This window comes from Eretmochelys imbricata, chromosome 11 (genome assembly GCF_965152235.1).
Source record: "Eretmochelys imbricata isolate rEreImb1 chromosome 11, rEreImb1.hap1, whole genome shotgun sequence".
In the NCBI taxonomy this organism is placed as follows: domain Eukaryota; kingdom Metazoa; phylum Chordata; order Testudines; family Cheloniidae; genus Eretmochelys; species Eretmochelys imbricata.
In genome coordinates this window covers 2,757,359-2,811,061 of record NC_135582.1, presented here as the reverse complement: position 1 = coordinate 2,811,061, position 53,703 = coordinate 2,757,359, and the positions used below count along the sequence as shown (strand labels likewise).

The 53,703-nt window shown below is 61.2% G+C and overlaps 1 protein-coding gene across 1 annotated transcript; it reads right to left on the bottom strand.

Annotated features, from left to right (window-relative positions):
- Window positions 1-22,644: 22,644 nt before the first annotated feature.
- Window positions 22,645-51,919, bottom strand: CTDSP1 (CTD small phosphatase 1). Its single transcript, XM_077829938.1, has 7 exons — window positions 51,710-51,919; window positions 34,944-35,092; window positions 32,259-32,360; window positions 31,113-31,169; window positions 30,215-30,307; window positions 28,738-28,923; window positions 22,645-27,480 (listed from the first exon to the last, which is right to left on the bottom strand). The coding sequence occupies exons 1-7, from the start codon at window positions 51,774-51,776 to the stop codon at window positions 27,352-27,354; spliced, it is 783 nt and encodes a 260-aa protein (XP_077686064.1). The 5' UTR covers window positions 51,777-51,919; the 3' UTR covers window positions 22,645-27,351.
- Window positions 51,920-53,703: the final 1,784 nt, after the last annotated feature.

Below are 53,703 nucleotides of genomic sequence, written 5' to 3'. Positions count from 1 at the left end.
GGTAGCAGATGACAGAACGAGGAGTAATGGCCTCAAGTTGCAGTGGGGGAGGTTTAGATTGGATATTAGGAAAAACTTTTTCACTAAGAGGGTGGTGAAACACTGGAATGCGTTGCCTAGGGAGGTGGTGGAATCTCCTTCCTTGGAAGTTTTTAAGGTCAGGCTTGACAAAGCCCTGGCTGGGATGATTTAACTGGGAATTGGTCCTGCTTCGAGCAGGGGGTTGGACTAGATGACCTTCAGGGGTCCCTTCCAACCCTGATATTCTATGATTCTATGATTCTAAGAGATACCGCACACTACAAACTGGAGGCCAATGTTAAGTGCATGGTCATTTGTTAATCTGGAAGTTGGACACTGGTTCCGACCAAGACCAGCAGATGCTCACTATCTTTCTGCAAGAAACTCAGCTGACTGGCTAGAAGCATGCGGTGCAACAGTGAAAGAGTCAGCCGTCGAAAAAGACCTCTCTCACCACATTCAGAGAATGTGCATACGTGTCTGATGAATGCACCGATGCAAATGGGTGTCAAATGTTAAGTCACTGCCTATGTTATCTTGTTGTCAGGGGTCGGCCAGTAGATGAATTTCTAGATGTTCAGGTTATAGAAGACACATCGGCTGCACCTCTGACAAGCCACGTCTTAGAAGAGTTAAATGCTTCTCAATTGAACCCCAAACAGATGGCTGCTTGTGCATTTGATGGAGCTGCAAACGTCTCTGGAAGATATAGTGGAGTACAAGCTTCGCTCAGAGAAAAGTGTAACTCTGATCTCTCCCCTACACACCGCAGGGGCCATCTGCTCCGACTAGCGCTAGGACGAGCTGCAGAATCTTCAAAAGGCATTTCAGAAGCTATCAATTGAATGTCTTCATTACACTCTTTTTCAGTCAGAATCCAAAAGGACTCAAGGTCTTGGAAAATATAGAAGATGCACTGGGACTGAAGTTCAAATTAGTCCAACCTGGGAAAACCCGCTGGCTTTCTCATGAGCGATTCTTGACTGTTGTCTTAAAATGACTGCAACCATTGTTATTGGCTTTGGAAAGTATCTACCGAGATGGGATGGATCTGAGTAGTGGATGGTGGATTACTTTTGCTCCTACGTTCAGAGAAGACTATGGCCATTCTCTCTCTTGTAAGTCTGCTGTTGAAACCACTTGGTTTCATTCAGGCATCTGCTACAACAGTAGCAGATCTCTGTCCAGCAATGGAAACCACACTTGGATCAATCAGAGATCCATTGAAAACGTACTGGAAGAAGCAAAGACTTCAGTTCAGATGTTGACTAATTAGGGCACTTATATTAACTCCTTAAATGAAGAAGACAAGAAGTATTGTTAAGGCAGCTGAAAAAGTAAAGAACATGGACTTGATTCTTACATCTCTAGAACAACAACTTCTGGATTCCATCAACCTCTACGTAGCTTTTACAGCTGCCTGTCTTATAAAACACCGACAGTTGAGTGGAGTGAGGCTCTCCCAGCAATGGGGTTGCCACGGGACTAGGACAGAACAGAGAATTTGAACACACAGTGGAATATCATACGATGGACGAATGTAGATTTGACTTCAACTTCTTCTTTGTCATCACTAATGGTTTGACCCAATTTTTGTGCTCTGTTTCCTGGGATGAAGGAAGTAGGAATTTATCTCTTGCTACTCCCGGTCACAGCAGCTACAGCCGAGCGTTCTTTTCCCTCGTTGGATAGAATTTTGGGTTCCGAAAGAAGTCGCCTTCTGCCTGATCATGAGCATGTCATGAAGGACTGGAAGCACCTGACACATGAGAAGCTACCAAAAATGAATGCACTGCATTCAAGAAATTCATTAATGGAGCTGTGCAAAATTACAAGAAGGGACCAAGAAGGATGTAGGTATAGTGCTTCATAGTAGGCTTGAGTAGCCAACTGTAATTTGTGTGATGATTTACAAACATGAGTTAAATCGAATAAAATGGTTGTGAAACATTTTTCAGTGTTTACTGTGGTGCCATAGAGCCCAGCTTTGCCCTCACGGTCTCACCCCTCATGGGTACTCCCCCTTCCCCCTGTATTTCTGAACACCCCCCTAATCTGAATTTCTGGGGAAAACACTGCAGTGAAATATTTTTTCTGTGTGATACTTGTTTATATCACATTCTGTCAGCTGCAGGATTCAGCATCTATTCTCCTCTGAATGGAAATAGCAGGGGAGGTTGGTTGATTTTGCTAGGCTGCTTCACTGGCTCATTTGTTCGTGGGAGAAGCCTGAGCCTCTAAAGAGCTATTCCCCTCACCGAAAACACCATGCCAGCTTTTCAATCAAACGCTTTGCCTCCCCACCAAGGTTTGGCTGAGTTTGAGATCCTCAGTAGCAACAGTTATAATCAACCGATGCCATGTTTTGTAGAGATCATGAGCACGTTACCAACTGCGGGCTCAGGTATGGCTGCAAAGCTTGAGCCATGGGGTGGAGGAGGAGAAGGTGGTACATCTTCAAGCAGTGGTGGTAGGAGGGGTGCTTGTGCTGGTGGAAGCCGGGGAAGCCCCGGGGCCACCAGGAGCCCTGGGGAGTGAGGGTTGCCCTCACCAGTACAGAATAGATGTAGCAGCCTACACTCCACACAGGGCCTGGCTCCTCTGGGGTGCTCAGTATAGCTGGCAGGGCCTTCCGCCCCTCCCCGTCTGCCATCAGGGTATTTAAGCAGGAGCAACATTATGGCTTCCACATGCATGGGAGGGTTTGGGGGAGGGACAGGACTTTTGGACCCTCTTCTCACCTCCACCACCACTAATGCCTCTGTGTGACGGCAGCCATGTTTTGACCCTGTAACAAATAGATAGGAACTGCTTCTGCCAGGAAAAATTTCAGGGGAGCATAGATGGTCCTCAGTAAGGGAAATAGGAAAATCAAAATACTTCTTTCCTTTCTACGCAGCCCCCCACCTCCCAAGAATAAAATATACCTGCATGGAGACAAACCCATCTGGCTCATCTTTACCCTACAAACTTCAAAATCTCTTTCTGAACAAGCCCTTTCATCTCCAGTGAGATATTACCCCAGGAGCGGGCTGGAATCTGCGCTCCCTTTGATCAGAACCTTTCTCAGTCAAGGCACCAGGACAAGGGCGTTGCTGCCGGCTTAGTGGATGAACTGTAATGGTCAGAGATTGCACCAGTATAGAAGTATATTGAAGGCGAACCCTAAGGAAATTAAGAGTTTAAATCATCCTCCACATGTCCCGTGTCCCACTACAATGAATCCAGGCAGGGTCCTTTGGAAGCCAAACACTTTATGCTTCCATCCCACCACACCACTGTCAAGTTTTAGCAAATTAGGACAAGTCAGCACATAAGAACAACCATACGTATCAGTAACTTGCTAATGGTAACAATTCACTACCTCTCCCTGCTACAGGTAGCAAGTCCCTACAGAGAGCAGTTTCACACACCCTATGGTGTAAGAAACTGCTCTCTGGAGGAATTAGCTACATCAGTTAGCAGTTTTTCGCAAATTAGGACAAGTCAGAAAATAAGGACAACCTTATGTTCTTGGTGGTGATGGGGGACTTCAACCACCCACCCAGCAGGGCACAAATTATCCGAGAAGTTCTTGGCATGTATTGGAAACAATTTTTTATTTCACAAGGTGAAGAGGCTGTTCTAAGGGAGAGGCTGGTCTAGATTTGATTTTGACAAATAGGGAGGAACTGGTTGAGATTTTGAAAGTGGAAGGCAGCTTGTGTGAAAGTGATCACGAAATGGTCGCGTTCATGATTCTAAGGAATGGTAGGAGGGAGAACAACAAAACACAGACAATGGATTTCAAGCAGGCAGACTTTAGCAAACTGAGGGAGTTGGTAGATACAATCCCATGGGAAGCAGGTCTAAGGGGAAAAACAACTGAAGGCACCTGGCAGTTTTTCAAAGAGACATTATTAAGGGCGCAAGAGAAAACTATCCCACTGCGTAGGAAAGACAGGATGTCTGGCCAGAGACCACCCTGGCTTAACCAGGAGATCTTCAATGATCTAAAACTTAAACAAGAGTCCTTCAAAAAGTGGAAACTCGGTCAAATTACAAAGGATGAATATAAACAAATAACGCAAGTATGTAGGGACAAAATTAGAAAGGCCAAGGCACAAAAGGAGATCAAACTAGCTGGAGACATAAAGGGTAACAAGAAAACATTCTACAAATACATTAGAAGCAAGAGGAAAATCAAGGACAGGGTAGGCCCTTTACTCAATGTAGGAGGGGAGTGGTGAAATAATAACAGAAAATGTGGAAATGGCAGAGGTGCTTAATGACTTCTTTGTTTCAGGTTTCAGAGTAGCAGCCGTGTTAGTCTGTATCAGCAAAAAGAGCAAGAAGTACTTGTGGCACCTGAGAGACTAACACATTTATTTGGGCATAAGCTTTCTTGGGCTAAAACCCACTTCATCAGATGCATGCAGTGGAAAATACAGTAGGAAAATATATATATGTACACAGAGAACATGAAACAATGGGGGTTGCCATACCCACTGTAATGAGAGTGATCAGTTAAGGTGAGCTATTATCAGCAGGAGAAAAAAACCCTTTTGTAGTGTGTGACATTATTGACATAAGCTGGGACCGTATAGATCATTGTTGCAACCAAGGTCCTGTAGTGGCACCAAATCTTGTATAAAGGGGGTCAAATGAGGTGTCCCAGACAAGGTTATGGTTTGCTGGTTATGATTATGCTGTCTTTGGGACACAGAAAGAGACCACACGGCAAGAGACTATACAAAGCTGCTGCAGCTCCTCCATCTTGTCTTCAATCCTGCTTCTGACCTCTGGGGGGACTTGGCTACACTGAAGCTTTGAACCAAAGACTGAAGGACCCATCCCAGCTGGGGATGTTCTCCAGAGACTTGATTTGAACCTGCCGTTTATTCCATCCCTGCTGCAAGCCTGAACCAAGAACTTGGCCATCACTGTATGTCATTGATTCCATTTCACCAATTCTAGCTCCCATCTGTATCTTTTCCTTTTATGAATAAGCCTTTAGATTTTAGATGCTAAAGGATTGGCAATAGTGTGATTTGTGGGTAAGATCTGACTTGTACATTGACCTGGGTCTGGGGCTTGGTCCTTTGGGATCGAGAGAACCTTTGCTCTTTTACTGGGGTATTGGTTTTCATAACCGTCTGTCCCCATAACGAATGGCACTGGTGGGGATACTGGGAAACTGGAGTGTCTGAGGGAATTGCTGGTGTGACTTGTGGTTAGCCAGGGGGGTAAAACCAAAGTCCTCTCTGTTTGGCTGGTTTGGTTTGCCTTGGTGTGCACAGAAACCCCAGCCTTGGGCTGTAACTGCCCTGCTTTAAGCAATTTGTCCTGAATTGGCACTCTCAGTTGGGTCCCGCCAGAACCAGCATCGTTACAGTGGCGTAGTTGTGCTTGGATCCACAGAACCAGGTCAATTAAGCTTTGGGTCAGAACCCAACGCTATCCAAATTTGAATTTTGGTATTGAGAGTTTGGTTGGTTAAAGAGAAGTTGCAATGGGTGAGCAAACAGCATATGAGGGCCTTGGCAAAAAAGCCCTGGAAGATTTGTGTTCAGAAAAGCGGATAAGCTTTGGAAAGAAAGCTACAAATCAAGAACTGTGAGATCTGTAAATGGCCAGTGATCAGGAGGCAGGAGCACAGCCCTTACCTGAGGATACAGAAGCTGCAGATGCAATTGGAATGCAAAAGGCAGCAAACAAATGGCAACTTGGGCATGAACAGAAACTAGCAGAAATTCGATGGCTGGGAAAGCAAAGGATCGCTGCTAAGGAGAGGGTTCACCAGCTGCGACAAGAAACTGCCAGAATTCAGCTCTAAGTCAAAAAAGCAATTGAGAAACTATCCTCTTGAAATTTCAGTTTGTAACAATGTTGGTATGTTATATTGCTCTGACCAGGGGGAGGGGGACGCTAACCTGGTGGGAAATAGTTGTTTGTCTGTGCAAAAAAGCAGTTTGTCTGTGAATGAAGTTTCTGAATGTCTGTCTAATGTCTCAGAAGTGAACCTGGAATTAGATCAAGAACAGAAAGAACTCATTGGTCAGGAGCTGATTAAAGTGGATGGTCAGGTTAAAGCCCTAACTGAGGAAGGAAAGGGTAGATTTTTGATGGGTGATGGATTTTTGGCTAGTACAGCTTGTGAAAGTGAACCTGAAAAGGGTAACTGATTTACTGGAAGTAGCTCAGGGTAGAGAGAAGAGCAGCAGTTTGTCTGTGGGGAGTGGCAAGGTGCTTGGTAAGGAAAGTTTGGATGAGCCTAGGCAGCCTTGTGAGCTGATGGCTGTGTCCAGTCAGCAGGGTGGGAAGGCGAGGAGAGTGGAAGATGAGTGTCCCTGGACCTTACCTGTTACCTGGGTGGAGAATTGGGACAGTGAAGGAAACGTGCCTCTGTCTGTCAGGGGTATTGACTTGCCTGTGGAGGGAGCTACCCCGATCTCCAAGCAGTTGTCTGTGACCAGCCTTGTGTGCTGGGACCAGGGGAATGAGATCCCAAGCTGCGTGTCTGGGAAAGGAGAAAGTGTGTCCGGCTCTTCTTTGTCTGTGGAGCAGACAGAAGGGGCCTTTCAGCCTGTGATGGTTGAGGGTCGTGCAGTTGTCTCAGAGCTGGTTCTGGATTCAACTAAAGCCCAGGAAGGGAAGGGTCCGAAGTTTGTGTCTGCTCGGGAGAATGGCTCTGTAACTAGGTCGTATCCAGTTAGTGTCTATGTAAAATCCCAGAGCCCAGACAATTCTGGTGCTTGTATTTTGCCTGTTGCTAGTGTGTTGTTGGGAAAGGCTGTAGCAACTCTGTCTGATCTGGGTGATACCCTAGCCAGGGCACAAGGAGAGCAGAAAGGTGATTTGATTGTGTTACCTACTGAGGGTGTGGAAACCTGAAGCAAGAAGGAAAAGATTCCTGAGCTTGTGTGTGGCAAAGGGAAGGAGAATGCTTCTGACCTTTTATCTAGGAAGTCTGTGAGTTTGCCTAAAAGGGGATTGTGTAGGAATCCGCTGGATGGGCCAGAGGTAATTCTGGATGTCGGAAGAAAAGAAGTACTTGTGGCACCTTAGAGACTAACCAATTTATTTGAGCATAAGCTTTCGTGAGCTACAGCTCATAAATTGGTTAGTCTCTAAGGTGCCACAAGTCCTCCTTTTCTTTTTGCGAATACAGACTAACACGGTTGCTACTCTGAAATCTCTTGAGAATGCAGGGGATGGCAGGTAAACTCTCATCTCTAGACACTTTGGATATAACTTGTAGTCTCTCAGTGAACTTAACATCTAATTCCATGTGGAAGCCGAGGTTGGTAAGGGAAGGACAACAGAACTTTGAGTCTGGCTTGTCAGTGAAAATGGATGGTATCTCTTTAAGACAGAGTCCAGCCTTGGAATCCAGCAGTTAAGGATCTGAAAACTGGTGAACTGGCACCTGTCTGTGGTAATGCAAATTACTTGGCTGTCAGGGAGAAGAAGGACTATGCATCCGATGAAGTGAGCTGTAGCTCACGAAAGCTTACACTCAAATAAATTGGTTAGTCTCTAAGATGCCACAAGTCCTCCTTTTCTTTTTGCAAATACAGACTAACACGGCTGCTCCTCTGAAACTTGCTAATAGCTGTTAGCACAGAGAGCACACCCAATCAGCCAGTGAATTCTGTTAAGCAAGAGAAATCAGGGTTTGATCCTTCAGGACAAGGAGGAAAAAGAGAACTTAATTTTGCAAAGGGAAGCCACAGGCTAACCCTAAAATGCCAAAACCCCAATGGTATTGAGCCGAAGGTGTGGCATGACAAACATGACTGGAAATGGACACTTGCAAAGGATTTGTTGTTATTGCTCATGGTAATTTTTGTGACTAATGTGTTGCTGTTACCAAAAACTGTAAAAATGTATAATGTGCCTAATCTTTTGGGAAAGCCCTTGGACATGGTAAAAGGAATACGTGAGAACTCACTTTATGCTAAAAGGCCTTGTTATACTGATGTTTCACAGTTAATGCCTGTAAACAGTCTTGGAACTTTTCACAGGGGAAAAGACGTTCCAGACCCGATGTCCTGTACGAAAAGGGAAACTGAGACACGCTACCATATTGCTTTCATAGCTAAATGCCAAGATTCCTGTACTATGGACAACATTAATAGCTACATTGACTTGACGTTAATTGGGTTCCAAACATTTGCCAGAGTTTGTATGGATAAAGTAGCTATGTTCTTTAGCTCTTGGCAAGATCACGAGACATACAGGAACCATGGCGCAAAAGCAGATCCAATCCACTATTGTTCTAACCAAGTTTTACCTGGAGTTTGTAAAGAGATTCAATCATGTTATTGAACATGACTTTGATAAACCATTTCTGTTATACACCAATACTTGCTGTAGTAAGACAGAACCAAGGATGCGGAGCTCTTGGGATGCAGTCAGTGATGTTTGTGTCATCCCTTCCTGCATCAATTTTGCGTGGGGGGTGTGACGTTATTGACATAAGCTGGGACCGTATGGATCATTGTTGCAACCAAAGTCCTGTAGTGGCACCAAATCTTGTATATAGGGAGTCAAATAAGGTGTCTAAGGCACAGTTATGGTTTGCTGGTTAGGATGATGCTGTCTATCTGTGTGTATCATTTTTGTAGTTGAAGTTAGGAATATTGGCTCTGTACTGTCTGCAGTTCAAACTTGTGCTATGCTTCTGGGGGACACCCCAGACAAGCTGGTGTCAGCTCTGCTAGCCTGCTGGATGGCCCATTAAGGACCATCAGCTACACAACTGACCCATTGAGAGAAGGCAGACACGCCTGGGGACTCAGCCAGGTGTGCAGGGACCTGCCTAGGGACAGGACTCTGAGGTGTTTCCAGGCCATGGGATGGGCAGCTTGTCTTTGGGACACAGAAAGAGACCACACGGCAAGAGACTATACAAAGCTGCTGCAGCTCCTCCATCTTGTCTTCAGTCCTGCTTCTGACCTCTGGGGGGACTTGGCTACCCTGACGCTTTGAACCAAGGAGTGAAGGACCCATCCCAGCTGGGGATGTTCTCCAGAGACTTGATTTGAACCTGCCGTTTATTCCATCCCTGCTGCAAGCCTGAACCAAGGACTTGGCCATCACTGGATGTCATTGATTCCATTTCACCAATTCTAGCTCCCGTCTGTATCTTTTCCTTTTTTGAATAAGCCTTTAGATTTTAGATTCTAAAGGATGGGCAACAGCGTGATTTGTGGGTAAGATCTGACTTGTACATTGACCTGGATCTGGGGCTTGGTCCTTTGGGATCGAGAGAAGCTTTGTTCTTTTACTGGGGTATTGGTTTTCATAACCACGTGTCCCCATAACAAGTGGCACTGGTGGAGATACTGGGAAACTGGAGTGTCTGAGGGAATTGCTGGTGTGACTTGTGCTTAGCCCGGGGGGTAAAACCAAAGTCCTCTCTGTCTGGCTGGTTTGGTTTGCCTTGGTGTGCACAGAAATCTCAGCCCTGGGCTGTGACTGCCCTGCTTGATGCAGGTTGTCCTGACTTGGCACTCTCCGTTGGGTCCCGCCAGAACCAGCCTCGTTACATAGTGATAATCAGGACGGCCCATTTCCAACAGTAACAGAACGCCACTAGCCATCAGCTTCAGCCCCCAACTAAAATCTCTCCAGCGCATCATCAAGGATCTACAACCTATCCTTAAGGACGACCCATCACTCTCACAGATCTTGGGAGACAGGCCAGTCCTTGCCTACAGACAGCCCCCCAACCTGAAGCAAATACTCATCAGCAACCACACATCACACAACAAAAACACCAACCCAGGAACCAATCCCTGCAACAAACCCCATTACCAACTCTGTCCACATATCTAGTCAGGGGACACCATCACAGGGCCTAATCACATCAGCCACACTATCAGAGGCTCGTTCACCTGCACATCTATCAATGTGATCTATGCCATCATGTGCCGGCGATGCCCCTCTGGAATGTACTTTGGTCAAACTGGACAGTCTCTACGTAAAAGAATAAATGGACACAAATCAGACGTCAAGAATTATAACTTTAAAAACCAGTCGGAAAACACTTCAGTCTCCCTGGTCAGTCGATTACAGACCTAAAAGTCGCAATACTACAACAAAAAGCCTTCAAAAACAGACTCCAGTGAGAAACTGCTGAATTGGAATTAATTTGCAAACTGGACACCATTAAATTGGGCTTGAATAAAGACTGGGAGTGGATGGGTCATTACACAAAGTAAAACTATTTCCCCTTGCTTATTTTTCCCCTCGACTGTTACTCACACCTTCTTGTCAACTGTTGGAAATGGGCCATCCTGATTATCACTACAAAAGGTTTTTTTTCTCCTGCTGGTAATAGCTCACCTTACCTGATCACTCTCATTATAGTGGGTATGGCAACCCCCATTGTTTCATGTTCTCTGTGTATATATACATCTTCCTACTGTATTTTCCACTGCATGCATCCGATAAAGTGGGTTTTAGCCCACAAAAGCTTCTGCTCAAATAAATTTGTTAGTCTCTCAGGTGCCACAAGTCCTCCTCATTCTTTTTTCTTTGTTTCTGTTTTCACCAAGAAGGTTGGTGGCAATTGGATGTCTAACATAGTGAATGGCAGTGAAAATAAGGTCGGATTAGAGGCTAAAATAGGGAAAGAACAAGTTAAAAATTACTTAGACAAGTTCGAGGTCTTCAAGTCACCAGGGCCTGACGAAATGCATCCTGGAATACTCAAGGAGCTGACTGAGGAGATACCCGAGCCATTAACAATTATCTTTGAAAAGTCACAGAAGATGGGAGAGACTCCAGAAGACTGGGAAAGGGCGAATCTAGTGCCCACCTATAAAAAGGGAAATAAGGACAACTAGGGTGACCAGATGTCCTGATTTTATAGGGACAGTCCCGATTTTTGGGTCTTTTTCTTATATAGGCTCCTATTACCCCCCACTCCCTGTCCCGGTTTTTCACACTTGCTATCTGGTCACCCTAAGGACAACACAAGGAATTACAGACCTGTCAGCTTAACTTCTGTACCTGGAAAGGTAATGGAGCAAATAATTAAGCAATCAATTTGCAAACACCGAGAAGATAATGTGCTAAGTGACAGTCAGCATCGATTTGTCAAAAACAAATCATGTCAAACCAACCTGAGAGCTTTCTTTGACAGGGTAACAAGCCTTGTGGATGCAGGGAAGCGGTAGATGTGGCATATCTTGACTTCAGTAAAGCCTTTGATACTGTCTTGCGTGATCTTCTCTTAAACAAACTAAAGAAATGCAAACTTGATGAAGCTATAATAAGGTAGGTGCAAAACTGGTTGGAAAACTGTCCCCACAGAGTAGTTATTAGTGGTTCACAGTCAAGCTGGAAGGGTATAACGAGTAGGGTCCCGCAGGGATCAGTTCTGGGTCCGGTTCTGTTCAATATCTTCATCAGTGATTTAGATAATGGCATGGAGAATACACTTATAAAGTTTGCGGATGATACCAAGCTGGGAGAGGTTGCAAGTGCTTTGGAGGATAGGATTAAAATTCAAAATGATCTGGACAAACTGGAGAAATGGTCTGAAGTCAATAGGATGAAATTCAATAAGGACAAATGCAAAGTCCTCCACTTAGGAAGGAGCAATCAGTTGTACATGTACAAAATGGGAGCCTAGGAAGGAGAACTGCGGAAAGGGATCTTGGGGTCATAGTGGATCACAAGCTAAATATGAGTCAACAATGTAATGCTGTTGCAAAAAAAGCAAACATCATTCTGGGCTGTATTAGCAGGAGTGTTGTAAGGAAGACATGAGAAGTAATTATTCTGGTCTACTCCATGCTGATTAGGCCTCAGCTGGAGTATTGTGTCTGGGTGTCACATTTCAGGAAAGACATGGACAAAATTGGAGAAAGTACAGAGAAGAGCAACAAAAATGATGAAAGGTCTAGAAAACATGGCCTCTGAGGGAAGACTGAAAAAATTGGGTTTGTTTAGTCTGGAGAAGAGAAGACGGAGAGGGGACATGAGAACAGTTTTCAAGCACATAAAAGGTTGTTACAAGGAGGAGGGAGAGAAATTGTTCTTCTTAACCTCTGAGGATAGGACCAGCAGCAAAGGGCTTCAATTGCAGCCAGGGCGGTTTAGGTTGGACATGAGGAAAAACGTCCTAACTGTCAGGGGGGTGAAGCCCTGGAATAAATTGTCCAGGGAGGTTGTGGAATCTGTATCATTGAGGATTTTTAAGAGCAGGTTGGACACACACCTGTCAGGGATGGTCTAGATAATACTTAGTCCTGCCGTGAGTGCAGGGGACAAACTGCTATCTGTAGGAATTTGCTACATCAGATAGCAGGTTTCTTACAATCCATTGCGTATCAGTAACTGCTACCTGCCGCACATTCCTACAGGGAGCAGTTTCCTATACTACAATTGGCTGGGTCGAGGCCTTGGTCTTTGGACACAGGTGTGGCAGGGACCTGCCGTTCTAACCTCGTCCCACCCTTTGACAGCCCAAGGGCAGGTCAGTATGGCCAGCCCCGTTCTCCTGTGGGGACTCAGCCCAGACCCCCACTGGGGCAGGGGCAGAGAAGGGACCAGAAGCCCCCAGAGCTGCAATGGTGGGGACAGATGGAGGTAAGCTGTTGATCCTGGTCTCTCAGGTCTGGACAGGTCGGGGCACTGTCATAGCTGGAATTAAAGTCTCCCTGATCGATCATTCTTTAGCACCTGCTGCCTGGTAAAGATCACTGGCCTGGTAAATATTTACCCAGCTGATGGGAAGCAAAACCAAAAGAATCCTTGAGAGCTTTGTCTGGAGTCTCACTTTTTGTCCCCATCACCCGAGGGAGCAGCGTGACTCACCTTCCCCTCTCCTGGGACGAAACTCCTGTGGGTGTTAACTCCTGTGGGAGTGAGCTAGTGAGCCCAGGGCCCCCAGTGTCCTGCCCACGTGTGGCAAACCTGGGTCTGTCTTTGCAGCCCGTTGGCATGTCTTGGCTGGTCCTGAAGCCAAAGCCTTGGCTTACGTGCTGCGTTCAGTTTCTGTTGGAGCCAGGGGTGGCCCTTAATGCAGTGACTGTGCCTATTTCTCTGGAGTATTTTACCGCATTGCACATGTATACGAGTCCCTCACCTAGCTCCAAAACGCAGCCACTGCCGGGGGGAGGCACAGCAGCGGTCGAACAGCCATGCTGCATGGTGCTCACCCGTCCGGCGCTGAAATGGCCCCACCTCTTGGGTGGGCCGTGGCAGCTGCTTAACGGGCACAAAGCCAAGCTCTGTGACGGTTTAGGACAGGAAGTGAGAGAGAAGCCCATATCCCAAGGATGTAGAATGGAGTGATCAGAGCCAGGGTCTGGCTGTGCAGAAAGTGACCAGTGCAGACATCCCCCCACGCCCCGCTCCAGCGAGGCCCCCAGCCTGCATTCCCCGAGGGGAGGGGGGGGCGGAAAAGTTTGATGGGGGCCATCATCCTGTTTTATTGCTTTACAGCACTGGGGAGTTTCTCCAGCTTATCTTATCTCCTGTGCTGAGCCAGCGTCCCACTCCCGCACACAGACCAATGTCTGCTCCTCCCAGTGGGAAAGCAGAACTGCGGGCCCCAGGCTTGGCCTGCTTTAAAGCTGTCAGAGCCCAGGTGGGAAAGATCCCAGAGCTAATTGTGGGGGGGTCCCCGTTATACCCCTCGCTCAGCTGCTGCAGCACCCTGACAGCCAGCAGAGGGAGACCCCGTCCCCAGAGCCGGGCTCCGGGAGCGGCTGTGGGTACAGGCACCAAGATGGGGATCGGCCTGTGATTCTTCAGGCTGCCAAGGGGGCGGCCGCACCCGAGGGAGCGGCCTGTCCAGCAGGAGTGAGGCCCTTGCCCCGGGCCGCAAAGAGCCTTGGATGCAGTGAAGGGTCCTCAGGCCAAGCAGCCCGCTTCCCTCCAACCCTGGCACCTCGCCATGGCCTTCTCTGCAGGAAGGAGCCGCTGGTTCCCGGCTCGCTCGCGGCGTTGGAACCCCACGCATGCTCGACGCGCTCAGCCGTGTCACCGGGCGTGTGCGCCCGAAACTGCCCTGGCTTTGCTGCCCGGTGGCAGGGTGGGCCCCTGGTGCCCTGCCCGGTTCTGGCACAGGAAGGGGCTCAGTGTCTCCTGGTCCCAGGCTTTGCTCTGGGCACCCATGGGGCTCCCCAAGGTGCTGCTTGCCCAGGGGGATCCCCATGCAGGCGCCCACAGGGCAGCTGATCTCTGGAGCCGAGAGCAGGAAGGACCCGACCCCAGGGACTTGTCGGTGCATGTCCTTGTCCTGCAGAGCCGCGCTTGTCCTGGGGCCTCTGGCGCTGAGGGGCTGGGGATGGTCTGTGCTTCCAGGTTGTGGGTCCCTGGACCAGAGCAAGCTGGGGCCCCTCCCCATCCCTTCTGCCTGCAGTACCCCACACTCTCCCTCGGCGCTCCTGCCGGGGAAATGGGTCGGGGCGCAGGGACTTCCCCCACTCCACCCACCTGCCCGGCACTCCTGCCAGGGAGCGGGATCGTGGCACGGGGGCTTCCCCTGCTCCCCAGCAGGAGCGCTGGGTGGCCAGAGAGAGTCGGGGTGTGGGGGTGACTATTTTCCCAGGGCCCCCCAATTGGCCAGGGCCCAGGGCATGACTCCGTTGGCCCAGTGGCTGATTCGCCACTGCCTGCTTCTGTGTCTGCTGGGCCGGGAACTCCTGCCTGGCTCTGGCCTCCTTCCCGTAGCTGCCGTAAACCCAGGCAAGAGGCGGTCAGGGTGCGCCGAGCCGGAGCAGGACGTGACCCAGTTCCCCTGGCCCCTTGCCTCTGCGGAGCCGGGGTAATTAACGAAGGAGGGGCGTTTCCTGGGGCGGACCCGAGTATGGAGGTTCTCTCCCTGAATCCCAGAGGCACCCGCTCTGTGGGAACCCCAGTGGCCCTGCGAGACTAAAAGGGCAAGGGGGTAACTGAGGGCAAAGAGCCTGGCCAGTGGGTGCTGCCCTGGTGGTGATGGGCGGGCACCAGAGAGGGTGACTGTGCCTAGAGCCAGGCCACCTCAGCACGACAGTCGAGGAGGAGCCACCCCAAATGCCCCATGCGATGGAACAAATACCTCAGCCGATGCCCGGTTTGCCCGGTGCCCGGGCAGATTGCAGGCTCAGTTTGCAGCCCCCCGCTGGCCCCTTGCTATTCAACCAGCCCCAGGAATGTTTCCGGGGGCTGCCACCACGGCGGATGGAATCGGGGTGCCTGGAGCTGTCATGGAGGAACGAGGCTAATCTACACCCTGAGTTCCAAAATCCAAGGGGGTGGGGGGGGGCATCACATTCAGGCCAGACAAGTGCATCCTCAGGGCAACCGAGGCACGTCCCAGCCCCATTCTCTGAGCTGGCCCTGGCCCTGCCCCAGCGGCAGCTCTCCCTGAGATGAAGCCGGCACAGAACTATCTGCTGCAATGATCATGCTGAGCTACAAGAGACCAACTCGCCAGGGCGCTACCGTGCTGGGCAGATGGCTTGGCACCGACCTCAGCAGGATCCCACCTTCGCCAGCATGAAAGTGCAGATCGGGTGAGTCCTGGATCCACAGACAATCACAGTCCCGGTTAAAGTCAGTGGGTGCCAAGCACCTTCCTTCAGACTCAGAGGCAGGAGCAATTAAGCCCTTTTATGGAGTAGAGAGAGCTGCAAACAGTGGGGGTGACCACCCAAAGCACATGGCAGATCAGAGCTGAGTCAGGGGGCTCCGGTGGGGTTTCTCAGGGTGCACAGTCAGGGGGGCTAGGAGACTGGTCTCAGTCTCTGTGGGTTGCAGGCAGGAAGGCTGGCAAAGCAGTCACGAGGGTGACCCTGAGAAGCAGCGGAATGATGGGGCTTCTTGGGCACAGAGCCCATGGGAAGGGCAGGTGTGGGAATTTCTGAGCAAGGGACCTGCATGCTGGACAGGCTTATGGAAGCAGGACCATGTGCACAAGGTAAAGAACCAGGTCACGCTGAAGAATCTCCCTGCCTCAGAGCATCCGTTTCTCTGCCCAGCAAGTCCCCATGGGCGCGCTACTCTGGCCGAGGGGCACCGAGACCAATAAAGAGATGGCACAGTTGGGTGGGCCGCAGGGAAGCCAGCAGTTTGTGTGTCTGCACTGCTTATCCCCCCCCAGGCTGGGCACGAGCCGGGGGTTCTCCCCGCACAGTGGAGTCCTTCAGCCCAGCTGGTGGCCTTGCAGGGAAAAGCCCTGGGAGCATTAGAAAGGCTGCAAGGAAGAAATATGGTTTCGTGGTGGCGCACAGATTTGCCAGCCCCTGACACTGGTGGCTGAGTGTCCCTGACCGGGGCTGATGGTACATACAAGCCATATGGAGTGCAAGCTGGTTGAGTCACCTGATCTGCGTCAGCGATGGCCAGAAGCAGGGCTGCAGCAGCATTGTTAGCCCTGTCTCAGTGTTGGCTGTCGGAAAGAACAACATTTGTATCCACCCCGACTCCTGAAGTGGCATGTATTCCATCACGTGACACATGGACCAGGGATCACCCAGTGACATTAACAGGCAGCAGGTTTAATACAAACAGCAGAAATTGACGTGTTGTTCCTTGACTTTAGCAAAGCTTTTGACATGGTCTCCCACAGTATTCTTGTCAGTAAGTTAAAGAAGTATGGGCTGGATGAATGGACTATAAGGTGGATAGAAAGCTGGCTAGATCATCGGGCTCAACGGGTAGTGATCAATGGCTCCATGTTTAGTTGGCAGCTGGTATCAAGTGGAGTGCCCCAAGGGTCGGTCCTGGAGCCGGTTTTGTTCAATATCTTCATAAATGATCTGGAGGATGGTGTGGATTGCACTCTCAGCAAGTTTGCAGATGACACTAAACTGGGAGGAGAGGTAGATACGCTGGAGGTCAGGGATAGGATACAGAGGGACCTAGACAAATTGGAGGACTGGGCCAAAAGAAATCTGATGAGGTTCAACAAGGACAAGTGCAGAGTCCTGCACTTAGGAAGGAAGAATCCCATGCACAGCTACAGACTAGGGACCGAATGGCTAGGCAGCAGTTCTGCAGAAAAGGACCTACGGGTGACAGTGGACGAGAAGCTGGATATGAGTCAACAGTGTGCCCTTGTTGCCAAGAAGGCCAATGGCATTTTGGGCTGTATAAGTAGGGGCATTGCCAGCAGATCAAGGGACGTGATCGTTCCCCTCTATTCGGCATTGGTGAGGCCTCATCTGGAGTACTGTGTCCAGTTTTGGCCCCACACTACAAGAAGGATGTGGAAAAATTGGAAAACGTCCAGCAGAGGGCAACAAAAATGATTCGGGGACTGGAACACATGACTTATGAGGGAACTAGGATTGTTTAGTCTGCGGAAGAGAAGAATGAGGGGGGATTTGATAGTTGCTTTCAACTACCTGAAAGGGGGTCCAAAGAGGATGGATCTAGACTGTTCTCGGTGGTAGCTGATGACAGAACAAGGAGCAATGGTCTCAGTGGCAGTGGGGGAGGTTTAGGTTGGATATTAGGAAAAACTATTTCACTAGGAGGGTGGTGAGACACTGGAATGTGTTACCTAGGGAGGTGGTGGAATCTCCTTCCTTAGAGGTTTTCAAGGTCAGGCTTGACAAAGCCCTGGCTGGGATGATTTAGTTGGGGATTGTTCCTGCTTTGAGCAGGGGGTTGGACTAGATGACCTCCTGAGGTCCCTTCCAACCCTGAGATTCTATGATTCTATAAATTACTTCTTCACAGAGTGCACAGCCAACCTGTGGAACTCACTGCCAGGGGATGGTGTGACGGCCAAAAGTACAACAGGGTTCAAAACAGAACTGGTTATGTGCCTGGAGGACAGGTCCATCAATGGCTATTAGCCAGGATGATCACAGATACAATCCCCTGCTGTGGGGGTCCCTAAAACCTCTCTTTGCCAGATGCTGGGAATTGGATCACTTGACGATTCCCCTGGACTGTTCATTCCCTTTGAAGCACCTGGCATTGGCCACTGTCGGAGACAGGACGCTGGGCTGGATGGACCATTGGCCTGGCCCAGTGTGGCCATTCTGATGTTCTGGGAGGGCCCAGCAGCGACAGGGGGCCTGATGTTTAATGATTCCACAGGCCATGAGCTGAGACCTGACAAAGAGCATAGGGAAGGGGGGATGGAGCACAGGGCCAGGCATTAGCTGGTTTCCCCAAGGACGAAGATTTCAAGCACTGCCGCAGGCCCACGAGGTGTGGCAGGGCCCAGAAGTTGGGAGTGGAAGCCAGGGGTGGCTCATTGCATAGTTACCCTAGTTTGTACCCAGCCCCTGCCCCCCTGGTACGAGCCACAGTCAGAGACAGGCTAGGGGCAGGGTGGGCCGTGGGCTGACCCAGTCTGGCTGCACTTGTGCCCTCGTGAGGCCAAGTGTTCCACATGGGCACTGACGTTTCTGCAACACAGGGCTGTTGTGATCTGTTTCCTGGGCAGAGCCAGGCTGCTCGGTGTGGGGTTCAGCGACTGCCCCCCAGGTCAGGTGCTTGCAGGAGACACGGGTTAGTCAGTGCCCGGGTCCAACTGGCTGCGCACAACGAGAGTGTCACAGCGCCCCGGCCTCACTGGCTGGCAGGGAAGCGCAGCCCTTAAAGGCACAGTCCTCAATACCCTCCCAGCCAGAACTTGAGACTACAAGGCAACTACAACCCCGCTGACAACACCCAGAGCCTGCCAGCCAACTCCCTGCACGGCTGCCCTGGGACATCGGCTGCTCTGCTGCCAGTGTGTCCTGGGGCTCCGTTGTCTCACCCAGCCATGGCTGGTTCCTGTCCAAGACCCCCTCGGGCATGACTCAGTGTCCCTCGTTGCCCACCGGCCTGGGTTTGGAGAGGGTGTCGCCTCTTTCTCTGCAGCCTGTGTCCGGCTGAGTGACACCCTCAGACCCTCGCAGGGCGGTGACTTGGGAATACGACCGCTGTGCCGAATAGCTGGGCCAGACAGCCAGCTGACTGGCCAGGTTTCCGTACGGCTGCTCACGGCCACGCTGTCTGACGGACACTCAGCCAGCTCCCACGGCTGGAGCAGAACGATGCCATGGCCGGCTGGGTGAATGCTCACACATCATTCACACCGACGTGGGCACATGCAGCGTCCCATGGGCAGGGCCCCTTCCCCTCTCCTGGGCCCTGACCCTCGCCTCACGCAGCCCAAAGCGGGAGAGGAGCAAAGCCGAGCACCACGCCCGTGGCCAGGCTGGAGGCGGGCAGGGCGGGCGCGAGGCCATGTGATGGGGCGCTCCGCAGGGGTGCGCTGCTGGCTCGCCAGCTCCCCAGGGCCTGCTGACGGGGGCAGGGAGCCTGGGCCAGGCCTGGTTTGTGCGTGCTGCAGCGTGGCAGGTGATGGCTGGGGCGGGTGGCAGGCCGGGCCATTCCCCATTATCGGGCCCTAGCTGGTGGCACAGTCCAAGCCTCTTCAAACATTAACCAGCATTTCCTCCCCGGCTCCAGGGCCATTTATGGCCCAGTGCGTAAATGAAGGCACAGAAGTAATTTATAATGTTGACTCTGCTGCAACCTGTGGACTTTCCCATGGCCCCCCAGGTGCCACTAAGGTGGGGCCCACACGGGCACCCCATGGTGGGGCCCATGCCGCTCTTGCCCTAATGCAGGGCTCAGGGTGGGCCTGGGTATCTCTGCCCACTAGGCCTATGCCGGAAACAGCTCTGCTGTGGGCACACTGGCTCCCTGCCCTGTCAGAGTTTCCAGCAGAAGAGCAGACCCCCTTGCCCCCCCGGGTGTGGGGTACAGGGTGCCCCCTTAGCCTGGGACCCCCCAGCCCGGCTCTTCCAGTCCCTGTGAATGGGCACACAGAGGCCGTTGGCTAGCTTGATGCTGTGCCTGGGGACAGGGTTTGAATACCAGGCCCGAGCCCTTGCACAGGGCTCTGTATCACTGAGGAGCCAGGACGCCAGGGGGATGGGCTCATGGCCGCTGGTGTTGCTGGGCAGGTGGCTGCACCCGCTGGAGCTTTCTCCGAGTGGGCGGCTCCATCCCTGGCTAGAACGAGTGGCACTGACTGTGCCAGGCACCCGCCTGGTGCTCATGGCAGAGCCGTGCCCCATGAAGGACACTGGGCCCGGAAGGCACACTGGCGTCGCTGCCTGCGATGTGGGTGACACCAGCTGCAGGCCCAGCAACCGCTGTTGTTTCGCGGGAGGCCAGCGGACTGGGCGGGGGGCGGGGGGAGGTTCTCACACCCCAGATCTGCAAGTTTCCCGGCTCCCTCCCGCTGCAAGAGACAAACTCGCTGTCTTTGCCAGGCGGGCCCTGCCCCACGGTGTCCTGTCCTCTCACTCAGCTTCCCTCACCAGCTGAGCCGGCGGCCCCCCGGCGCTCTGTCCCATCGCCCCTGTGGACACAGGCCTGGAAGGGACCCCCTGGTCCCGGAGCCAGCCCCAGGCCACCCCATCAGCTCACCCCATCACAAAACGCGCAAGCTGCAGTGTAAAACCAGCCGGCCCCCCCAGCTCCTGCCGGTCTGGCTGGGCTCGGGGAGTGGGGCCTTGTGCCCTCCAGCTCCTCGGGCCTGTGGGCCACCGGGCTGGGCAGGGCCTGGCACAAGCCCCTCGGCTACAGTAACAGAGACACGCCAGCCTTTGCCGACGGCTGCTCCCAATCGCCCGGCCCCGGCCGCCTCTGCGGCAGGCTCGACCCGGGTTTGCCCACCCCACTCAGCAGCTGGCAGCCCCCCACTTACCTGGCGCCGAGTAGCTGGGGGAGGGGCAGCTTTATTGCCCCAAGGTTTGTTCAGGGTCTCTCGGCTGGTGCGGGTTTTGCTCTGCCCAGGGCTTGGCGAGCCAACGCCAGGCGAGGGAGGGGACCCTGCCCGGCAGCCTGGTGATGGAGTAGCCTGGCCCCCTCCCTCCTCCGGCCCGCTAATGAGCTGAACTCCAGCAATTAGTCCACCAAAGTGTGTGTGTGTGGGGGGGTGCTTGGGCGTGGGGGGGAGCAAAACATGGCCAGCGACGACAGGCAGCTCATTCATGAGGGAGTGGGACAAGCCAACCCCAGCAATGGGGCCGGAAGATGCCAGGGGCGTGAGCTCAGAGCCCTGGGCTGGCAGCGAGTCGGCCGAGCCAGCACGGGGCAGAGCAGGTGCCCATGGGAGGGGGCTCGGGCTCGGGTGAACCTGTCACCAGCCTCCCCCCGTCCAGGTCACCTATTGGCCGTGCCCCCAGCGATGCCCCCCCAATCCTGGGTCTGAGCAGGAGCATTGTGTGGGGTGTGCGGGCAGAGGCTGGGCAATGCTGGGGGGGGTCGTCCCATATGGGGCGGAGGGGCACGAGGCTGGCGAACAGTGCGTTAGGGACTAGCGCGGGCAGAGGGGGGGCTGCTGATGCCTTGCCCAGGGCCAGCCCCATGGGCCTGGCACACGGGCAGGGCTGCTGGCACTTGCAGGCACTGAGCCAAGCGGGTTGGAGGCAGTCAGGGGGCAGGAGGGCAAGACAAGAGACACCAGACGGGCTGCAGCAAGGGGGATACTGGGAACGAGGTGCCAGCTCGCGGGGAGTTCGGGGTCCCCGGCTGGGCGTGGGACCCCCGGCACAGGCGGTTGCTAAGCCCAGGCTTGCTCGGTCCTGCCTTGGCGCAAGGGGCTGGACGTGGTGAGGTCCCATCCAGCCCGGCAGTGCAATGCACAACAAGCCAGCAGCGGGGGCACAGGCCGAGCCCCCGACATGGGGCCGACACTCGGACACGCCAGGGGCTGAATTCCCCAGCTGAGTGGATCCCCTGCTGAGGCCATTCCCCCCCCCCCGCCAACTCACAATTAATTGGTCTCAAACCTCCTGCTTTTCTGAGGCTGGCACATGGGGGCAGCAGCCTGGGGGTTGGCTCTGCTGTGTAGCCCCCCCGCAGTGGCTCTGGAAGGTGGGTCAATTGTTTGCCCCGCAGGGGGGTGGGGAGAGGAATTAGAAGCCACGTCACCTGAGCCCCTGGTCTGTGACTTAGCCACAAGACTCCCCTGGCTACAGTGCTGGGGTCACCCCATGCCTGACCCCTCCACACTTGAGTCCTTCATAGAGTTTGTGGGTGTGCGGGGGGGTGCCGGGGCCGGCCCGGCATGTCGCGTATGACCCCAGGGGGTCTTGTGAGAAACCCACAGCACACGAGCAGGGCCAGGGTGGCAGCTGGGGACACTGGAAGCCACCGCCCAAGGACACAGGCAAGGCTGATCCGTATCAGGGCCAGGGTGACAGGGGCACGGTCACCTCCCTTTACCTTCGCAGAGCCACTGGATGGACTGCCGCAGAGGGCGGCTTTAGCCACTCCAGACACTGCCCGGCCCCTGGCAGAGGGGTGGTTAAAAAGCCCCTTGTGCCGCACAGAGCAGGTACGAGCCCCGGGCAAGTTGCACGGTCCCTGGGCCTTCGGGCTACCGCCCCTGCTGCTGCCTGGCCCAGAGCTGGCCGCGCTGGCTGAGGGCGAGCGCGTCACCTTGCTGAGGGCAATCACAGGGGGGAATGGACACGGCCGGGCTGAGGCTCTGGCTTCGGGCCACCGAGACCCACGTGATCAGCGCTGAGCCCGTCAGCCAGCAGAGAACGAGATGTGGTCACCCCCATGCATGCGGATGCCGGCACCCCCCCGCCACAGATCTCCTCCCCTCCAGCTGGGGGCACACCCAGAGCTGGTGGCTGAATCACTACACAGCAGAACCAGGGTGGTTCTCACGGTATTTTTTTTTTTCCTTTAAAGATTATTTTACAGTTTAATCACACAAAAGGCACTTTGATCGGGTTTTTCTCTCTCTCTCCCATTAGCTGCGATTCGCTCATGGGTTGTCTCTTTACCCAACAGATACACAGTGAAGACACGAGCAGCCGCAGCCCGCAGCCCTTTCTCCAAACGCCAGTGCCGGGGCGTTCCCCACATCCTGGCAGTCACCAAACAAAACTGCCCCTGCCCTGCCAAAGCAGGGGGCGCCCAGCAGGGGGCAGTGGTAGCAGGGTGGCACCTCAGTGGCATGAAATCAACCCAGGCAATCAACACAACAGGGCCACGGATAGCTTTTTCCTGATCCAGGGAAGTGCTGGGCTTTACAATACAGCCAGTCAGGCCCAGGCCGGCCAAGGGAGCAGGATTGGGCGCCGGCGGCTCCACGGGGACAGAGACAAAGCCAGATCGAGATGCTCAGGCCAAGCTGGTGGGCGTCAGACTCGGGCACCGGGCAGAGGCCGCGGCCCTAAAGGGGGAATCCCGCAGTGAAGGGAATCAGAATTCATGCTGCCCCGGTGGGGGTGCTGCAGAGGCGCCGATGGCTCTGTAGTGCCCCCCACTGGAGTGGGTTCAGCTCTCTCCACCAAGGGGACATATCGAGTTCACCCCAGCTGTTGATGGGAAATTAGCCAAACAGTCCATTTAGAACCGTGTCTGAGACGCTGAACGAAACATTTCGACCCTATGGAAATGAAACGTTCCCATACAGTCAAAACGAAATCGGTCCAAACACTTTGGTTTGTGACAACATCTGAGATCTCAACTCTTCGCCCTGATTTTGGAAGAAACAAAATTTCAAAAATCTCTGAATTTCCCATAGGACAGAAATACCAGGTTTTGGCTAATTTAGATAGATAGATAGATTAGATAGAAGGGGTGTATGGATCGATGGATAAATAGAAGGGGTGTATGGATAGACAGACAGATAGATGGGGTGTATGGATCGATAGACAGAAGGGGTGTATGGGGATGGATAGAAGGGGTGTATGGATAGATATCTAGATAGATAGAAGGGGTGTATGGATTGATAGAAGGGGTGCATGGATCAATAGATAGATAGAACAGGTGTATGGATAGACAGACAGATAGAAGAGGTGACTGGGGATGGATGGATAAATAGATCAATAGATAGAAGGGGTGTATGTGGATGGATGGATGGATGGATGGATAGATAGACGGGGTGTATGAGGATAGATAGATAGAGGGGGTGTATAGGGATAGATTGATAGATGTGTATGGGGAATGGACAAATTTGGAGGTGTGAAATTGACACACAAACCCCAGTTTTTTTCGCCTGGCGGTTATAAAAGCAGGGAGGAAAACCACCAAACCACACAAAGGGCCCAGATTTTAAAGAGCTAAAACTTTCCTTGAAAACCCAGCACTGTAAGATGGAGGTGGTTGGATCTCAGGCCCTGGGCACCCCCTGGGGCTTGGGGGGACAGGCAGGCATTTGGAGAAGGGTTGCGTGCATCCAATACAGACATCATCCGGCAGACAAAATACCCACCCCCCTCCCCAAATCCCTCCCTGCTTCTTTACACGAGGAACGACCCCGCCCAGAAAAATAACCATCTCCCAGGAACATCGTTAAAAATACGAGCTGTAAAAATCCTCTGGTGACTTGTGTCGCCGTTGCTTTCCCTAAAAATATATATACACATGATACATATTTATATGAGCTAAATGTGCCCGGTTAAAATACATGACTCCCCCTGCCCTTGCCCCCCACCCCCCGAGACCTCTCCCTGAGGGACATTCCCCAAGCTAAGGCGAAAGAGATCAGCAGCAGCGTCGTGTGGACGGCCACCGCCGCAAGGCACAGCCGAGAACAACTCGCATACAAAACAGTTAAGGCCATAGAAAGGGGGCGCTATCTCTGGACGGCACCCCCTAGGGGTGTGGGGCACAAGGGGGTGTTGTGGGGAGCCTGGGGGAGGGGAATGCAAAGCAGGTCTCCAATGAACCTGAATGCAGCCCTGGGGCAATCGGTTCGGGGGGGGAAGAGTCTCCCTCTGCCCCAGTCCAAATCCTTGCTCCCCTGAACCCAAAGTAAGAGCTGAAGCTTTGGGAGGCGGGGAGCAGTTTGGTTGCAGGGGGAGGAGGGAGACCCCCGTCCCCATCAGAACAGCCATTGAACCAACCCACTGCCCCACTTACGGGGGGTGGGGCTAGCACCACTAACCTCAGTGCAGCGGTGAGCAAATCCAAGGTTTCCTTGGGAGTGCAATTTATCAGCCCCTCGGCCCCCCAGAGGCTAGGGGGTGGGGGGTGGGCGGGACACGGTGTCCCAAGGCACAGTCTCTACAGGACGCCCCCTGCAGGCAGGGATTGGTTTGGGGGCATTTAGGGATCTGAACACTGAGAAGGCAGAGGTTTGAGCCAGCCCCAAGGCCAGGGAATCTGCCCCCCACAACCGTTTGGAGAGTGGCAGGGAGGGCTGAAGGCACTAAAGAAGAGACAGACACGATCCCAGAGGAAGGAGCCCCCTGCCCACAGCTGCAGTCAGAGACGTTGCTTGTTTCCGCGGGTGTGACTCCTGCAGGCCTGGCTCCCTGGGGAAGGGCAGAGTTAAGGGGAGAGGGGCATCCTTCCAGGCACAGGTGGTCTCTCTCTAAATCAGGCCCATGGAGTTGCTCTTCGCTGGTGTCACTGCAGCCTCCCACCTCATCTGCTGGGAATGCAGCAGCCCCTGGCCACCAGGGAACTCACGGGCCGGCAGGCCCAGCCCCTCAGACAGGAGAGCTGCTGCCTGCCATGGCCAGCCGAGACTCCCCTGGGGCGATCCCACCGCTGCCCTCCATCCTGTCCAGGGCTGGGGTGGGCTCAACCCAATGGCCCAGCTCACTGCCTGCTCTATCCAACCACAGCACGGGGGCGCCTTGATGGCTTCTGACAGCCACAATGGCAGTTCCTCGGGGGAGAGGGGTTAAAGCCCCACAATGCACTGCAGGGAAAGGCAACATTTGCATAAGCCAAGAGGTCAATGGGCCCCAGTCCCAAGGCACCCAGAAATCTGATTTCCCTGCGAGGCCCAGAGGAGATGGGGAAGTAAGAACCGTTTGGCGGGGGGGCACCCGCCATATAACCAGTAGGGAAAGGGTTAACAGCTGCCCAGGAAATCTCGCCTTAGTGCCCATCCCTTGTGCCTGGAGCCTGGGGGGCCAAGCTACCCTCCTCCCCAGGACCCCTGGGCTACTCCAGCAGCTCCTCTCAGCTCAGACCCTCCGCCTCCTTTCCGCTAGCCCCGCCTCCTTTCCGCTAGCCCCGCCTCCTTTCCGCTAGCCCACAGTCTCTGTGAGTCCCTCCGGCTCCTCTAGGGCACCTTCCTCCCCCCATCTCTCCCCACGTCCTTCCGCTCTCGGCCCTGCTGGGGGAACCGATCCCCCTCTGCTCAGCGCCCACCCTCACGCAACCAACACCCCTGCAGGCCCCAGCACTTGGCACTGACCTTCCTGCCCCCCCTTCCCTGCAGGATTCCCCTGGAAAGGGGCCCGCACCCCACCAGTGGGTAACAGGAACCCAGGGCCTTCTGGAGGGGGCAGGATCTAGGACCCAGCTGTCGTGTGGGTCACAGGCCCCCCAAATTCCCTTCGCCCACAGGAGTCATTCCCATCCAGGCAAAGCAGGCAAAAATGCCCCCTCCCCCACCTCCTGGGGGCACTTTGCACCCTGCACTCGGGGGGTGATGGGGTCTCTGTCCCCCATGGCTAAGTACCTCTGGACTGCGTTCCTGGAACCAACCCCACTGCCTCTCCCACCTCCACGGCAAGCGAGATGGGGCTGGGGCGCGGTTCTGTGAAACCCCCTGGCCCAGCTGAGGGGACCGGGCTGAGGTCCTGAAACCCTCTGGCTCAATCAGAGCAGACCAGGCTGCGGTCCTGAGCCCCCCCAGCCCAATCAGGAGGGACTGGGCCACGGTCCTGAGCCCCCCCAGCCCAATCAGGGGGTCCTGGGCCGTGGTTCTGACCCCCCAGCCCAATCAGAGGGGACCGGGCTGTGGTTCTGACCCCCAAGCCCAATCAGAGGGGACCGGGCCGTGGTTCTGACCCCCCAGCCCAATCAGGGGGGACTGGGCCGTGGTTCTGACCCCCCAGCCCAATCAGGGGGGACTGGGCCGTGGTTCTGACCCCCCAGCCCAATCAGGGGGGACTGGGTCGTGGTTCTGATCCCCCAGCCCAATCAGAGGGGACCGGGCTGTGGTTCTGACCCCCCAGGCCAATCAGGGGGGACCGGGCCGTGGTTCTGACCCCCCAGGCCAATCAGGGGGGACCGGGCCGTGGTTCTGACCCCCCAGGCCAATCAGGGGGGACCGGGCCGTGGTTCTGACCCCCCAGGCCAATCAGGGGGGACCGGGCCGTGGTTCTGTTGCCCTCTGGCCCTCCCCAGTTTACAGGAGAAGAACCGTTACGTGACGACAAAGGTCCAGGTTTGAGGCTGGTTTCGAGTGATGCAGCCGGGCGTCTCCCCCATGCCCAGCAGGTGTGAGCCCCACGCGGGGCTCCCCGCCGGCCCCTCCGCCGCCTGCCACCGCCTCCGTTCCGCGCCCCAGAGAAGCTGCAGGCTGGCGCTGGGGCTTGTGGGTAGATCAGTGGGGCGGCCGGCCGGAGGAGGGGTGGGGAATCCCGCCAGGCTGGCATCTCGCCCGGCCCCAGGTCACTAGCTGCTAGTCCGGTGCTGCTTTAGCACTGTGTAAACGTCGTCCACTTTGCTGAGTCTCTCAAAGAAAGGCAGCAGGTCCAGGAGCTCTGTGTCGGCCATGTTATCGAACCACGATGCCACCGGCACCTGCCGAGAGACCCCCCCGGGAGGTTAGCCGGGCGCGGTGCCTAGGCAGCACGGGGCAGGGCCAGCCCTCGCAGGGGTCCCTGGGCAAACCTGCTGGAGGCTCAGCCAGGGGCTCCAGCCTCACGCAGCCAGGAGCGGGCCCTGGAGCCGGCGCCCTGCCCCAGGGCATGCTGGGAGACGGGCGCCTTCGGCACTCTCAGCCCTGCACCAGAAATGCCCGTCCCCTTTCTGTGCCTGCGAGCTGTGCCAGCCAGCCAGGCCACGGGGGGCGTTAACCTGGCATCCCGGCCAATCAGATCCTGGGCTGCCACCCGAAATCTGCCCTGCTGCGTCCAGTGGAGACAGGAGCCGCTTTCGCTTTCTGTCCCAAACGGCCGCACGGTGGCTGCAGGCCCCACCCCAGAGGCAGCTGCAGCTCAGCCCTGGGGGGAGGGATCCCTCCACACAGCGTGCAGAGCCCGGATTTGCCAGGGCGTCGGGCCAGCCCCAAGGGAGCCGTCCCCAAGCGAGTGCCCCCCCCCACTCAGAAACTCTAAGGGGAAAGGAAAGGCCGGCTGGCCAGGGGCCCGGTGGGCCAGTGCCAAAACCCCAGGATAATTGTGGCTCTTCCAGCTCCCCATGGACAGAGGCCAGTGTGATGGGAGCGAGCCAGCCGCCAGCTCTGGGAAAGCAGCGTCTGCCAGAACCTCCCTGCAGCGAGTGGCAGGGAGAGGGGGTGGGGGAGGCAGCTGGGGACTCTCTGAGCCTTCAAGAGCTCTCCAGTCACCCTGCCCCTCCCAATCTGTGACCACCGGGGAGCAGCCTCTCTCCACTGCCCACTGGGGCCACCCAGAATTTCATATCAGCAGCAGGACTCGAACGCTGCTCCGAAAGCCCAGGCCCCTGCACTAAGGGAGACTCCCCATTTGCTGCAAGCAGTACAGGGCATATGACACACAGCTGAGCAGAGCCGATTCATTCCAGTAGGGAGATGCTGTCCCAGCCCTGGGCTCCCCCCAGACACACAGCTCAGCCAGTGCACCTCACTCCTGACTGCTAGCCCAGCCCTGGGACAACGTGAACTGAGTTACCCCAATAACCTGTCCCTCTGGTGAGTATGCAGCAATCGAATCACTGGGATGAGACCCCCCCGAACTCGTTTTGCTTGTGATCAGCATCGCATCTGACCCAGGCCCCCGTTAAAGCCAGTTAAAGCATTGAACACCCTGAGCCACCACAGCTGCCCCCCGCGGACCCCTCCTCCCCCCCGCGACCTACCGCGTTGTCGGGGTGGAAGACGTAGGAGGCGGGGGAGTTGTCCACAATGAGGATGCGGCTCAGGTCCCGGCCCAGACGGCTCAGATCCTTGACGTAGTTGCCGCGGTGGAAGACGCAGGACTCGCGGAAGAGGCGGGCCCGGAAAGCTCCCCACTTGTCCAGCAGGTCGGCCACGGGATCCGCGTACTGGGGGGCCGGGAGGGACATGGTCAGGCTCAGCCAAAGGGGAGCAGGGGAGCGGCCGAGCCCTGGGCCCTTTGGCTGCTGGCCTAGGGGACTCGGGGGTCCCCCTCCACGGGGGACACGTCCTGGACCCTGAGAGCACGGGGGTCCCTACTCAGGCAGCCCCAGCCCCAAAGCCATTGTGCAGGGTTCTGGGCACCCCCCATCCCTGAAGCACTGTGGGGACACTGGGGAGGAGGGGGCGCGATGAATGGCTGAACTGAAGGGGCAGCATGGTCTACTGATCAGGGGCCAGGACTCCTGGGTCCTATCTGGGCTCTGGGAGGGAGTGAGGGCTAGTGATTTAGAGCCAGGACTCCTGGGTCCTCTCCTGGCTCTGGGAGGGGAGTGGGGGCTAGTGATTTAGAGTGGGGTGGGCTGGGAGCCAGGACTCCTGGGTCTTATCCTGGCTCTGGGAGGGGAGTGGGGGCTAGTGATTTAGAGTGGGGTGGGCTGGGAGCCAGGACTCCTGGGTCCTCTCCTGGCTGTGGGAGGGGAGTGGGGGCTAGTGATTCAGAGCAGGGGCAGGGCTGGGAGCCAGGACTCCTGGGTCCTCTCCGGGCTCTGGGAGGGGAGTGGGGGCTAGTGATTTAGAGTGGGGGGGGCTGGGAGCCAGGACTCCTGGGTCCTCTCCTGGCTGTGGGAGGGGAGTGGGGGCTAGTGATTCAGAGCAGGGGCAGGGCTGGGAGCCAGGACTCCTGGGTCCTCTCCGGGCTCTGGGAGGGGAGTGGGGGCTAGTGATTTAGAGTGGGGGGGGGCTGGGAGCCAGGATACTCCTGGGTCCTCTCCTGGCTGTGGGAGGGGAGTGGGGGCTAGTGATTCAGAGCAGGGGCAGGGCTGGGAGCCAGGACTCCTGGGTCCTCTCCTGGCTCTGGGAGGGGAGTGGGGGCTAGTGATTTAGAGTGGGGTGGGCTGGGAGCCAGGACTCCTGGGTCCTCTCCTGGCTGTGGGAGGGGAGTGGGGGCTAGTGATTCAGAGCAGGGGCAGGGCTGGGAGCCAGGACTCCTGGGTCCTCTCCGGGCTCTGGGAGGGGAGTGGGGGCTAGTGATTTAGAGCGGGGGGAGGAGCTGGGAGTCAGGACTCCTGGGTCCTCTCCGGGCTCTGGGACGGGGGTGAGGACTAGCAGTTAGAGTAGGGTGGGCTGGGAGCCAGGACTCCTGGGTCCTCTCCAGGCTTCGGGAGTCCCGTCTCCTGGGTGTAGCTGGGAGGGAGGGCGCAGCCGGTGCCCGCAGGCTGCCCGGCGTCGGGCGCTCACCTTGGCCAGGCTGGCGGTGAAGAGCACGCACTCGAAGAGCTCGCCCATGCGTTGCAGGAACTCATCCACGTACGGGCGTTTCAGCACGTACACCTGGGGGAGGGGCAGCATGAGCCGGCAGCCGTGGGGCTGGAGACGGGCAGCGCCCAGCGAGATGGGGCCCCTGGGACTGGGCCCCCTCAGACCCACTGCCCACGGGCCACCAAACGGCTGCCACCCCCCCGGGAGCCCTCCCCCACCGATCCGGGGGGACCCTTACCAGGCGCCCCCGCAGCCCTTGCTGGCCCCTGCGCTGGGGAAGAGCCTGGGGCAGGCTTAGGGGGTGGGGGGAGGCGCCAGCCCTGCCCTGCCCCGAGTTCGTTTGCAGCAGCGGGCGCCCTGCGGCTCCCCGGGCGGCGTCCCTCCGGCGTCTCCACCCGAAGCTGCCGGCCGGCTCCGGTGCCAAGTAATCGAGAACAGGCCGACTGCGTAGACCACAGCCTATCCTGGATTACTTGAACCCGGCGCCGGCCTCCGTGCGGGGCAGGGACTTGCCTGCTGAACAGCGCCAGATGGTGGGAAATTCAGCCCGGGGCTCCCCGCAGCAGGAAACCTTTGGCTGCCGGCCCCGCCCCCCACAAAGGGGGAAGGTGGAGTGGGGGAGGACTGCGGCCCCAAAGAGCCAGGCAGCACCATGGTCCCAGTGCCAAGGTCGCTCCCCCCCTCCTGGGCTCTTGGAACCAGCAGGGCTGAGGTCCCCCTTCCTTGGCTGGGCACCCCCAGGGTTGGGGGACGGAAAGGGCGCTGGCTCCAATGCCAAGGTGCCCAGCAGCCCTGGTCTCCCCAGCAGGGGCTAAGCTCCTGGCGTCCCCCACGGGGGTGACGGGTGGGGGCCCCCGACCGAGAGCGCCTCCCTTACCTGGTGCATGATGCCGTCAATCTCGACAGGGATGATGAAGTCGGCGTTGTTCACAGGCTGCGGAGGGAACAGGCGTCAGTGTGGGAGAGGGAGGAGGCCCCCTCCCCGCTGTCCCCCTGGATCCCCTGGCCCCTTCCATCACCTGGGGATTCCCCCACCCATGCCCTCATCCCCCATCCCTGGCCACGCCCTCCTCATCCCCCTGGGATTCCCCTGGCCACGCCCACCCCATCCCCCTGGGATTCCCCTGGCCACGCCCTCCCCGTCCCCCTGGGATTCCCCTGGCCACGCCCTCCCCGTCCCCCTGGGATTCCCCTGGCCACGCCCTCCCCATCCCCCTGGGATTCCCCTGGCCACGCCCTCCCCGTCCCCCTGGGATTCCCCTGGCCATGCCGTCCCCGTCCCCCTGGGATTCCCCTGGCCACGCCCTCCCCATCCCTCTGGGATTCCCCTGGCCACGCCCTCCCCGTCCCCCTGGGATTCCCCTGGCCACGCCCTCCCCGTCCCCCTGGGATTCCCCTGGCCATGCCCTCCCCCTCCCTCTGGGATTCCCCTGGCCATGTGGAGGACAGTAGGGGGTGGAGCAGAGGGGATGGGCTGTACGGGGGAGGGAGGACAGGGGCAGGTCGGGTGAAGGAGGAAGGACATGGGGGTGGGACACTGGGTGGGCAGGGCAGCGAGGACGGTGGGACATGGGGGGCAGGCTGGGCAGGGGAGGGAGGATGCGGGGGGCACAGGAGCAGGCCAGACGGGGAAGGGAGACGGGGGGCAGAGGGGCAGGCTGGGGGTGGGGGAGGGAGGATGCGGGGGGCACAGGAGCAGGCCAGACGGGGAAGGGAGACGGGGGGCAGAGGGGCAGGCTGGGGGTGGGGGAGGGAGGATGCGGGGGGGCACAGGAGCAGGCCAGACGGGGAAGGGAGAAGGGGGACAGAGGGGCAGGCCGGGGGTGGGGGAGGGAGGATGTGGGTGGCACAGGGGCAGGCCGGGCAGGGGAGGGAGACAGGGGGCTCAGAGGCAGGCCGGGGGTGGGGGAGGGAGGACGTGGGGGGCTCAGAGGCAGGCCGGGAGGGGGGAGGGAGGACAGGGGGGCACAGGGGCAGGCCGGGAGGGGGGAGAGAGGATGGGGGGCCCAGGACATGGACTCACCTTGAAGGAGCTGTGCACCAGTGTCTCGTCCAGGTCGATGACCACGCACAGCTTGCTGGCGTCCTGGGGTTTGATCTCGGGCAGGAGGTACTTGACAGCGGCCTGGGGGAGGGCGACGGGGGTGGGGGGGTTGGAGTATCCGTCTGGCAGTGGGCACCATGGGCCAGGAGGCGGGTGAGCCCAGGGCCCTGCACCACGTCCCGGCCGAGGAGCAGGGCTGCCCAGCCCATGGGATGGGGGCTCCTGGGCCAAGCCCAGCTCCGCCCCGCCCATCCCCCCGCCAGATCTCTCACTTCCTGTCCTAAACTTCCCAGCAGCAGGGACCCATTAGGCTGGGGAACGGGTCGGGGGAAGAGCCCCTTTGCTTGGGGGTTAAATGTGGGCCCTGGCCGTAGGGAACATGCTGCCCCGGCCCCGCTGCCCTCGGCCCTTTCTGACCGGCCGGCTGGTGTTGCCGTGGGCTGCTCCCCAGCTGCAGCGCTGCACCCCAGAGGTGGCTGCACTGGGGGCTCCTCAGCAATGCCAACCCTGACTGCTGCCACGCGTGTCTGGCCCGCCAGGCGCACACCGGCCTTGGGTCCCGGGGGCGGCACCGTGCAGCCCCCTGAGCCGGCCCTGGCTGGGAAGAACAGGCTCAACTCGGGGAGCCGCGATGGCGCAGCCAGGCACCAGAGGGCGCCGGCTGCCCTTGGCTGCCCCGGGCGCAGGAGCCAATAATCCTCTGAAACCTGGCCGGGGAGCGGTGAAAGGGGGCGGCCGCAGTCAGGGCTGATCGGCCTAGAGCAAAACCGGGGATTACATGGGCCGCGCGGGCAGGGCTGCCCGTCCTGCCCGGCTCCGGGCATCGCGGGCCGGCCCAGCACGCCCTGGGGATGAGGAGAACGCTGCCCTGGGGAAATCCTGGCCCTTCGCACAGCGCCTGCCCATGGCCGAGCGACTGCTCCCCCAGCAGGGGGCGCTCTCCCCTCCCACTCAGGGCTGGCCCCAATGCCCCCGCGGGGCTCTAGGGGGCGCTGTTCTGCAGGGAGCAGGGTGGGGGTCAGCAGGGGGCGCGCTCCCCTCCCACTCAGGGCTGGCCCCAGTGCCCCCGCGGGGTTCTAGGGGGCGCTGTTCTGCAGGGAGCAGGGTGGGGGTCAGCAGGGGGCGCTCTCCCCTCCCACTCAGGGCTGGCCCCAGTGCCCCCGCGGGGCTCTAGAGGGCCCTGTTGTGCAGGGAGCAGGGTGGGGGTCAGCAGGGGGCGCGCTCCCCTCCCACTCAGGGCTGGCCCCAGTGCCCCCGCGGGGCTCTAGGGGGCCCTGTTCTGCAGGGAGCAGGGTGGGGGTCAGCAGGGGGCGCGCTCCCCTCCCACTCAGGGCTGGCCCCAGTGCCCCTGCGGGGCTCTAGGGGGCCCTGTTGTGCAGGGAGCAGGGTGGGGGTCAGCAGGGGGTGCTCTCCCCTCCCACTCAGGGCTGGCCCCAGTGCCCCCGCGGGGCTCTAGGGGGCCCTGTTCTGCAGGGAGCAGGGTGGGGGTCAGCAGGGGGTGCTCTCCCCTGGCAGGGACTGGGCTGGGGGATTTACTGGTTTCCAGCTGAGGTGTCAAACTCCCATTCTGAGGCCACGTGGCCGTTAAAACCCCCCTGGCACTTTGCCCAGCCTTGGGGCACCAACCCCCAAGGCCAAGCCTCAGTTTCCCCCAGGTGACTCGACTCTGCCCCCCTCCACTTTCGCCTGGGCATAGGGTCACTGCTCACTCCCTGCCCCGGCCTGGGCCAGTACGGCTGGGCCCCAGCATCTGGGGACCCCTGGGGGAAGGACAGCCTTTGGCTTGGGGGGCGGGCGGGGAAACCGCAGTAACCCTGCTGCCTGTCTTCATAGAATATCAGGGTTGGAAGGGACCTCAGGAGGTCATCTAGTCCAATCCCCTGCTCAAAGCAGGACCAATCCCCAAGTTTTGCCCCAGATCCCTAAATGGCCCCCTAAAGGATTGAACTCACAACCCTGGGTTTAGCAGGCCAATGCTCAAACCACTGAGCTGTCCCTTCCCCTGGCACTCCCCAGGATACCTGGGTCCCACTCGGTGCCGTCCCTACAGTCCCAGCATTGGCTTCTGCCTCTGCCCTGTGCTGTGCCGGCATCGGGGCTTGCCCCTGCCCCAGCTGATGGGGGGCACAACCCCGGCCCCTTCCCAAAGCTTTATCATCCATGGGAAGTGGGGGGCGGGCACGAGGGAAACTGCCCCAAAGCAGATCCCAGAGCCCTTGGGGATCCCTGTTTTTGTGGGGGGAGGGATGGGAGCGATGGCCCCACAGGCGGGGTGGGGGGCTGCAAGAGGCAACAACTCCAACAAAGGAGATGCTTGTGGGAGCCTGGTGCCCCCCCAGCCCCATTCATCCCAGGGGGGCTGTGGGCCAAAGCGGGTCAGCGGGCAGGCCTGGCACAGGCTCCTGAAGGGCCGGGACGAGGAGGGAGAGGTTACGGGGGGGGCATGTGCCCGTCTGGGCAGCCTCCGGCACTCGGGCTGCTGGGTTCCCCGGGGGCGAGGCCCTGTGGGGCCTGGCACGGCCAGGTGGGCAGAGGGGCGGGCGCCGAGCCAGGCAAGCCGCGGGGCTCATCCCTGGGAAGCAGGATTCTCGTGAGCAGGGGCCGGGCGGGCGGGGGGGGGCGCCCAGAGAAGGGCCCCCCTGTCCGCCTCCGGGGCCCCCCTACCTTGGGCACGACGCCGTTCTCCTCCACCAGCAGCGGGGCGTTGTTGTTGACCGGGACGGGGTCCGAGGCCTCATGGCAGAGGCAGCAGAAGAGGGACTGGAAGATGCTGCGGTTCCGGGGCTTCTTGGACGGCGATGGCCTGGGAGCACCTGCGGGGCACAGGCGGGGAAGGGGTTAATCCACACGGCGTGCCCCCCCCGGACTCCCCCTCCCTCCCCGGGCACCCCTCCTGGTGCCCGGCCTGCCTGCAGCATGCTCCCATGGAGGCGGGCACCCCCCACCCCCAGAGGGGAGGCTGGGCCGGGGGTCTGATAGGGGGCAGAGCTAAGGGCTGCCTGGGGCTCCCCCTGCCTGCTGGCCTGAGCGTGGTCTTGGGGGGCACCCTGGGGGGATGGGAAGTGCCCTGGGGTGTGTGGCAGGTGGGTGCCAGAGACGGTCGGGTAGGGGGTGCGCCCAGGTCACCATCCGGGTCTACTGGGGCCATCATGTGCTGGGGGGGTGGGGGGGCTGGCTCCTGGGACCAGCAGCGGGGAGGAGCACGAAGCCAGGCGCTGTTGGTCCCTGGGGACCAGCCCCTGCCCCCCTCCCCGGCCCAAGGGCCCAGGTCCCACCACCCAGCCGGTCCCTACAGCCCGCGGTCGCCCAGCTGGACAGGACAAGTCACCCTGCAGAACTGCCGGAGCAGGGGGCTGGGGCCAGGACTCCTGGGTTCTATCCCCGGCACTGGGGGGACAGTGGGGTCTCGTGGCTAGAGCAGGGGGCAGGACTCCTGGTGTAAACGAGGGCCAGTTTTGGCCCTTTGTGACACCCACATCTCCAGATGCTGCCTGCGCTGGCAGGAGCCCAGGTCGCGCCCGGCGGGTTCTCTCCTCGGGACCGCCCTGTTCCTCGCCCGCGTGGGTTGCGTCCTCCCCTCCCCAGGCCCCATCCAGCTGCACGGCCCCTGCCCCCTGCTTCCCCATGGGCCAGGGAACACAGCCGGGCTCTGGGGTGATGTGTGGGGCTGGCGTGGCCAAAGGCTCGAGAGAAAATGCCCACGGGACGGGGCAGACGCAGTGTCTCCAAACTGGGCCACGGGCGCCCAGCCCTCCCGCAGCCCCCCACCGGCTGCTTGTGTGGGGCAGAGCCGGGATGCCGTGGGGACGGGCACCACCCCCAGCCCGGGTACAGCCAGGAGGGCGAGAGGCTCAGGAAGGGGGAAGCTGCCCGGATGGTGCACAAGGCAGGGAGCGGGAGAGGCCGCGGCACCAGGCTGGGACCGTGCGGGCAGCTGCATCGGACCCTCCCCCGGCAGAGCCAGGCCCAATGCAAGGTGCCTGCCCCCCTGCGGCCGCCCCCCGCTGTTGTGGAAGGGGGGGACCGAGCCAAGGACTGGGCAAGGTTCTCCCACAGGGAACCTCATCTCTGCACTGCTATCCCCCTCCTGGGCTCCCCCCACAGCTCTGCCAGCGCCCCTCACTCCCGACCCGCAGCCCCCCGCTGTCCAGGGGTCCCCCCACAGCTCTGCCAGCACCCCTCACTCCCGACCCGCAGCCCCCCGCTGTCCAGGGGTCCCCCCACAGCTTTGCCAGCACCCCTCACTCCCGACCCGCAGCCCCCCGCTGTCCAGGGGTCCCCCCACAGCTTTGCCAGCACCCCTCACTCCCGACCCACAGCTGTCCAGGGCTCCCCCCACAGCTCTGCCGGCGCCCCTCACTCCCGACCCGCAGCCCCCCGCTGTCCAGGGGTCCCCCCACAGCTTTGCCAGCACCCCTCACTCCCGACCCACAGCCCCCCGCTGTCCAGGGGTCCCCCCACAGCTTTGCCAGCACCCCTCACTCCCGACCCACAGCTGTCCAGGGCTCCCCCCACAGCTCTGCCGGCGCCCCTCACTCCCGACCCGCAGCCCCCTCCTGTCCAGGGCTCCCCCCACAGCTCTGCGGGCGCCCCTCACTCCCGACCCGCAGCCCCCCGCCGTCCAGGGCTCCCCCCACAGCTCTGCCGGCGCCCCTCACTCCCGACCCACAGCCCCCTGCTGTCCAGGGCTCCCCCCACAGCTCTGCCGGCACCCCTCACTCCTGACACACAGCCCCCCGCTATCCCCGTCCTGGGCTCCCCCCCCAGCTCCGCCGGTGCCCCTCACTCTCGACCCGCAGCCCCCTGCTAGCCCAGCCCTGCCCCCCACAGCTCGGGCAGTGCCCCTCACTCCCAAGCCGCAGCCCCCGCATTGATAATATCAACTTCAACTCCTCCAACGTCCCCCTCAGCGCCCCCCGCCACCACACACACCCATTCGCTCTCCGGGCCGCAGATCCCCACAGACCCCTGTGCGGCGCCCGGCACTTGCCGGCTGCCCCGCGTCTCTCTCCAGGTCTGGATTAACCTGCTCTCCTGCATAATCCACTTGAGGCGACCGCTCCCCATGCTTAATCCGGCCAGAGATAACGAGATTCCTTTTGATCCGTCTGCCGGACTCCAGCCGCCCCGGCCAGCCTGGCTGGCAACCGGCAGGGGAGAGCGCCGGGGCCGGCGAGCCCCAGCCCCTCGTCACAGGCTCCTCTGAGCCCCACATGGCAGGTGCCGACTGGGCGAGCAGGGGCTGCGAGGGGAGCAGCTCGGGCCGCGCTGGGTACAGGGGGCTGCTGGCACCTGCCCTCTGCCACCTTCCCCGCCCTGCAGCGAGCTGGGAACGGGCCAGTGACCCTGCCGGTCTCACCTCCAGGCACATTAACCCCCCGTGGCCCCCTCTTGCGCCTGCGTGGAGCGCTCAGGCCCTGCCAGCCCCACGCAGGGTCCCAGCCCCTGGGCACAACGGGCAGCGAGGACAAGGTGCTTGGCCCCTGGGCAGAGACAGCCAGGCCTGAAACCCGGCCATGGGCCCCGTCCCGGGGCTCAGACCCACCCGGTGCGTGCCCAGGGCCTGTCTGCTGCTCACACCTGGGCCGAGAGAGCCCCATCGAACAGGGCTCAATCCCACCCGCACCTGCCTCCCACCCCCCCACTGCAGCCACGCCCCTGAAATCCCAGCTGGCCCCTCCCTCCCGCAGCTGAAGGGACCACGTGGCCAGGACACAGCGGGTGGGGAGGGGGAGAGGAGGCCAAGGACACCCCCCCCACACACCCAGGCCAGCCACGCCATTCCACGGGCACGTGGCTAAGTCTGTATGAGCAGGAGCCCCCACGCCAGATCACCCTGGCATCTCCCTCCCCTCTACGCCAGCCCAGCCCGCACCCCGCCTGGCTCCCCAGGGGAAAGTCTCTGGAGGAGCTGATGGCTGGCGCGTGCCCCTGCCTGCAATGGGGATGACAGAACAGGACCTGCTGCGATTCACCCAGTGTCCGATTTCTTGCCCTCCCCTGGCATTGGCATGAGGACCTGGCCGGGCGTGACCGGTGCCAGCCGGGGATCCAACCCAGCCTCCCGCTGCCCCCCGGAGATGCCAGCCATGGCCACGTCTGGGCGAGGGGTCATTGCACCGGGGCGATGGGGATAGGATGTCTGTGGGTGGCTGCTGGGTGACACCCCCGCAGTCCCGGCCTCCCCAGCTCGCCGCCTCTGCCCCTCTGGGGTCCGAGATCAGCTCCTGGCACCGGGCCAGCCCGCGCTTCCTGGCCCTGGGCGGGAGCCAGGCCTGGTGCAGGAACCACCCCGGGCGAGTGCTGACGCAGGCTGGCGGGATTGTGTGTCCTCGACGCAGGGAACGCACAAATATTTAGAGAGAGGCCCGCAGGAATGCAGCCTCCACGGGGCCAGAGCCGCTGGCCACCCACAGACTCACCCCTGCAGCGCGCTCTGTGTGTGTGTACACGGCCTGGGCCCCCTGTAGGGACAGGTTTATGCACACACACGTGGGCACACCCACACACAAGCACACGCACAGGTGGACACGCTCACACACGCATGGACACACAGATCGGGGCCTCCTGGGCTCGGACTTGCTGGCTGCATTTCCCCGTCAAACCCGCCCGGGCTGCCCTGGGGTTCGTGACGACGCCTCGCGCTGGGCACCGGCTGGGCTCCAACCCGGGACCTGCAGCGCCGAATGCACCAGCCTCTGCCGGCCTCACCCCTAGAGGGGGACGCTGAGCTGCCCCGGGCCAGGCCAGGCGCCATCGGCTCGGCCAAACCCCCAAATCCCTGCAAAACACCGACACAGAAAACTGCAAAATTAAAGCCCCCCCCCGCCCCCATTGGCCTGGAGACAGAGACGTTTGGTTCTAACCCCGCCCGCCGGCCCACGCCTGCCCACGCCAGCCCACGCCTGCCCATGCACGTGCAGCCACGAAACCAAATGTGGTTCCCCTAACACCGCTGAGAACAGCAAAGACCACCTGGTCGGCCTCCAAGGAGACGGGAAGATGACGCTGATAAACGTGTCGGCCGAACGTGGAGGAGAAAGGCAAGGGTGCGAGAAGAACGGCGGACGTGTTGTGATCGGCGCCGTCTCAACGACAGCTGAAGACCCATCGATCCAGCTGATCCAGGTGTTCCACTCGCAAGACTCCCGCCAGCCGGCGTCCCGGCTGATCAATAACCTCCCCAGCCACGCAGCTCCTCCCCTGCTCTGCCCCCCCTCCCCAGCATCCCCACAACCAACCGGTGTGCCCAGCCCATGGGAGACCCTACAATAACAAACCAGCCCACGCCGCACAGCCCCCCCCAGTAACACAGCCGCTCTGGTGAGCGACCATACAGGCTGAGACACATCGGCTGGCACCTTCTGTCCGTCGCCCACAGCCAGGGGTACGCCACCCGCCTGCCCCGCCGGGACCCTGGAGGGGCAGAGGGCAGTGGACCCTGCGCTGGCCTCACCAGAGACGCTGAGCGTGGGACAGATGGGGGGGGGCTGGTTAGTGCTGGCTGCCCTCAGGGGTGGGTGTGTTCGTGGGGTACCGAGCGACCCCCTTGGAGCAGCAGGGCGAGGGGCAGACTCCTGGTCCCACCACGCAGGGTCTGAGTGTGACTCCCCTAGGGGCCTCCTGGCACGGGGCCGGGTATGACACCATGGGCAATGAGCGGGGGGCTCACAGCTGTGCCCTGGGGCAGCCCCAGGAACTCGGGGCAATCCTGGGGCGCTCCCGCAGCCCCTCGTCTCCCTTGGGGGGGCGGATGGGAACAAAGATTTTCTCCAGGCACTTGGCTGGCACTGGCCAGGGAACAGACTTCACAAGCGGGGAGGGGAGGGGGTTGGCAGGCTGGAAACGCTGCCCAGGAGCCTGTCCGCCAGGGGAGGGGCAGGGTGGAGTCCTGGGGAAGTGGCAAATTATTAACCAGCAGCAGATTCCACCAGCCCCGGCCCAGTCCCTTCCCCTCCAGCAGGGCCACCTGGCGCCGTCTGGACAATGGGTGACGCCGCCCGGCCGGGATGCCCGTCGCCCGGCCCACAAACGCAGCCACCTCTGGGGCGGGACGTGGCGGCCACGTAACAGCCACGCAGCACAGGAAGCCAAGAAGATCCAGCAGCGGGGACGTAGGGCGGCAGCCCGGCCGCGCCCACCTTGGGGTGACGCCCCGGCCGAACGGGCCCACCCAGCAGCCCGGCCCCAGACCCACAGATCTCGGTGGCAAGGCAGCAGCTGCCAGAGCATAACCCGCCCCCCTGCCCCCCTGCCAAGGAAGGGAGATCTCCCCGCCCCGAAGTGAGGAGAGCACCCCACTCCCTGCAGCACAGCGCCCCCAGCGCCGCACTGGGGCCAGCCCTGTCCGCGAGGGGAGAGCGCCCCCCACGGAGCCCCCGCCCCGGTCTTCACTCACACGTCGCAGCCAGGGATCGACCGGCAGGCCACCAGCGTGGGCGGCTGAGTCCGGGTTGTGCCCGCGTGCCCTGTCGGGGGCCCAGGCCTGCGCCCTCCCACCCCCCAGCCGTCTCTGCCCACACGCCCCCCCGCTGCAAAACGGGCACAAGCAGCTTCGCCCTGACCCGGCAGCCAGGTGCCTCCCGGGCTGGGCTCCACGGGCTGTGGGAACCGGCCGGCCCAAGGGGGTTGCTCTAAACGCCCCCCCACATCGAGCCCCAGTGCAGGGAGAGCCCGGAAAAACCCCCCCCCACATCGAACCCAGCGCGGGGAGAGCCCCGGAAATGCCCCTCCCCGCCCCGGCCCCGCCCCAGTGTCTCTGCCTGCCACCTCCCTGGCAGTTGCCACGACAACAGCTTTGTTTTGGTTTTCTGCTGCTTTCGACCTTTGATCCCAAGGATGAGTGCCCCCCCGCAACCCCCCCCAGCAGGGCCAAGAACCCTGCCCAAGAGAGTCCTTGGAGCCGAGCGCTCAGGGCTGCGGGTCGGGAGTGAGGGGCACCGGCAGAGCTGTTATCCCAGCCCTGAGCCCCCCACAGCTCTGCCAGCGCCCCTCACTCCCGACCCGCAGCCCCCTGCCAGCCCAGCCCTGAGCCCCCCACAGCTCTGCCAGCGCCCCTCACTCCCGACCCGCAGCCCCCTGCCAGCCCAGCCCTGGGCCCCCCCCTCCCACAGCTCTGCCGGCGCCCCTCACTCCCGACCCGCAGCCCCCTGCCAGCCCAGCCCTGGGCCCCCCCCTCCCACAGCTCTGCCGGCGCCCCTCACTCCCGACCCGCAGCCCCCTGCCAGCCCGGCCCTGAGCCCCCCACAGCTCTGCCAGCGCCCCTCATTCCCGACCCGCAGCCCCCTGCCAGCCCAGCCCTGGGCCCCCCTCCCACAGTTCTACCAGTGCCCCTCACTCCCGACCCGCAGCCCCCTGCCAGCCCGGCCCTGGGCCCCCCCTCCCACAGCTCTGCCAGCGCCCCTCACTCCCGACCCGCAGCCCCCTGCCAGCCCGGCCCTGAGCCCCCCACAGCTCTGACGGCGCCCCTCACTCCCGACCCGCAGCCCCCTGCCAGCCCAGCCCTGAGCCCCCCACAGCTCTGCCGGCGCCCCTCACTCCCGACCCGCAGCCCCCTGCCAGCCCAGCCCTGGGCCCCCCTCCCACAGCTCTGCCAGCGCCCCTCACTCCCGACCCGCAGCCCCCTGCCAGCCCGGCCCTGGGCCCCCCCTCCCACAGCTCTGCCGGCGCCCCTCACTCCCGACCCGCAGCCCCCTGCCAGCCCGGCCCTGAGCCCCCCCTCCCACAGCTCTGCCGGCGCCCCTCACTCCCGACCCGCAGCCCCCTGCCAGCCCGGCCCTGGGCCCCCCCTCCCACAGCTCTGCCGGCGCCCCTCACTCCCAACCCACAGCCCCCTGCCAGCCCAGCCCTGAGCCCCCCACAGCTCTGCCGGCGCCCCTCACTCCCGACCCGCAGCCCCCTGCCAGCCCGGCCCTGAGCCCCCCCCGCCCCCCCACAGCTCTGCCGGCGCCCCTCACTCCCAACCCGCAGCCCCCTGCCAGCCCGGCCCTGAGCCCCCCCTCCCACAGCTCTGCCGGTGCCTCTCACTCCCGACGCGCAGCCCCCTGCCAGCCCGGCCCTGGGCCCCCCCATCCCACAGCTCTGCCGGCGCCCCTCACTCCCAACCCACAGCCCCCTGCCAGCCCAGCCCTGAGCCCCCCACAGCTCTGCCGGCGCCCCTCACTCCCGACCCGCAGCCCCCTGCCAGCCTGGCCCTGAGCCCCCCCCGCCCCCCCACAGCTCTGCCGGCGCCCCTCACTCCCGACCCGCAGCCCCCTGCCAGCCCAGCCCTGGGCCCCCCCTCCCACAGCTCTGCCGGCGCCCCTCACTCCCGACCCGCAGCCCCCTGCCAGCCCGGCCCTGAGCCCCCCCTCCCACAGCTCTGCCGGCGCCCCTCACTCCCGACCCGCAGCCCCCTGCCAGCCCGGCCCTGGGTCCCCCACACCCAGCTCTGCCGGCGCCCCTCACTCCCGACCCGCAGCCCCCTGCCAGCCCAGTCCTGGGCCCCCCTCCCACAGCTCTACCGGCGCCCCTCACTCCCGACCCGCAGCCCCCTGCCAGCCCGGCCCTGAGCGCCCCCTCCCACAGCTCTACCGGCGCCCCTCACTCCCGACCCGCAGCCCCCTGCCAGCCCGGCCCTGGGCCCCCCCTCCCACAGCTCTGCCGGTGCCCCTCACTCCCGACCCGCAGCCCCCTGCTAGCCCAGCCCTGAGCCCCCCACACCCAGCTCTGCCGGCGCCCCTCACTCCCGACCCGCAGCCCCCTGCCAGCCCGGCCCTGAGCCCCCCCTCCCACAGCTCTGCCGGCGCCCCTCACTCCCGACCCGCAGCCCCCTGCCAGCCCGGCCCTGGGCCCCCCCTCCCACAGCTCTGCCGGCGCCCCTCACTCCCGACCCGCAGCCCCCTGCCAGCCCGGCCCTGAGCCCCCCTCCCACAGCTCTGCCGGCGCCCCTCACTCCCGACCCGCAGCCCCCTACCAGCCCGGTCCTGAGCCCCCCACAGCTCTGCCGGCGCCCCTCACTCCCAACCCACATCCCCCTGCCAGCCCAGCCCTGAGCCCCCCACAGCTCTGCCGGCGCCCCTCACTCCCGACCCGCAGCCCCCTGCCAGCCCGGCCCTGAGCCCCCCCCGCCCCCCCACAGCTCTGCCGGCGCCCCTCACTCCCAACCCACATCCCCCTGCCACCCCAGCCCTGAGCCCCCCACAGCTCTGCCGGCGCCCCTCACTCCCGACCCGCAGCCCCCTGCCAGCCCGGCCCTGGGCCCCCCCTCCCACAGCTCTGCCGGCGCCCCTCACTCCTGACCCGCAGCCCCCTGCCAGCCCGGCCCTGGGCCCCCCCTCCCACAGCTCTGCCGGCGCCCCTCACTCCTGACCCGCAGCCCCCTGCCAGCCCGGCCCTGAGCCCCCCCCGCCCCCCCACAGCTCTGCCGGCGCCCCTCACTCCCAACCCGCAGCCCCCTGCCAGCCCAGCCCTGGGCCCCCCCTCCCACAGCTCTGCCGGCGCCCCTCACTCCCGACCCGCAGCCCCCTGCCAGCCCGGCCCTGAGCCCCCCCTCCCACAGCTCTGCCGGCACCCCTCACTCCCGACCCGCAGCCCCCTGCCAGCCCGGCCCTGGGTCCCCCACACCCAGCTCTGCCGGCGCCCCTCACTCCCGACCCGCAGCCCCCTGCCAGCCCGGCCCTGAGCCCCCCCTCCCACAGCTCTACCGGCGCCCCTCACTCCCGACCCGCAGCCCCCTGCCAGCCCGGCCCTGGGCCCCCCCTCCCACAGCTCTGCCGGTGCCCCTCACTCCCGACCCGCAGCCCCCTGCTAGCCCAGCCCTGAGCCCCCCACACCCAGCTCTGCCGGCGCCCCTCACTCCCGACCCGCAGCCCCCTGCCAGCCCGGCCCTGAGCCCCCCCTCCCACAGCTCTGCCGGTGCCTCTCACTCCCGACCCGCAGCCCCCTGCCAGCCCAGCCCTGGGTCCCCCCTCCCACAGCTCTGCCGGCGCCCCTCACTCCCGACCCGCAGCCCCCTGCCAGCCCAGCCCTGAGCCCCCCACAGCTCTGCCGGCGCCCCTCACTCCCGACCCGCAGCCCCCTGCCAGCCCGGCCCTGAGCCCCCCCCGCCCCCCCACAGCTCTGCCGGCGCCCCTCACTCCCAACCCGCAGCCCCCTGCCAGCCCAGCCCTGGGCCCCCCACACCCAGCTCTGCTGGCGCCCCTCACTCCCGACCCGCAGTCCCCTGCCAGCCCTGCCCTGGGCCCCCCCTCCCACAGCTCTGCCGGCGCCCCTCACTCCCGACCCGCAGCCCCCTGCCAGCCCGGCCCTGGGCCCCCCCTCCCACAGCTCTGCCGGCGCCCCTCACTCCCGACCCGCAGCCCCCTGCCAGCCCAGCCCTGGGCCCCCCCTCCCACAGCTCTGCCGGTGCCCCTCACTCCCGACCCGCAGCCCCTACTAGCCCAGCCCTGGGCCCCCCACACCCAGCTCTGCTGGCGCCCCTCACTCCCGACCCGCAGCCCCCTGCCAGCCCTGCCCTGGGCCCCCCCTCCCACAGCTCGCCCAGCGCCCCTCACTCCCGACCTGCAGCCCCCTGCCGGCCCGGCCCTGGTCCCCCCACAGCTCTGCCGGTGCCCCTCACTCCCGACCCGCAGCCCCCTGCCGGCCCAGCCCCAGGGCATGTCCCTCTGCAGGGTCAGGTCTCCCTGAAGAGAGACCAGCGGCCGTGCCCAGCTCAGGCGATGCTGAGCCCCTGGCATTTGCCACCAAGGCTGCAGCCGAGTTGGTGCTACAGGCTGGATACAGACTGGGGCCCCCTACGGGGGCTGGGCTGAGTCTCTGCTCACTTTACCCCCTGGGGGGCTGGCGGGGCCTGGGCAAAGATGCGCTCAACCGAGGGCATTGGGGAGAACCGTGGCCAGGACACCAGGGTTCTCTGTATATGCCTCCCCCCACGTCCTTCCCAGCAAGGACCGGCCCCTGCAATGCACCCCGCCCCTGCCCTGCCCTGCCCAAGGGCTCCGCCCAGCCCCCTCCGTCCCCGCTCGCTCCCCAGCCTGAGCCCTTGTGCAGCCTCGCTCGGGGGCTGTGAAGCAGCTGCCGCATCCCCCTTCCCCAGAAGTGGCTGCATTTCCACAGTGCGCGGCGCTGCTCTTGTGCCTTGGGCCCTGGGCCGCTCACGTGCCAGTGGGCGTGGGGCAAGGGCAGAGCCCTGGCAGCCGTTCTTAATGCGGGAGGTCAGGGAGAGGCCAGGGCAGGACGCGGAAGGAAGGGACAGGCCCCTTTCTGACCTTCAGGGCCTGGCTTAGCTCCAGGTCCCTTCAGAAGTGCCAGGGACCCACCGGGGCACAGATCACTCGGCCTTGGCAGCCGGTACAGGCTAGTTCCAGCCTGTGCCCAGCCTAGTGACAATGGCTTCTGCCCTTCCCCCGATCTCCAGCCTCTCCTCTGTGCTCACCCTCCTCCCGCTTCCATGCCCACCCCTGCCCCTTTGCAGGGGGTTCACCCTTCTTGTGCCCAGAGATCCATCCCAGCCTGTGCCCGCCCTGAGCCCCAACTCCAGGGCTTCTCTGCTGCTGAGCCAAAAGCTGAAGTGTACCCCCCTCCTCGTGCCTCCAGCCCAGTCAGACCCCACAAGCCCCAGTGACGCCCCCTCTGCTCGGCTTCCACAGGGGGCAGCTGCTGCCAAAGGAAGCAACAAGAGGTGTCCCCCCTTCCCCCTTCCCCCAGCCGAGCAGATAACAAGGCAGAACTGCTCCAGGGGTTCCCAGCAGCGAGACCGGGGAGCAGGGACCAGCTCCTCCGGCTGCCAGGACCAGCTTCTCCGGCTGCCACCTCTGTCCTGGCGGAAACTGCAAGCTCCAAATAAGTTTCCCCTGTTCTTGGGCTGCAGCATCTCCCTGAGGCTGCAGAGGGATGGTGGCCCTGGGAGGAGCACGAACCCTCCCGTTCATCCCACAATGTTAATGACTCTGAACCCTACTGATGACAAAGGTCAGGGCAACCTCTGGTGGTTTGAAGCGGAAAGTCTAGCCAATCTGGCATTGTGGGCGGAGGCCCCAAAACGCCTCCCCCCAGTTAGTTTGTTAATTCATTGTGGACAGCCACCCACAGCCAGTTGTGTGGCAGGAAACTGACAAATCAGACTGAGCACCCTATGAGCGTTTCCAGGATGCTCGTTGGCCGGAGGGTTACTGGCATGCCCCCTCTGAAGCCACATGGGCCGAACCCCGGCAGGTGCTGGTGGCACAGAGATCCGGTGCGGGTGGAGCCTAGGAAAGGGGCCGTGGGAAAGGCGTTTGACTTGGTGGGTGGATGGACAGAGGCAGGAACATTGACAGGGCGCTGGGGGGCACTGTTCAGGGGCAGGGAGGAAGAGGGGGGTGAAATGGACCGACGTGAAGAAGGCCCCTGAGAGTGAGATCTCAATGGTGCGGCGCTGACCTCCCACCCCCCCCACACACACACGGAAGAGGTAGAAAACCCCCACGGGCGGTCGGGACACTGACCGACCAGCGCACCAGACTCTGGAGAATCCTGGGGGCAGGGAACAGGCCCTGGCCGAAGCACAAGGTGGGACCCAGGCCACTTCCCAGCCCCCATGGGGAGGTTCCCAGGACACTGCGATTGTAACAAGCTCCAGCAGCGTTTCAGCCTGGACTGAACCTGCCGAGTGAACAGCCGGCATCTCCCACCAGCTCCACGGATCCGCAACTCCCCAACTCCCCAGCCAAGCGGCCGGTCAGCCCAGCCGAGAGCCCCCAGAACACGCACAGCTGCCCCCCAGCGGTCCAGGCAAGTGGCTAGCAGCAGCAAATCAGGAGAGCCGCGGTTGTTCCCAGTTGATCTCAGCACATGGGGCATGTCTGAGATGGGATTTCCCTCCCCCTGGGCCTACAGGCTCCCAGGCAAACAGCCCAGAGCTTAGCAGCACCAGGGCCTAACTCCAAAAGTCAAGGAATCTGCAACCAGCCAGGTTTGTGCACCCCCGACACGCAGGACTTCACACCAAAAGCTGGCGCAGACTCAGCTCCCCCAGCCTGGGAAACTCAGCTCCCTGCCGCCAGAGCTGAAGGAGACTCCCCAGGGGTGGCTAGCAGTATAGGTGTATGACACACAAATCAGCAGCTCTGACTCCAGCCAGCAGGGGGCAGCCTGGACACGTAGCGAGCTGCGGGTTAAGCTAAAATGTTGCACAGATATCTGGATTATCGGGTCTGGGATTTACACCAAGGGGGAGAAGTTTGGCCGCGTTCATTCCCCTTCCCCTCCCTCCGCCACGGCAGAGGCTGCCGGTTGTACGAGTTTCACTGGCATTTTCCCATTAACAGGCCTGGCAAATAACCCCACACAACAGCTCCGGCCACAGCTAGGCAAGCGTCATCCCTCCCCCTGCCGCCACATGCTTCTCCTCTGCCCTGGGGAGACCCCCCAGTCTCTGTGCCGCATTCAGTCCTCGACCACTCTGCCATTGTGCTCCTGCTTGCAGGGAGACGACGCCAGCCTCCGAGCAGCTGAACGGAGAGCAACAAACCCAGCACCATGTGGTCGGTCACCGGGAGCTCCCGGTCCTCCTGGCTCTGCCGGTGCCCCTCATCCCCGACCCGACCCGCAGCCCCTGCTAGCCCAGCCCTGGGCTCCCCCTCCCACAGCTCTGCCGGTGCCCCTCACTCCTGACCCGCAGCCCCTGTTAGCCGAGCCCTGCGTTCCTCCCCCAGCTCTGCCGGTGCCCCTCACTCCCGACCCACAGCCCCTGCTAGCCCAGCCCTGCGTTCCTCCCCCAGCTCTGCCGGTGCCCCTCACTCCCGACCCGCAGCCCCTGCTAGCCCAGCCCTGCGTTCCTCCCCCAGCTCTGCCGGTGCCCCTCACTCCCAACCCGCAGCCCCTGCTAGCCCAGCCCTGGGTTCCTCCCCCAGCTCTGCCGGTGCCCCTCACTCCCGACCCGCAGCCCCTGTTAGCCCAGCCCTGGGTTCCTCCCCCAGCTCTGCCGGTGCCCCTCACTCCCGACCCGCAGCCCCTGCTAGCCCAGCCCTGCGTTCCTCCCCCCAGCTCTGCCGGTGCCCCTCACTCCCGACCCGCAGCCCCTGCTAGCCCAGCCCTGCGTTCCTCCCCCAGCTCTGCCGGTGCCCCTCACTCCCGACCCGCAGCCCCTGTTAGCCCAGCCCTGGGCTCCCCCTCCCACAGCTCTGCCGGTGCCCCTCACTCCCGACCCGCAGCCCCTGCTAGCCCAGCCCTGCGTTCCTCCCCCAGCTCTGCCGGTGCCCCTCACTCCCGACCCGCAGCCCCTGTTAGCCCAGCCCTGGGCTCCCCCTCCCACAGCTCTGCCGGTGCCCCTCACTCCCGACCCGCAGCCCCTGTTAGCCCAGCCCTGGGTTCCTCCCCCCAGCTCTGCCGATGCCCCTCACTCCCGACCCGCAGCCCCTGCTAGCCCAGCCCTGGGTTCCTCCCCCAGTTCTGCCGGTGCCCCACACTCCCGACCCGCAGCCCCTGCTAGCCCAGCCCTGGGTTCCTCCCCCCAGCTCTGCCGATGCCCCTCACTCCCGACCCGCAGCCCCTGCTAGCCCAGCCCTGGGTTCCTCCCCCCAGCTCTGCCGATGCCCCTCACTCCCGACCCGCAGCCCCTGCAAGCCCAGCCCTGGGTTCCTCCCCCCAGCTCTGCCGGTGCCCCTCACTCCCGACCCGCAGCCCCTGCTAGCCCAGCCCTGGATTCCTCCCCCCAGCTCTGCCGGTGCCCCTCACCCTCGACCCGCAGCCCCTGCTAGCCCAGCCCTGCGTTCCTCCCCCAGCTCTGCCGGTGCCCCTCACTCCCGACCCGCAGCCCCTGCTAGCCCAGGCCATGACCCTGCCTGTACAGAAACCAGTCAGCAGCGCTGAACCCATCAGCAGTTGTGTTGTGGACTCACCCTCTACTAGGGACCAGGCCAAGACCCAGCAAACTCATTTCACTTGTTCCCCCGGGTAGGATCCGTCCCCCCAGCTCCCCAGGGCTGAGCGCTCAGGAAGGGGGGGGGGGGGTCCAGCTACTCCTGCCGTTCCTCCAGGCCCCTGCTGCCCCTGAAACCTTGAGCAAGTCCCTGCCCCTCTCCCTGCCTCCAGCCTGGTCCCGGCTGGGATTTCAGCCGCTGCTTTGGCTGCTCAGGCTCCGACCGCATCGACGCCGGAGGCTGGGATCCTGGCACAGACTGGGCCTCCGCTTCCCCGGACGTGCAGATGGGGCGGCGTCAGGGCTGCCGGCTGGAGGGATCCAGCACGGGGCCAAGACGCCGGCATTATTACCCTGAGCTGGGGGGCTGCACACAAGTATCATCTCAGGCAGGGGGTGGGGGGCGAGCTCTATCCCACCAGCAGGGGGCGCTGGGGCACAGTTGCCAACAAAACCATGGCTGAGAGGCAAGGCGGGGCGGGGGGGGTGGGGGAAGGCATCACAAGACCCAGGGGGCTGGAGGTTATGGGGGGCAGGGGGCTCAGACCAGGCCATGGGGCTGCTGAGAGGAGGAGCAGAAAGCTCCCAACACCCCTAGCTCCCAGCGGGTCAGCGTTAGACTGACATCTGTCAATCCCAAAATCAATCCCCAAGTCAGGGTAGGAGACCCCCGTCCGGCCACCAGCCCCTGCTGGTCCCCGACCCCAGAAGAGCCACAGGGCAGGACTGAGCCCGGGTGAGGGAGGTGGCACGGCCTAGCAGCCTGGGACTCGGAGGGACCCAGGTTCAATCCCCGCTCTGCCCGGGGTCCCTCTCCTCTCTGCCTTGATTCCCCCTCTGTGCTGCCGGGGTGAAAACACCCTGCCATGTAACTGCCCTGGGGAGCGCTTCGCAGGTGCTGGACAAAATGCCCTACATCCGAGCCGCAGAAGCCAGGCTGGGTCCACTTCCCAGACCTCCGCCCCACGTCTGATGTTCCCTGGGGCATCAGGATGTGCATCTTATCTGGGGATGGGGGTCTCTGTGTTGAACCCACTCCCCTTAAGATACAGGCAATAAGACTCCCTCCCTGCCCCCAGTCCCAACATCCTCCAGTCCAGAGCCCAGCGTCAGATCCTCCGAACCAGAAACTCTGCCCCAGCACCTCAGGCCTTGCCCTCCCTCACCCAGGGCGAGCCCCTCCCCTAACAAGGTCCCAATCTACAGCGACCTACAGCCCGAGGGCCGGTTCTGATCTTGGCTCTACCGGGGTGAATCCAACCCAATTCCCCGGAGAACAGTTCCCCCGGCGTATGTCCGGGGCAGTTGTTCCAGATTCACCCCGGTGGAGCCGAGATCAGAACCTGGCCCTTGACCTTTCTCTGCAAGTGTCCTGACAGTCGGTGCCCAGCCGATGATCTAGCCCATTGCGGTGCCAGCCTGGGGAGACCTTGGACAAGCACTTCCGCACTCCCGGCTGAGACCAGGCCAGACTCATTGCCCCTAAGGGGACAGCTCCGATCCCATGCAGCAGCATCCCGCCCCCTCCCTGCTGCAGCTGGCCTGGCCCGGAGACCCCTAGAAGTGCCCAGGCACGGAGGAGACGGCCCAGCAGCGGAAGGGGGCTCCAGGGCACTGATGGCCCCTTCCCTCCGCCCTGACACCTAAGGACATGCTGGGCCACAAGCCCAACTGACAGAGCTGGGATGCCAGGCGGGAGCCAGGTTATTTCCACAGGGCTGCGTCAGTCCTTTCAGAAACCCACCCCCCTCACCTGGACCTTGAGGAGCACCTGCGATTCTTCCCCCTCCAACCTGCCCAGGGAATCAACCTGCCCCACTGTGGCCAGAGACCCCCAAGTGTGGCTCTAAGACCTCCAGCAGGCAGGGATCCGTGCCCAGCGCCAGGTGTGACCCCCAACAACCCCCAGCCATCCACACCCTTCGCCACGCCCCTGCCAGGACCTGGAGAGCCCTGCGCAGGCCGAGCAAACACCAGGGCAGAGTCCAGGACGCTGCAGTGGGACAGTGACTTCTCCTCCAGCCGGGGGGGCTGACCCCTGGCTGCAGCACCGCCCCCGCCCCCGATGCCCTGACTCCTACTGACCTGGCCTGAGAAGCCTCCCTGGATCCAGGGGCAGAAAAGCAACACTTGAAAATAAACCCGGGCGCTTCAAAACCAACGCACCGGGCGGTGGGGGGGCGGCTGTTGGGCAGAAACTCCTGCCCCCCGCCCCGGGTTTGCACCCGCCCAGCCCTCGCCTCATGCCCCCCACCACCCAGAGCTTTGGGTCGATCGGCCCCACCTCGGGGCGCGGCGGGGAATACCCGGGGCTCGCCCAGGGACTTGGAGACAGCGCCGAGCGCTGCGGGAAGGGGGCGGGGGTAACGGGAGCAGCCCCCTGGAGCAGGCATCCGACCCAGAGGCGAGCAGAGGCTGCGGGAGGGGTGGCGGGGGGGGTCGCTCTGCGGAGCATGCGCCCCCCCTCCCAGAATCGTGCCCGCTTTGCACAAGTCAATTTGGGGTGGAAAGCACGCGCCGCTGCCCCCCACGCGGGGGGGGGTGCAGTTACCTTTCTCCTGCAGAGGGGTGTTCACCTCTTCCTTGCTAACCTGGGTGATGATGGACTGACTGTCCATTAGACCAGAAGGGTTGGCTGGGGGGGTCCCTCCTCCGCCGGCTCCTCCCGCCGCGCTCCGAGCCTCCAGGAGTTACTTCGGGGGCGGCCCGGGCGGCGGGGAGGGGGGGGGAAATTGCCCCCCCCAAGAAAAAGGAAAAAAGGGGGAGGGGGAAACGGGGGGGGGGAAGAGAGAAAAAAACAAAAAAGGGGGAGAGAGAAAAAGACGCCCGCGGAGGAAACTTTGTTACAACATGGAGTTTCCTCTTCACAAATTTCTGCTACAAACATGGAACCCGGACGCGGTTTCAAGGAACCCCTTAAAAGGGCGATGGTGCCCCGGGGCCCAGCCACCCTGGTATGGGGCGCGCCGGCCGCCAAGGTAGGAAGGAGATCCTCCCCTTCCCCCTCCGCCCCCGTGAGTCACTCGGGCCCGTTGCACTGCGCCCCAGCCGCCCGGGTCCCCGAAACGCCCCCGAAGCCAGCCCGCGATCCACCCCCGCAAATATCCGGCAGAGTGGAATTGCTTTTGTCCAGCCCTGAAATGCAGCCAACTCTGGGGTGGGGCAGGGCAGCTGTTTAGTCGAGGCTTGTTTACCTGGTGCTGAGATGCAGCCACCTCTGGGGTGGGGCACAAGCACGGTTTGTCCAGGAATCACTTAATGCCGCGGTGCAGCCGTTTCTGGGATGGGATGCAACAGCTACACAACGGTTTAGGACAGGGAGGGAAGAAGAGCGTATCCAGACGGTCACTGGAGGAGGATTCCAGCCTCTTCCACTTAACGATGAGTTGGAATGGAGCCGGGACAACAGGTTTAACCCCCACGCACACACCTGGGAACAGCAACAAGGGATTTTCAACAGTTACAAACCACGGGCCTCAGTTTCCCATCTCACCACGGTAGCAAAGCAGCCCCTTGCACCACCCCGCTTCAGTGCCAAACTGTACAGATCCCGCAGCACCTGGCTTCCCTAGGCGGTCTCCCATCCATGCACCAGCCAGGCCCGGCTTGGCTTCTTATGGCTGTTACGTTAACTCCAGCTCAATAACTTCCATGTTGGCCCCCACCCCAGCCTGAGCAGAGGCCCGAGGGTCCCCTTCACACACAGGCACCGGGGGATCCAAGTCCTTGTGTCAGGACGACCACACCAGGGTGGCACCAATGTGGCCCTTTTTTAGGAACTGCCAAGGCTCTGGGGCTCCGAGTGGAGCCAACTGTGGCCCAGCCTGCCCCAGAGCCAGGTTATGACAGAGCTCAGGAGCTGGGGTCTCCACCATTCCTGTCCCTAACTACCCAGCCCCTGCCCCAGAGCATGCATCTCTGGCCACTTCTTAAACACCACGGGAGGAGCAAATGCCTAGTCCCACCCCCTCCCTCCCAGGTCTGGCAGGGGACAGAGAAGAGAATTTTTTAAGTGACACCCCCCCCCAACCACCATCCAAAAGCAGGAGGGACGGTGGCAGAAATGTGCTTGGATCCAGGCTAACAGGCCAGAGTAGTAGTCCCCAACAGCTCGTCTCAGCGAGTGGCTTTCTGCCCCAGGGCAACATTTCACTGCGAGTGTCCTCCCAGCAGTGAGTGTCTACACTGCAGCATAAGCCAGGGTCTGGGGAGCTCAAGCCTGGTGTTTACAAGTCTGTGCTTGAACCTCCACCCTGCCTAGTGACCCTGGGTTTACAGTTTCTGCACCCGTGCGCGCGTGTCCACGCTGCACTAGACAGACCCATCGAACCGGCCTAACTCAAGCTTGCTAGCCCCCTCCCCCGCTGTAGCTGCTCTGGCCCTTTGCTCCTCCTCGTGCACGGTGGGAAAATGGACCCTCCGTCCCGCAGCCGAGCCGCCCTTTGGGTCTGCACGCTCCCGGCGAGAGCACCATTGCTTGCGGTTTCCCTGCTGCGTCGGGACGTGGGCGGAGCAACCGCAAAACGCTGGTGAACATTTCAGCGG

Bases quoted from the DNA above. Each gene is read 5' to 3' on its own strand.
- CTDSP1 (XM_077829938.1), bottom strand. From the start codon at position 51,776: ATGGACAGTCAGTCCATCATCACCCAGGTTAGCAAGGAAGAGGTGAAC. The intron at 32,361-34,943 runs GTAGGGGGGCCC...GCCCTCCCCCAG, and splicing joins AGAACGGCGTCGTGCCCAAG to GCCGCTGTCAAGTACCTCCT. The intron at 27,481-28,737 runs GTAGGTCGCGGG...GTCTCTCGGCAG, and splicing joins TCTTCCACCCCGACAACGCG to GTGCCGGTGGCATCGTGGTT.